The sequence below is a fragment of the Cygnus atratus genome, chromosome 3 (genome assembly GCF_013377495.2).
Source record: "Cygnus atratus isolate AKBS03 ecotype Queensland, Australia chromosome 3, CAtr_DNAZoo_HiC_assembly, whole genome shotgun sequence".
NCBI classification, from domain to species: Eukaryota; Metazoa; Chordata; class Aves; order Anseriformes; family Anatidae; genus Cygnus; species Cygnus atratus.
The window spans coordinates 89,509,236-89,581,324 of NC_066364.1; the positions used below are offsets into that span (position 1 = coordinate 89,509,236).

Consider the following 72,089-nt stretch of genomic DNA (forward strand, 5'->3'; position numbering starts at 1 on the left):
AGTTTAGAACTATAAGGTTAATCTCCAATAGGAAGACTGTTGGTATAGCTAACCTAGTACAATTATATTCAGGGATAAAATGAATTATATTTTAAAATGAAAAGCCAAAGAACATTTTTCCTCTACTACTCCAAGTCTGCTTTTGCAGTATAAGAGCAAAAGCAGCCAAAGTAACCTAACTTAGTTCAATTTACATCATGTGATAGAAAAATGTTTCTGTCACATTCTAAATCATAGAAGTTTTTTAATGCTCTTAGTACTTCCCTTAGCTAAAATACATAAAAAGTTTCCCCTATATTAGTCCTCAAAGATACACCATAGGAATGTTATATGACTGCAAAGAGAAGAAAGCAGTTTTGATGGAAAGAAAGGAAAAAGTGAGCCATTCACTGGAAAATTTGAGAACAGCTGAGTTTGATAGATAACGCCTTGGGAGGAGATGAGAATTCTCCCCACCTCTTCTCTTCAGCTCAACACCCCGCTGATCCCAGCTGATCCAGTGGAGCTAAAACCTACGGAGCAGACTCTGATTATCTTTCCCTTGCTGCCTGGAGTGTTAGGAGTTAAGTTATTGCTGTTTGTATAGTCCTTTGGCTTCTGGAGACACAGGCCCCATAGGAGTATTACCACTTCAAAGAGGCTTAAAAAAATGATGAGCCAAAATGACAGGAGATAGTGGGGTGAATCTGCACTCATCTGGGCAAGCAAAGACAGAGATGATTTGGATTCATGTCAGGTTACTACACTGATAGGGGAGCATTCGTAAGTAAAAAACACCGTTCAGGTTGATTTCAGTCCAGCATTTGTTTCCAATGGCCATTTTCATACATTTGCCATTGACCAAACATAAAGCCTAAAGATTGAAAGCCAGAACACCTGATTGCATGGATTGAGGTTTACCTCAGTCCTGGAGATCAGTTCCCTAATGTTTTGTTCCACAAATTTCTCAAGAATTCACTGTCCTTCAGGCAATTTACACATTGTAATTACCAATGGACTGTACAAGTGTAAAGAGGAAGCTACACTAGGGTGGATCATGCTAGCAAATTTCTAGTTTCAGATTTACCAATTCTGGTCCACCCTGGACAGGTTATAAATATATAGATCAGAGGTGCAAGTTGTATTTTTTTTTCGTTTGTTTTTTTACCAGACAAATGTTTATTCCAGTAGAAGCTATTGTTTCTCAAGCCAAGTCTGTATCATTATATTTATGATAAAGTGTGGGGAAAGGTTGCTTGCTTTAACTATACAAGTACAGTAAAAGCTGCAAAACAACCCAGCACCAAGAAGCCTTTGCTCGTTGAACCTCCTTTTCCTTGGTGCAATGCTTGTTATGCTGCCAAGATTTTTTTTCTTCAGTGTAGATAAGGCTTTATCATCCTTCTCTTGAGTGCCAAGTGGAGGGGCAATTGCAATTAACCCTTTTGTTGGCTGAAGGCAACTGCAGGGAGTGTCCCTACACTTTCCAGTTTTCATAAGCATCAAAGCTGGAGAAAGAAATGAGTCTCTGCCTGTTCTCTAAGCAATAACAAACATGGAAGAGGAATGCTGTTTATTTGGTGCAGCTGGAAAGAATGAGGATGATCTTCTTCCTTTATCCCTTTCAGGAATTCAGACCGCTGTTAGGTAACAAGAAAGCTATGCTAATAATTTTCCACCTAAGTAAGCAAGCATTTCACCACCGATGCTCCAATTGGCTTCTCTGCTGCCACCAAGATGCACAGGTAATGGATGAAGCTCGTATAGTGACCACAGATCCACAGAGAAACCTTTATGCTTAACTGCACTATAGCGATTAATGCCTTTAAAGACACTGAGATGAGGAATATTCAATTCCCTTTTAAATTTATGCATTTTTAACAGGGCTAATATAACTTCAGTGTTTAGCTTTAGGACAAGATCCACTGCTAGACTGTTTTCCTTCCCTTGTTTGGACTAAATTCCTTTTTAGGTGTAAAACTGAGTTTTCTATTCTTCAGGAAGTGGTGCTCAGAAGTGATGTTTTTAAGTTCTTTGGTCAGCTCTCTGTTTGCATTGGACTCAGGGACCTGAGGCTGGGAGTTGCTCTCAGCATCACAACAGTTGGACATTAGAGACTGCACAATAAAGTCCCATTTGGCTTCTCAATTTGGCTTTTCCCCACTAGCACTGATGAGGCTGTCTCTAGACAGAATGGTGCAGGCAGTCCCAGGGCTGGTCTGCTTGCTCTCCAAGCTGCCTGGACATGAGCCAGTTCTGGTACAGAAGCAACAGCCTTAGCATGGGACTTGTGGCTGAGCACAGCCCCTCTGCCTCTCAGCAAGGCTGCTGGTTGGGGCACAGCACCGTGCTAACATGAATGCACAGTTTCAGTTTAGATCTGGCAGCCAGGAGAGACCATGGGGTTAGCAGATGTGTGCATGTTTGCACTGGACTGAAGCTGTGCTTCAGTTTCATCTTATTACCAAAGGGTTTGGTTTTGGAGAAACGTGGAAAGGCCAACAGTGATATTTGGTTTGGGGCAGGTGGTGAGCAATGTGAATGTATTCCAAGCTGCAATGTGAAGATGATAATTATGGAAAAGCAGTGATGTGCGGGGTAACGTGCTCAGTAAACCAACCCATGAGCCAGTCATGTGGGCCCCACTATCAGAAGGCTGAGGCGTGGAAGGGAGAGTCTCACAGTGAGTTATGTGAGTGCCAGCGGATGTTAATGGAGGTCTGGAAGAAAAGGACCATTGTAAGCAGGAAGTAATACTCCTCATAAAAGGTTCTTTGTCACTCCATAAGATAAAACAGCAATCAAGTTTCAGGAACCTGGGATATTCCTTGTAGCTGTGTCTGTGACGGGTTAGGGCTGGAAGAGAGAAACTGCATGGGGAGACGCTGAAGTGCTCTGTCATTCCCTTTAACATGCAAAGAGTAAAGAATGGTTCAGGGCTAACAACCTCAGTTCAGTGCTTCTGTAATTGCAGGTAACCCTGTAAGACTCCTCTCCTCCAAAAGACTCCACAAGCCATCTGCATCGTGACCTACCACAGACTTTTCTACTCAACCCTATAGCAAACCTCTGCAGAGAAGACCATGACACAAACTGGGCCATAGGAGGACATCAGGGTATCAAAGGGTGTTACTAGTGCCCTGCATTTTTGCCCTAGAAAGTCTATATTCGATAAAAAAATATGATGAAGATTCATGAGTGTGGCCCTATGTTACGGCACTAGACTAGAGAGAGAGAGAGAGAGAGAGAGAGAGAGAGAGAAAAGCAGAAAACAGTTTTTGGCAGGCTGAACTGAAGGAAAGTTCCTTCTAAACCCCATATTTTGTAAGTGACAGACCTTACTCTCATTCTGGTGGCTCTTGGATTTTCCAGTGCTGGTCCTGCTGGGAGTAATAGTGCGTGCCAATGGCCAACTGGCCAAACTGGGGGTTGCCAGTAGAAGGCAGGGATGTCCCCTAGCCAAGTGACAGAAACAGGGAAACTTCTGAAATGGGAAAGCTGAGCTGTTATGTTTCAACCTTCAGGAGTCAGTTTACTCCTCTGCAGTGTGGGTAGACGTAAGGGAAAAATACAGTATTTTCCATCATCTCATTCCAACCTTTGATGTACTTGAAATTGGGCCTGTCTTATTCTCTGCTTATAGCTGTTTGGCAAAATGGCATTCTGCTGTTTGTGTTTCTGTAACACAACTCTGTATCACAGTACAGCCATTAAAGCACAAGTCACTTTTTCCCTCAGGACCTTTGCCTGATAGGCCGTCTCCCCATCATGGGAATAGCCCACATCTTGCCCTTATCTCTGCTGAGTCAATGTGGCCAGCCAGCGGTTCAACACTGACCCGCCAGACCTCGCCTTCAGCTGGGGCTGGGTGTTGGTTCATCAGCACTCTCTGCCCAGGCTGCACTTCCATGCTACGAGGATTTCAGCAATGATCCCATCTGGGAGCTCCTGCCCCACCATCCCATCCATCTCCAGCTGCTCCTTCACACCAACCCCTCCGCTGTGTCATCACACCGCTGAAATGAACTTCAATAGAAATAGCTCTTTTGGGGAAGGGAAAGGGAGAGAAACACCTATTTACAACTCATCTCTGCCAAGTGGTCTAGTCATGGCATGGCCTCAAGAACAGGGATGTGTGAGGGACCAGTCTGTAGGGATGGGGCTCCCCACACCACCACAGGGTGGGGCCGCCTTCACCTGGTGCTGGTGCCAAAGCTCTTACATTGCTGAATGATGGCCTCTGTGCTTCTGCTTCTTCCAAAGGCGAGAGGAAGGGGAGGAAGGAAATTGCTAATGGTCATCTTGTCAGCATGTGCGAATTTGTAAGAAAGTCTGAGTTGTCAAGGAACTGTGACGTACTGTTAATTACTTCTTTTTGTTTGACTATAAATAGCCTCAACTCCCATTACCAGGTTAAGGATAATCTTGCACTTCATTATAAGAGGAATGTCTTTGCTCATGGTTTTGTTATGTGGAGGGTTTCATTAAACATGGGCTGAAGTAGTACACAAGGAAAATAAGTAAATCTGGGTGTGAGAGTGGGAAGGGAACAGCCAGCTTCAAACAGGAGGGTGTACAATTTTAACAAATGGTAGATACTGCAGAGATTCAGTTAAACAGTGCAATTCTGCATAAGGACATTCTGACATTGGCTTATGTCTTGTTTACACTGGATGTATGCCACAGGAGTCAGATATAAGCTAAAAGTACATGTCACACCAAAATCATAGCTTCAATTTAAATAAAGCAGCCCCTTTGAAAGACACATGCTTTAATTCTCATGTATGTCAGGAAACTGCATCTTCTTGTATGATCTGATTAATCTGATTAGTTCTTGATATGGCTAGGACATAACTTGATCTTGCATGAAATATTTTTATGAAGTACCTTTTAGCCAGGTACTTACATCTTAGTGCAGCCATGGTAAAATCTTCATCTACAGAACAGTTTGGGAACATAACTAAAATCAATCTGAAATCTGATTGTGCTGTAACCAGGTTTAGTGCAGTGTGTGAAGTGAATTGAATGTCTGTCAGCTGAAAAATGTTAGAAATTGAACCTACAGTATGGTAGGTTTCTTTGGTCTGTAATTCGCAAGGAAAACAAATGCGCAAAGAAAAAAGAGGGAAAAAAAAGTCATAAACTCACAGCATGTTATTCAGTGGTCAATTAACAAACAAAATCATTTGCTTGGCTGATGGCTGCTGACAGTTCTGTGGTTGCAATAGCTGGGTGGCCCTTTTTAAAAGTATATAAACAAACACTGCACATTCTGATATGGCTGGGCCAGAGTGTCTCATAGCAGAGAATACAGGATGCTTGCTTTGCCAGCAGACGTTTCTCAGGCTGGACTTCCCTGAGTTGGTAATTCCACTTTCAGGGTGTATAGCCACAGGTTGAAACAATTGTGGTCTCAGGACGTGAGGCTCTGAACTAATACTTACTGTTTTTGCTGGCTCTAAGAAGTTTTAAGATATTTTGGAGCAGTAGCTCAGCAGGTGAGATCTGCTCTCCTGCGATCGGTTAGCTAGAAATGTTTTCTTGTCCTCACGGCTCATCCATATCAATTGTGCACTGCCACACGACCCTGCAGAGCACAGAAACTGGTACTGATGGAGAAGGAACTGCTGCCTTGTCATTTCAGATAAGCTAGAAGACGACAGAGTGCAATTTCCCCTCCTCTGCAGCCCATGGTACATTTAAATTACTGAAGGGCCATTCTGCTGCAGTATTCAGGGCAGAGTAGGAGCAGGGTAAGAAACCTGGAACTTGTGTCACCTTGGAGATGAAATGAGGCTCACAGACTAAGAAAAGTTCACCAAAAGGAAGACAAAAAAAAACATGTAATGGCAGACTTTAAAAGACTGTCTGCGGTAGGTAGGTAAGGAGATAGGAGCCTATTTTAAACATTGTATAATTTCTGAAAATAAAAGAAATGGAGATGAAAACTGTCCGGGCTGATAGTGGTAGTTACTATTTGGATTCAAGTTTGTTGGCTGCTCAGTATTACAAAAACGTTTTGCGCTCAGGAGTGTGGTTCTGCTGTTTTGGCAGGCTCTTGGCACAAGAATGAAAGTTATTTCCTTAATATGAGGACAGCATGAGGACAAATGCCTGGAATGGTGGAGGTCTGGCTTGAAGTCACTGCTTGCTTTGGGGGTATTTGTGTCATGTAACGCTAAGCACTTCACTGTCTGGGGTCCGCTATAATCAATGACAAGAGATAACAAATCCTGCTCTCCATCACTTTGAAGGAGCTTATCTCTCCCTTGTGACCACAGAGAAAGCCCAAGAAGATGAGCTAACCAACTTCGGCTGCAGTTTTACATTACAAAGCATTTCACAACTATTCTGGTTTAAAGCATCATCTCCTTCCTCTCCCTACAGACCCCTCCCCAAAGATTTCTTCTCTCATTTACACCCCATCCAGTGGCACGCTATCTCTTCAGCTGTGCAGCTGCACTGTAAACAGCTTTGCGCAACCACTTGACTTAGAAAATAACACAAAGAAAATTATTTTTCGGATGGATTCTTCCAATGTGGTTCCAGAGTGGCCACACAAGCAGCTCTACGAGCACAACTGGTGCACCCTGGTCAGGGGCAGGATAAGGCCACAGAAGGAAGAAGCAACAGCACTGGCTGAGGGTACTCATAATGTCACTGCACTCTTAGCTTCTGGAAAACATGTCCACACTCCTGGGGCACGTCCCAAGATGTGTCCAAGCCCCTTTACCAGGGTAAAGCTTGAACAAGCACCAGCCCCTCTCTCTATTTCTTCCCATTGTCCTTGTGTTTATGGGAAAGAAAGATAAAAATCTCTTCTTCCCATCCAAATAATGATATAGGAGCAGAGATGTGTTCCTGTGCAGTGGGGTGGGAGCAAGATCCTCCAGTACCTGCTGTTGAATCTACAGATATCTGTTGTGAGCTAGGTCAAGGGACTAAAATTTAAGTTGAACAATTTCAGTCCTTAGACTTATGTATGGCCTTGGGCAGACATTTGCTTCATAACCTTCTCTTCCTGTATCAAACTGGAACAATAACACTTTTGCAACTTTCCAACTCATAGCAAGAGCTGTTATGAGGCCAGAGGCCAGCAGATCTGTGACGAAGTTCAGGCAAACTCGGAAAATCTAGAAGAAGACTGTAGTGTCTTCAATGCCAGATTTGCTGATAACACAGTTCAGAGTAAGCAGGAGCCAATTTCTGCTGGCTTCCTCTCAAAGGCAGCCTCATGACAGAGCTTTCTTGTGATGTGGCTTTACTCTGTAACTGCTGGTTGTCAGCCTCTATTGTAACATCATTTTGCAGTAAGGCATCTGTTGCTTGGGGGCAACAGAAAATGGATGCTTCTTACAAGTAATAGAAGTGCCATTGATTTTGGTGAGGGCTGTTATATGAATTATAGAAACGTCCCTTCAGACTTGCACACTGGCACATGAGGCAATGAAAATCAAAATTACCCTCTTAACTGCAAACATGTAATGTGCTGGAAAGGGGATCAGAGTAGTGGGAGTCAACTAAAACAACTATGCAGTCATGTTCTGAGATACTGCCAGAAGTAATGTTTGTAGGGGCTTTCAGAAAAAGAAGGGAAGTGATGGCCTGAGATTGATTATAGGCCCAAAATGTATCACAACAAAAGCACCAATTTACAGCAGAACTTTTAACTCCCTGATTATAAAAGAGCACAAAACCCAGTCATAAAGTTTTAAATAGCAACAAAGTCCCATGCTTTCGAATTACTCTGCAATTCAATAGCTACAAAATATGTGTATAAAGTTCTATGATGGGAGGACAGCTGTGGCAACAGATCTTCAAAAAGGCTTCTACAATGTGCACCTTCATTGCTGCTTGAGCCAGTCACTGGATAAATAGGCATGTACCAGGTACAAGTTCTTACTTCAGATCAGCTTTATGCAGAGATGTGGTCAAATGCATGCAGAGAGAAGCAAAAAAGGGTGAGCAGCAGTTACCTTTGTGGTTCTTTGTCACTTGACCATGAATCTGCACACCAGCCTGCACTATGCCCATGGAAAGAGCACACGCCTGCACCTTGCTACAGCTGAACAACTCCCCTCCACCAGCAGAAATAAAAGCACAGCAAGCCAGCTAGAGTGGTCTCTACTGAATAGCTGGACTTCTATTTTCTCAGTCTCAAGAGTGAGCTAGTACAAATGTACCCAGCAACACTGGCATTGCAAACAAGCTGGCCAAGAGCACATCCTCTGTGGACATTGGCTTAGACTCAGAAGAAACCATTCACAATTTGTAGGAATCCTTGCAGCAACGCAGAATTGTCCCACAGCATTGTCTGCCCTTCTTTATGTATGATCAGGAAGCTAAAGGCAGTTCTAATCACACAAGCATCAATACAGAAACAAACACCAGTGATCATCTCCTTTTATATGGTTCTGAAACACATCCAGATTTACCCCAGGGAGCTAAGACATTGCCACACCACTGTGCAGAGCTGCTGCAGACATTCATCGCCCATCTGGAAGTGACCACCAGAGGGTAGAGGACTTGAAAAGCTATTGCATCCCTGTTATTTATCTTCTTTTCAAATGGGACTTCTGCTTGTCCAGTTGCCATTTTAAGTTTATTTAATCATAACTAATATATTAGAACTTTTGCCTTAATTTCCTTACAATACCAGTTTCTCACCAGGACCTGTAGTCCGGACATCATATTCAATGTGATTGTTTATTTTCATAGGCCAGTTGAATCTATATCTTGCAGCTTCTCACAAATAACTCCTCTTACACAGCTGAAGTTCTCCTCCAGGCTATCGTTATCTCACACCTTGATGATTACTATTTCACCTTTTCCTCTCTTCTTTCTTCTAAAAGCAATTTCTCTTGAGCCCTGCTTAATTCTAGAGTACTAATGGCTTCATCCCTATTTAATGCTACAAGATTCTATGATTCATAGAATCATAGAATCATAGAATATCCCGAGTTGGAAGGGACCCATAAGGATCATCAAGTCCAACTCCTGGCACCGCACAGGTCTACCCAAAAGTTTAGACCATGTGACTAAGTGCACAGTCCAATCGCTTCTTAAATTCAGACAGGCTTGGTGCAGTGACTACTTCCCTGGGGAGCCTGTTCCAGTGTGCAACCACCCTCTCGGTGAAGAACCTCTTCCTGATGTCTAGCCTAAACTTCCCCTGCCTCAGCTTAACACCGATCCCGCGGGTCCTATCACTGGTGTTTACGGAGAATAGGTCACCTGCCCCTCCACTCCCCCTCGCGAGGAAGTTGTAGACTGTGATGAGGTCCCCCCTCAGCCTCCTCTTCTCCAGGCTGAACAGGCCCAGTGACCTCAGCTGTTCCTCACATGTCTTCCCCTCTAGGCCCTTCACCATCTTCGTCGCCCTCCTCTGGACACTCTCCAACAGTTTAATGTCCTTTTTGTACTGTGGTGCCCAGAACTGCACACAGTACTTGAGGTGAGGCCGCACCAGCGCAGAGTAGAGAGGGACAATCACTTCCCTCGACCGACTAGCAATGCCATAGAGCAGGTTGCCTCAGCAGAAACATAGCTTATCATGGAAGTGCTCAAAGGACCCATCTCTTACTAGCACTCCAATCCTGAGATGACTTTTGCATATTATGTTTGGATCCGTGCAAGCCTGTGGATTCTGCCTGCTGAGTGGAGTTGCTGCCAGTGTCGGCATGCAGAATCAGTGCTTGAGAAGAGACCATTACAGAGAGTACCCACAGTGGTACCAAGGACTGCAAATAATGATAAGAAAATGGGGCAGAGTTTAGAGAACAATGCAAAAGATCTGATGCTTCTGCTTCTTTCAAGATAGTCTGAAGATATTTTCAAGAAACAAAAGTTCACTGTGAGCTCAAGCGCTCATAGGTTTATATAAGGAACATAGGCACATACTGTCCAGCACATCCCCCTTTGGTTGTGGCCTTGTTACAGCACAAGGATGCCTGCACAGAACACTAGCAGAGTTACTGCAATTGTGTAATTACATTGATAAGGAAATAACAGTAAATTTTTGCATAGACAACTCCTAGAGTAATCAAATAACAAATGTTCAATCTGTAATGAACCCTAGAGTGAGAATTAAATTGAACATAAGAAATTGCTGCATATGTTGTTGCTTCTGCTTCTTAAAACATCAGATGTTTGGTTTTAATATTGCTTTCTACATCTGTGCCCTTGACTATGTAGGCTGATGTCCAACTTTTTATATATACATCTATTATTAAACTCTGTACAGTAGCGTAAAAGAGAGAATCATTCAGTCCTTTGGTTGAAAAAGAAGCGTAGGGCTGGAGAGGCTGCCGCATGCAGTGCAAAGCAAGCGGGCTGTCAGCTGAAGCTCTAAGACTCACTAACGTGGTAGGATTGTGCACTCCAGCTCCCGAGTAATGAAGCTGTTGTCTAGTAGTGCACAGGCTGATGAGGGTTTGATACCGATAAACACCAAGAAGTAGTGCGAAGCACTGAAGTTATATGGTGGAGGAGAAGGAAGAATAAAGAAGGCACCATAGTTTCTATATATCAGAGCCTTCCCCCCCAAAAAAAAACACCACCACCACCACCAAAATACCCAAGAGAAAACAACAACCTTACAAGAATGGGAATGTGTCAACTACAGAATATGCAATACCAGGGCAACCATCAGAGATGCTGAGGGCATTGCAAGTGAGCTGATAGCTGTTGTTTGTAGCATGAAGTTAATTACAGAAGGGAACATCTGTCCTAACACCGAGGAAACTGTCCTGTTGGCAGAGGTACCACTTTGCAAGGATCCCCCTTCAAGGACTTTCTTGCTGCAGGGCATCCCCAGATTAGGTGAATGACAATGATGTCACCAAAACTTTGATGACCCAATGAGAGCCAAAGCAGAGAGCTCACTGCCATGTGGGAACTTTCAGGTTTCAGGTCTGTGTAATCAAAACTGCGCTGCAGCCAGGAGGGGAGGAAACTGGGCTCTGCTCTAGCATTGCACTGCCAGCCAGCTAAGGACAAAGTCCTAAGCAGCTGTTCTTGTGTAAGACATCTGGGTTTTGGCAGCTTTATATACAAAAAAATATTTGTAGCTAATTTCTGGGCCAAGAGATAAGATGAACAAGAAAAAATTGAATTAACCTTTTATTAGAAAGATTAATCATTACCAGTCCATGAGGCTGCCGAAAGGGGATTTTCTGGACTCAAACCCTAGGGTAGGCTTTGAGGGTATTAATATAAGGTGGAGTACAAGGCGTCATATCATCAGACATGCTGGCAAAGCAGGATGAATCAAAGGATGGGTCAGGGTGTGTGTAAGGGAAGTGCATGGGAGCGGCCCTTTGCGTGAGAGAATATAATGATTTAATATTTTGGGAGCAGATTTAATTCATGGGAACGCGTGGAAGCTAAGGCTGCTTAGTGAGGACTGAATTTGAATTTGGCCAACAGGAAGAAGCGTGGAGGTGAGAAGAATCAGTCTTGGGGGCAGGAAGGTCTTCAGTCACCACCAAGGAGCTAAGGCAAGCTGGCTGCTGCAAGGACTCCCTGCCACAGCTCCATGGGTGCAGAAGATAAACCTGGCCTGGGTCATCACCTAGATCTGCCCTGTCATAAAAAGGTGTCCTAAGACCATTCCCGTGCTTTGCAGAGTGCTAGCCAAGAATGACATTCAAAACCCCTGGGAATATACCTGTCACGCCTTCAGTTTGCCACGTCCTCCTAGTCCGTAAGACTAGCTGAAACAGGCAAAACTCTCCTAGACACATGAAGGAATTTGGTCCCATTTCATATTCAGAAGGAAACAGACAGTTAGCTTTGCCTTCAGAAAATCAGGCAGTTTCTAGAGAGGTAACTTCTCACTTTTGCACTAGCACTGGTGCAAATGTCATTGTGGCTGAGGGAACACCTTTGTGGTGGCATTCGTCACTGTGTTTAGCTAAGCTGATCATCTAAGCTGGAAAACCTGTGACTGTAAATATGAGACCAAATAGCATATGGACAACAACCATTAATGGACAATTTTGCACTGTGCATGTGTACGCATGTGTTTGTGTGGGTGGTGAGTGCATACAAGATGTTCCTGCAGATTCTTGTAGAACGGAAATTTGAAAGTGGAATTGAAAGTGGTGAAATTGCTGTGTGCTGCATTAAAGTAAAAGAGATGGTGTGCAACCAGATGGTTCTCCCAGAATTCTTTGCTATAGACTGGTATTGGCCTCAAAATATTAGTAAGATTATGCTTGCTGGTAAATGTCCATACCAAACTGATGATGCATTAAGGAGCAGTGTTTTTAATCAATACGTGTTTGTTTATCATGTTGATTTTATTCTCCCCAGCATATTCACTGTCATAGTGAAAAGATCCTAAGATGAATGAGCTCCAGCATCAAAAGAAGATGTCAGAAGAATCTTTAGAGTTTAGCATCTTCTTATGTGGATTTGGAGGTTTTAGACACTTGTTAAATTTTGGAGTTAAAAGAGAACAGCTTTGACTGATGATGCAATGTAATGTTGGGATTGCAGGAAAAGAAGATCCCAGCAGAAGGCCAGCACACAGATGTGTCAGATGATACTGCATTCCACACACTAGAAGTCATGATCTCCTCACTGAGCCATCAGCAGCTTTGCTTCGGACTTCCCTACATTTGAAAGCACTCAGACACACTGGGAGAAGTTCCAGTCATCGTAAATAAATTTAGCCTACTGCTAAAAAGCTAGGAGGTGCCTCAAAATCATAGCACTTTTACAGTAAGTGATAGTACCAGGGTTCTTCACCTAGAATTATATTCTGCCAAACAACATTAAGCTAATTAAAGAATAGAGTCTGGTCTTTTAAAGTAAGTATTTTACATTCCTTGTTTGAATAAACGGGGCAAGGGAACTTATACGTCACTTAACAGTTAAGGGTACTTTCCTGGCTGTTTTGTTCTGTTACTCTTTGGAAATACACATGGGTATGAGCCCACGAAAGGCTATCCAGCCCCACACTTAGAGTCACAGAATCACACATGAAGTCAGGCAGGCTGTAAGGCACCCGGAGGCCATTGGGCTGCCTACCTCCTTGTAGCAAGGCCAGCTTCAAAGCTAGGTGAGGTTGCTCAAGGCCTTGCCTGGCTAAGTTTTGAAAATCATCCAGGACTAAGACTCCATTGCCCCAGGCACCTGTTCCAGTGCATAATCACCTTCATGATGAAATTTTATTTCCTTATATCAAGGCAGAGCTTGCCTCATGGCAGACTGCATCCATTTCCACTCACACCTTTCCCAGTTCATCTCCAAAAAGAATCTGGCTCCTTCTCCCCTATATTCCACGTGGTAGTGGAAGATGGCAATTAGCTTCTCTTTTCAAGGCTGAACAAACCTTTCCAACTCAGTGTCAACTCAGTGTCATGTGCCCCAGCCCGTCATGATTCTGGTACTCTGCTGGACTCCCTCCCATAAGCTGGGCACAGTCCTCCAAATGAAGCCTCGTGAATACCAAATAGAGTGAACTGTCCTGCTGGCAAGTTTCTTGCTAAGAAAGATCTTCTTTCATGCCTTTCTTGGAGATGGGTGTGACATTTGCCTTTCTTCTTGTCATTGGGGACCTCATCCAATTGCCATAATCTTTCAAATATGATAAAATGTGGCCTTGCAATGACATCAGCCAGCCCTCTCATAACCCTTGGATCCATGCCGTCCCGGCCCAAGGACTTGTACATGTCCCCATGCTTATGCTGATGCATTTGTTTACGCAGTCTCTGACTTAATCTTCCTCCACCATTAGCAATATACATCTCCTCCAAACTCTGCCACAAGGCATACAGGTCTGGGAAGCTGAAGGCAGACTTTGACAGTGAAGACTGAGGAAAAGAAGGAATTGAGATCTGCAGCCTTTTCTGTGTCTCCTGTTCCTAGGTCTTTTGCCCCAAACAGCACAGCATTCTCTCTGGTTTTCCTTTTACTGCCAATTTACCTACAGAGCTTGCACCTTTTATGTTAGGATTGTTCTGATCTGGTAATATTTTCTCCTGGGGAAGTTTGAGCATCCAAGCCCTGTAATAAATTTCTAGTTTTGAAACTCTGGTCTGGTTCTGGCGTTATTTCAATAAAAGTTTTAGTACAATAAAAGAAAGCAGGAGGCTGTGAATATGAACATCTGCAGAAAAAGACAGCTATGGACCCAAACAGACAGTCTCTTGCTGAGCTGTTACCAGTCAGATTATTCCTCACATAATTTTAAATAGTTCCTTTTTTTAAAAAAATTAAAAAAAAATAATTATGCACTGAAAAAAAAAACAACCAACCATCAACTCTTAACTCATTCCCCAGACTGTAGCTCAGCACAAAAAGAAAACACAGATGTTTCATAACACAGCTGTAGAGTGAGCTTTTCCAGGTTTGAGAATTTGGCACCTTCCTGCCTCTTTGGGACTAGAAGTAATGACTCAGGGTGGATGTGGCAAAGCATGGGTGTTCATGCAGCCCCGACTGCACTGTGGCAATGTCACGGAGATCCAGAGGTAAGGATGACACCCACCAGCAAAAGCTCCTAGGATTCAATAGGGACTGAACTGGAGATAATTTTTGCCAGGGGGGTTGATTTTTAGGTTATCCCACAAAATTGTAAGTCATTTGCAACTACTTAAGTACTCAATTCACAGCCTTTTACAGGCTACCCAAGTTAGAAATTTGACATAGGGGAATGCACAGGGACTTTTAGCAGTTTAAGCCCTTTGTACAATATATGTGGTAGAGAATGGGTGCAGCTTTTGCTCAATCTCTTATACATTGGTTGTAACCCATTTGCCTGATGACTGCAGTGACCATTGTTGGTATAGCTGTAAATTATTAATTGCCTCAAGAAAAGGAAGAAGGCTACTATTATCCAAATGGATATTACTGAAGCAAATTGCCTTGATCGTTCCTTAGCAATGCTGTAAACATGTATTTCTTCCTGGAGGCAGGTATATCTAGTGACTGTGGCTGCCCAACACAAGGTTGCTTCATACATGCATTCAGTGATGAGACTGAGAATCTCACTGCTTTACAAAGCATCAGTTTCCAAACCCCTTCCATTCCACAACTGCAGGTAACATCTTGTAACCGCCTTCATGTATCAGTTCCTGCAGCTACTTCCTTTTGGATGCAAAACCTGCAGTCTCCCTCCCTACCTCTCCCAACCCACATATGGAATGTAACACAAATTCAAGTTCATGTGCATTTAAACACACTTTTGTCATAGCTAAAAAGACCAGAAAGCTATTTAATAACAGTAACTAACTAACTAACTAACTAAATGGAATAACATTTGCTGTTGAGGGGCAAATTACAACTGTTAGGGTGAATTCTCTTCAGTGTGTTCTTGGAAACTATTAAGACTATTTATCAATTCCCATTGCTCTTCATGAGAATGAAGAATCGTTGGTGTTTCACGGTTTCAACCATACTATGTTACAGAACCAAAGTACAAACAAGATTACCTGCTGTACTACAGTACAAAGATTTCCTCTGTGAAGAATTAAGATGAATAGAATTAATGATTTGTAGAAAAGGAGAAACTCCAGTTACCAGGCAGATCCCTGTAGCCACTAGAGTTTATGCAAGGAAGCACAGCAATGCACTAAGCTTTCTCCCTTTGGGACCATGGAAATGGATCAGCCTTATCTTTTTAAAGTGCTTTATCCAGATTTGTTTGGCACAACGAATGGATACTTATTGATTTCTTCTGAGCTTACAGTTTTGTCATAATAGGGTCAGATTTTTCACAGGGGATTATTTAGTCTGGAGGGACAGAAGGGGACAAGAAAACAACACAACATTTTTAAGAATTTAAGAATTAAACATTGCTTTTCTGCTATGAGAGAGTGCGATGAAAGCATGTTTGATTTGCTTCTAGAAAATAAGAAGATGAAGAAAAAAAAAGGTTTGGATCAAGCAGAAAAGAATGGGATTTGCAGGTAGCAAATAAACAGCATTTTTCACCTCCTAAAATACCTACCATGCAATTTGAAGACGATATGATAATTATGAGCATTGTGTTGGTGCCCAGAGAGTTAGAAGAAAGGAGCCATACTGTCTCTCACTGGATAATTAACCTTCCATTACCATCCAAGAGGGTGGGATGAGATAAGCTGTATATGTGGTAGGTGGGAGGAGCAGAGCAAAGAGGATCAGAGATGTGTGAAGGCAAGAAGCTAATAGCTATGGAAAAAAGAGAAATAAAGGTTTACTAAAAAGAAATGCTTCAACTCACTGCCTCCTCTTCTCCCTATGGCAAGACACAACACTAGAAACTAGGATGGTCTCAGCTCTCCCAGATCTACTCATCTTTCTTTAGCAATGCTTATGTTCCAGACCTGTTTATTTCCTAGCAAAATCTTGTCATTGCCCCCAAGGAAATAAGCAGTTCTGATAGCTTCTATCTCACTTATGGAGTTAACAGAGGCTGAGAATGTAAATGTATGCAGCTACTGAAATCTACCGCCTGATTTTTTCAAAGCACTAAATCATGTGGCTGTTGTTTGATTCAGTAGAAGTTAGACATGAAAAGACTTTAGAAATATCCACTAACCACGTGCTACCTTTCCAGGCACATATGTGCCTTTAAAAATGAGACACTAGTTCATTTCTAAAAGTGATATGGAAGTTTCAGGTTATGCCTTATGGCAGGTCTCCAGGGAGAAAGGTCAGAGGAGTTAGGCTGGGGTCTTTGCAAAACCTTTGTAGGTCCTTCTGACTTGCTTTCATCTTGCCTGGTAGATCAAGTTGGGTACTGAGCAAGAAATCTGAACTTGATTGTTCATTGATGGAAAAGAAAAAAGTCTGGCTTGCATAAGACTGCATAACATCCACAACTCAGGCCCCTGTTTTGTCTAGAGAACAGCCATGCCACCTCTGACATGGAGTGCTCTACCCAAACTGCCTAAAGGTTTAGTAAGTGTAGAGTAAGGGGAACAAATATTACAAGGTCCAGATTATGAATAAGAGATGCTACACACAGGAGAGCTGATTCATTTTGTCTGGCCACCTCTGTGGACCAGAGGGAGGTCTTTCACAAGGACTCACTTGGCTTGGCTTGACTGACACAAGTCTTCAGTTGCCCAGGTCTGCTTTATAACAATAAATTCAGGGTCTATATTTTATAAATAACTGCTTTACATTCAGTATATTAATCCTGTTGAAAGCGCAATGTCCATTTCTTCAATGGAATTGTAATAATAGCTTGTCTTCCTTAGAGACCGGCAGAGTGGTGTGAATAAAAGAGCTCTGCTAGACAGCAAAGTATGCCAAATGGGCATATTTTACTAGATGAGAAAACAGCTTGTCACTTCTAATTGTTCAAATTATGTGTGATTCAGTTCTTCCTGCGGTTATTTTTAAAATGTTGTTAAGAGGGTATAATGTACAGCTAAGAATAAAAAGGGTGTGAAATTGCTAGCTCCCCTGGTAGGTAGGTGGTGATAATGAACATTTCATAAAGTTGTTGTTAACAGATAAATCTCTGTAGCTCTCAGGAAGTCTCTCATAGTGTTAATAGTCTCTCACTAAAGTAATGGTTCTTACAGAATACAGGTTTTTATACATGTTTTTATCTGTTGCCTTTTTTTTTTTCTTTTCTTTTAATTTTCTTTTGCTTAATGATGATTTATAGAACAGAGCTAAAATCAGAATGAGGGGTCAGCAGTCCAAGATATGAACCATTGTGCAGGTGTCTCAAAGTGACATCTGAAACTGCTGGTCAGGGCCCCAGGGCATGGCCCGCAGGTGGCTTACAGGCCATGCTGTGGGCTCAGCCACGTGCCTCTCTCTCACCATGAGAGTAGCTGCAGCAGACACTCCGATTACTGCAGACCCCATAACAAGTCTCATTTTCACAGCTTAGTCCACAAATCCAAATTTTGGGAACTATTGACTTAGATCTTTTCTGGCCTTTTAACTACTGTTGTTCTTACGTGGGTATATAAAAGGGCTGCTAAAGTAGCCAGATTTCTCTGGGATATCAAAGGATATCAAAGGAAACCAGATCATCCTAACTAAGATGTTATGCAAGATTATTTACTTATTGCTTATTTATTGAACAACTACAACTGACAGGCAGATCTCAGCCCTAGGCCTCTGCATAGGCAGGGCCTGGAGGGGCAACAGTCCTGAAGCAGGCCATGCCAGCAGACTCCTCTCATGCCAATGAAGTTTTAGCAGCAGAGCTGTGCTTTGTCAATAGAGCTTGTCTTGTCTCTGGGACTTCACCTGCTGCTCTTTGACCAGGCCAAGGCCTGGTCATTTCTTCTGTGGTAGAGAAACTGCTGTTTGAAGCAGAGGCTGAAGGAGGGTAAAAAGGAGACAGAAGGAAATGGGACTCCGGAGCGGAAGAAGCAACAGGAACTTCAATTCCACTCAGGCCATCACAGCACCCCTGGAATAAGATGAGCTCTTTGTGTGGACAGGGAGTGAAACCTGTCAATGCTAAGGGGAACACCATGTTCTCACATGCGTGTGTGCTCACAGGGATTTCCTGCACCTCTGACATAGAGGCATTTACAGACGGAGTGTATCAGTCTCGTAAACATGCCCTAATCTGACTAAAAGGCTTTGTTTGCTGGGCTCCTGCATGGCCTTATCCTGCTGACCTTTGTTCTTGTTCAGTTAACTGACATGGTGGATAACCAGAGCTCCTTCAGTCTATGCCATGGCTTGCTTTGCTGGCAAGTATCTTGCAAATCTTGTTACTGGCATTATAAGTGCAAGATTCCCACAAGCACCAGAGTTTCTGACAGTGGGTCACGCAAGTGGTAACTTTTCCAGAATCCTGTAAACATAATTTCTTCCTGACTTTGGGTCTGGCACTATAGAGTTCACTTCACAGGGTGACCTCCACATTTGTACTCACCTTTTGTGTAGGATCTCATCCTCTAGGGGAGCTTATCTCATTCAACTTTAGATGTTTATGATGTGAATCGCTATCTGAGGTAGTCATGCCAAGCTCACTTTATAGCTAATGGAAATGGATACTTTTATAGTGAGATTTATCTGCAATCTGCACTTTATCTTTTCATCAGCAACGTAAGAATGAAATGAATCATGACTTAGCCATGTCTTTTTTTCTCTCCACTAATTATCAGGACTTGGTACCCTGTTCAGATGTGTCTACATTTAGTTGGTGAATCTTGCCCTTGTGACTCCCTCTGCTAGGTGTCTATAACATCGCCTTGTTGTAATTTAGTTTGCACTGACATATTCATAACTAAAATTCTCATCAGGTAGGTCTAGCATGAGGTTTAATGAGGAATTTTCTTCCCGTGACCAACTTGTCTGGGTATTGGAATTGATCTGACCTACAAAGCAGACTGAAAGAGTTCTTGGGGCATGGGAGTAGGCTAACATTAAAAAAAAAAAAAAAAAAAAAAAAGCCACAGCATGTCTCTTTACAGAAATCTGGATCACATGTGTTTGAAAAAAAATTGCCCTAGGTTTTCACTGCAGCATGAAAAATAAGTCACAGCGAGGAAGTGTATAGTAAAATGTTAAGACTGGAAGAACTGTCATAGAGGCAGGAGTTTTACTCCTACCTGTGGCATTGACTTTGTGGCCTTTTTCAGATCACTTATAGCCAGCCAGTCTCCCAGGGGATAATGTGTACTTACAGCAGAGTCAGTAAAGAAATAAAATGAATTTTCAGCACCTTGAAAATTAGTCTAATGAAAGTCTTGGGCTTAGTGCAAAACTTTGGTGAAAAACAATTTAGAGAAATAATCTGAGGTTTAATTATCACAGCCATAAAAGAGTCTGTGACTTAGACAAAGACAAAAAATAGCAAACTCAGTCCTAATCTCACTGATGTCAACAGTTACAGCTAGCATGACTGGAGTATCCAGACTTTGTTTTTAACCACTAGTTATTCCGAGCACCCACAAAATGCAAGGCACCTTATGGACAATTGGATAGATATTCTTATCTTTCTTTTGGAAGAACTCTAGCAGCCTCATACATTGGCAACCTGCCATGCTCTGGGAATGCACCATTCAAGAGCCAGCTACTTGTATATTAAAGGACTTTGGCTCTCCACCCTGTTCTGTAGCAGTCATTCTTGGCATCTGTAATTTTTAATGGTGCTAGTAGTACCACACAATCTCTAGTTGGCAGCAGGAAAGGGAGAGGTGTTTATGAGAGTACAAACTGAACAAAATCTACAATATCACTTTTTTACACAGCAACTTGGGAGGAATGAGGAAATAGCGCTTACTTTCCTTAACTCTCTGGTCATCATTCAGGTTCCTGGTTCACACTCCAAATAAGGGTTAAATTATAATCCAGGGGCAAATGACTTTGAAAAGAGTGATTCATTTACTATGCTGAATAACCGATGTTTGTTTCATGGACAGAACACATCACTGGTCAGATTCATATCTCAGATACTTGAGGCCCCTGCTTAATGGTGTCAGGAAACAGCAACGTTTGTGGCCAGATAAAGGGATTCAGGTGGGTACCCCTGTATCTCAACTCATCACCAAAATTGTCATCAACAGAGACAGTTTTAGAGTAGGCAAAGCGAGTAACCTCTTACACCAGCTGAGAAATTAGGGGCAGCAAAAGTGTTAATTTGCAGACATGAAATACTTAATATTCACCAGTAATAACTGTTTATTGACAAAAAACTGCAAAGTGTGAGAGTGATGAATCTTATTCTCTTAAAATATTATTGGAGTGTTAAGAAGAGCAGCAGCTCCTGTCCTGCCTTGCCTAGAAAAGAGATTCAAACCACCACCAGTCATGGATGGTTCTTGTCAATCCAAAAACACACAACAAAAGCTGTTCTCAGGAATCCACCGGTTAGCAGCTGGGAATAGCTTGAGCTTTATCACTTAATCCAAGCCATGCAAGCGAGCTTTTTGCGCACACACAGCAGGGGATTTAAACAAATGCACAAGCAGGAGCACAGTTTAAGACATACCCTGAAACTGTGATTCCATTAACTTGAGTACTCACATCCAGTAACAGGCTGTGAGTGAAACCCATCAATCTGAATAGACAAGATGAACAAAGAGAGGTCCCAGGGTCAGGCAGTGGGTCAAAATGAAAATGGAGAACAGAATCCAGACCTCTCGACTACCAGCCAACCACCCAGCTCACTGGTGTGCACTCATTGTCTTACCACTCGCCTTTGAGGTTAAAAGGAGACATGATCTGCCTCAAGTAATGCAGGCAAAGGAAAAGCTGGGATTTGGTGTACAAATGCAGAACTTTTTGGTGTAGGTTCATGCATAGGCATGCATGCTTTTACAGCTGAAAATATGATCCAAATTGATTGGTTTGTGTGTGTTTGCATGTGTGAGCAGTCAGTCCCAGCACTCATGAGTGACCCAGGAATAATAAACTAATCCATGGGTAATTCACTGTTCAAGAACAATAAAACCTTCATACTGCCAGTTCTTGAGGGCAGCTCTGTAGTATCAAAAGGGCCTGCATAGCCCAGAATCCCAAGATCACCTAAAGGCAATAAATACGAATAGCTGGTACATATGACTTGCTCACCAACAGCATGACAGCTTGTGCAGTTCCTGTCTCTAACAAGTACCCCTCTCATCCCAGAGTATCCAAAAATTCCCAGCAGAGACAGGAAAAGCCTGGATAAGGTAACTCTACTGTTGCAAGGCTGTGAAAGACTGTAGAAAGCAAAGGGAAAGAAAGTCATGTTGAAGGCCTGCTGCAAAGAACAACATGTTTTGTCCTTGTATCAGAGCTTCTGAGGCCAGTAACAATAAGCAGTGGGATAAAAGCAGGCCTGAGTCTGAGCACAGTAAGTAGAGCAGTGAGGAAAGACAGCTATGTTTATGGCTGTTGCATGGAAGCCATTCAAAGGAAAACTAAGGATTTTACAGCTTGGATAACCCACACTGCTTGAAGCTATATAATGCTACCACACACCCTCACTTACTCACTTTGTGAACTCTGCAAGAAGTCAAGTTGAATTAGATTTCACCACTGCTTCATCAACACCAATGCACTTTGCCACTGGCGTTACTTGCCTGCTAAGTAGCGATTACCAGACTCTTGCTACACAAAGCATCCTTGGTTGGGAAACCAATGGGTGCTGCAGGGCCTTCAGGGTGTCAGGTGTGGGCTCTGTAATGTCTGGCCTGCCCCAGGGGGAAGCCTGTCCCTGTGAAGCAGAGCAGGCGTTAAGTGACCTGAAGGAGCCTTCAGCAGCCCTATAGTAGCCAAAATCTCAGGACAGGGACTGATTTCAGGCCCCAGGGGAATATCTTGTCTTTTGGTGGGCTGATCAAGAGAAAGGGGTGGATCTAAAAATGTCACTGCCATCATGGTTTAATTGGTATCTGTGTGTTTTGCTCCAGATTTTCAGTATCCTTATCACAACACTGTAAGCCATCACTAGTATCTTTAGTGAATGCTGTCCTATGAGAATATACTCATACAGCAGCTTGCTCCTTTTGTGCTTCCTTCTGGTCAGGTAACCATTACTTCTCTGCTATGCTCAAGTCTTACCCATTAACCTGCTCATTCACCCATCCGCTTCCCAATCTATACACCTTTAAAATCACTTAGAAACTGACACAAGAGCATTCACTCAGATATTGATGTTAATTTAAACGAATCAATCTGGATCATCCCCTTGGGCCTGACTCTCATTAATATTTAAAATCACATTTCACAGACCCAGGAAATGGAAAATTGGATCTTTCCAATTAAATTGACACTTTCCATTAATGACATTGTTCTGCTGTTATTATTGACAGTTTAGTGCAGCAGCAATCTAACCAGCCCTACATGTTGATTTCTGCCTTTTCCAACACTGTGAAGAAAATAATCTTTAAAGACAGAAAATATTTTAACTGAAGAAACAGAAGTGGCTAAAGTATTTAATGCATCTATATATATATTAAAAATAAATAAAGCAAACAGAAATAGGACCCACACATAAGGTTATTTACTTTAATGCCTTATGGTGTTATCTCTGAGCTGATTTTTTTCTCACCTGCTTTTTTCATCTTTGGCGGTGCTAAAATTGCTATGTCTTTCTTATCTTGTCTTGATTACCCTACGCAGAAAAAGTCCATGCTCAAAAGATACTGGATAGTAAAACCTTTCAACAGTCATGGAACATGATAAACCAAGAAAGAACCAAAACAGGTATATTCCTGTAACTTGTATTTCTACCTTCAGAAAGACCAGGGAAAACAACATAAATCAGGTTTGTCTAGCTTTTTAACAGCTGGGTACTGCATTATATGGTCAGAGAAATACATATTTTAGAACCATTTGATTAAAAAAGAGAAACTGCTCAGGGTACAGATAGACTCATCAATGGGTTGGAACTGGCTCTTGGGCTGCCTACGAGCACCCCTGTAATTTAGGATATACTATGCAAATGAGAATGTGCACACCCTGTGTGACACATCCCTTGAACATAAGAGCATGGAGCTACTGAACTATTTCAAACAGATAGGTGGTCTTGTCCAGATCTAGTGCCTGCTTTGTGTCACAGGGAGCTGCTTTTGTTTCAAGGGGTGTAGTATCTGCATCAACAAAGGAGAAGGAAATGCAGAGGTGCCCCATCTTCTTTGGGAATGTGTAAATCACCTCTATTCTTGTCTTGGGGCTTACATGGGAGGAGTCCAGAGCTCCTATTTAGCCTCTGGTATGAGAAAGACTGGACAGCTGTAACTGCGGTGATGTCTAGATGTCTTGTGTTAATGAGTCAACTTCCAATTAAGCTGAAAATGTGATTGTGGGCCTACATTCTTGGCTGTCATAAATCTGTTCAAATTTACATAATCTTAAAATACTCACAGTCTGCTCAGTTATCCCATCAAGAATCTGGTGTATATTTAGTGTCCTTCCATTATCTTAATCTCTAGAGTTTATAAGGTAAGGGGGAGGAAGCAAGGAGATTGAGTCTGCAAACAACCTCCAAGATAGCCACAGTTTAACTGAAAACTTCACGATGGGAAAGTGGTTGAAGTGATACTTGGCTTTTTAAAACAATTTACAGTCAGTGCTGGCTTTAAATCCTCCCTGTGATACCTCTTTAGGAATATTAGGTGCACAGGAAGGCTCTTAAGAACAGCACTCTCCATTGAGTGGTAATGAATGGGGGGTGACAGCAATGTCAAGTGATGCTTGCTGGCATGTCTGCATCACACAGTGCAGCCTGGCTGCAGAGGCACCCTAAACAGCTGTATTGCAGCTAGCAGCACAAGCTTATGCATTTTCCAGGAAACCTTACTGCTTTTAAGCCAAATCCGGTTTCTCCAAAAAGCCGCTGTGCATCATACAGACATGCCAGCTTGGGAAAGAACAGGTCACTGTTAGTCCATGTGCCTGCATTGCATGGTATGGACATTACCATGCCTGTTCCAGCTCCCCAAATGACCAGCCTGTTAAAGAAGACTTTTAAAAAACTTCTACCTCCTACCAAAACAGAGCACAGAACCACACAAAAATCCCAGGTGAAGTGTGGAAAGAGGAGATTTTTGAACATATAGGGGTGGAGGAATAAATAGTTTAAGCACAGAGCTTACATTTTGGAATGGGAAATCAGAAAAAAAAATGTTTACAAAACGCAAGAGTAAAGAAAAATGTTTGAGTTTTTATCTCTTTGCAAAGAAAGTTATTGGCTTGTATTGAGCCTTTCCCTGGGAGTGTTTGCAAACCAAACATTATGCAGCTGCCAAGTGCCTGAAAACCAAAATGTGAAACTGACCTAAAATAAAAGCAAAAGTGAGTGCTTTATTTTCATCAAGCAAAAGCGAGTGCTTTATTTTCATCAACACAGAAGAAGAGAAATGAAAGGCCAAGATGCAGGGCGAGTAAAGACCTCTAGGATGTGATTAACGTGCGCAATGCCAAGGCCACCTCTACAAGCCACTGAAAGTTATACACACTGTTCAGGTGAAATTTCTCCTACCCTAAAAGTGGGTCAGACAAATCATATCCCTGAAGTGCCTTTGACCAGATTATATATAAATGCCTAATATTGGATGACATGACTGCTTTGCCTGATCTTTAACATATATCAATCTGCAACACTATAACGCCCCTTCCAGTTAAACTAAGCATTTTAGAGAAAAGTAGACAATAAAAAAAGAAAAAAGATGCTAGAGACAGACAAGAGAAGGGAAGGCTGGATCTGTCATATGTTATCTGTGCAGTGATGGTGATTTCCCAAGTTTCTTGTACACTATGGATCGTACTGAAGCTATGTCACTATCTGTCACTCAGGGCTCAAGCCTACAGCCACACACTAGCTAGAGCACACCGTGAAATGCCTGATGAAGTTTCAGGTGTGCTCAGATGTTTTTCCCATAGAAATGAAAAAGATGGGAACTAGATTACCTCTGGGAAACTGGCAGTCACGCCACCAGTATCTCACTTTCTTCCATAGCTGTGTGGATACTGTAACCAGCTGGAGACAACACCTAGCTTACTGAGCTGTGTGGGTGTTCACAGGGTGCTTGCAGTAGTTGGTACATTAGTGGAGCACATTACAGGGCTTATTTCTGAAAATCTCACGCAAATCTTAAGTAGTGACTTCTCTCAGTATTTCTGGGAGCTACAGAATAGGGATCATTAACTCCATTTTATGACTGGCAAAGTTGAGTTACAGAGAAGTAAAAGTCTAAAGATAGTCTTCACTCTTCCTTCTACGTCTGCCAGCCTAACTATGTTGGTCAGAGATTGAAGGCAGCAGTTATTCCAACAAGATAAGCAACCCTTTATGTCCTTGGGGAAAGTAGTATGAGCTTTATACTCATTAGGAGGGTTTCCTGGTATAACAATACCAATTGGAGTTAACTGGCAAATACTTCCTTGTGCAGATAAGGTTTGAATTATTCCAGAAGCACGTTCCTACAACATGATCATATATTCCCGCCACTCTGCTTCACTGTTTCTCATATACATAACTTACTGCATTCAAAATCCTTTTCCTACCTTATCATATGTCCCTGTGTGTCTGTGTGCATGCAGAGTTTCAACACCCCTCATTGCTTGGGTTAGAAGTGCCCTGACCCACAGAGAGTTAGCAGACTGCTAAGCCAAGATCTGCAGTAAGCCACCGGTGCCTGTCTGGGCAAAGGGGTCTGGGGCTGCAGACTTGAAAGTTAGCGGCTGTGTTTGTTAGGAAGTGTGAATCAACAGATGATCCCATGCTGAGCAGATCTGAAACCAGATATACGGTCAGTCACACCAGGCCCTGCTTAATCAGCTGGTTTTGCTTGGAAATACGATACGGGAGGGCAAGGCTGGGAGACGCAGCTCCTATTGGCAGTCTCTGACAGCTCCCTTGTATTGCAAAGCAAGTGCTGTGGAAGATTATAGGTGCGAAACCTGCTCACCCGCCCAGAGACTGCACAGTTTGACTTTTTTTTCCAGCACGTCATTTATTTGTGTAATGCCATTGCACAGTTGTTCCAGCTGTATGTAGAGCTACATTCTTTAAAACAGATCACTCAGGTCTGATGTAACTTAACCAGACGCAGCAGAGCTCGACCATGCTCTGCAGTTCTACATCACAGCTAGCATCCTGAGGGCCCTCCAGTGGCAACCCCTCCAGAGGTGCCTCGGTACCCCTGTTTAGAGGCTAGACACCTTCTCAAAATTGCTACTAGCTACTCAGCAGGTACTCACCTGGGATCTGGGGCCAAGCCTCTGCACCTCCTAAGCTGCTGGGTACCCCGAGGCATCCTTTTCAAGCTCTGCAGGTACATTTGTTCCATATGGTGCAGCTATTTTACATTCACTGGATCCTAGACACCACATTTTCACGTCCCCAGACCTGCACAAGTGAGCTCTAGAGTCAACCACTGCCTCTCTCTCTTCTGTCTCTGCAGTGAGTATTTAGCTCAGGAGGTTGAGAAAGACTTAACTTCTGCCTAGCCTGGGGCCTTAGCTGTGATACAGGTTTCAGTCCCTTGATTTTAATCACACAGAAATATGAACCTGTGTCTCCTTGACCTAAGTGACTTTCCCAACCTTTTGGCTGCTGGCTGTTTTTTGAGGCATCTCTGGTTTCCACAGACAGAAAAGCCACACACAGGTGTCCTTCTCTGCCGAAGGAATCACGGCTGAGCGCTGTGTGGAAATGGGGGCCTGTCCGAGTCAGTCAGTCATTTCTGCATGCAACATTTTGCTCTTTCCATCTGTATTATTTTGCCAGCTTGCATGGACAATTCCTTGCTAGGACAAGGGAGGTCTCTGGTTATATATGCAAGCATTCCCATGTGTTATATGGAGAACATGCATACCTTTCTCAGGGTTAAAGGCTCCACTCTGGGACAAGCCCACCTAATTCCAAGCTTTTACAGTGCCTGAGGACCAACAAGACAACAGTATCTGTGAGAGCAATTCCTTACATTGCTGGCTACTGCTATCCAAGCACTGGACTATTCTTTCTCTTCCTATTACAGTCATTTCCTAAGGGCTAAATATGCATAAGGATTTAGGCATGTAGTGATTCACCAAGCAGCAGAGAGGGTAGGTAATAATTCCCCACCTTACGGCCAGGTTAATAATTTATGAACAGTGAAACAGCTTCAAGAGTGGCTGAGATGGCCTGCCCACGAACGTTTGGCAGATGGATTCATGTTGTACTGCTAGCTGCCCTACTTGAGGCAGGGTGCTGACTTGAAAATGGGTCCCTGCTTCCCACATATGACCCCCAATCACTTTTTCATTTTTTCAAAACAAAGCACCAACTTTGCATTTAACATTTGTACATAATCCAGATTAACAGCACTTTACAATGCTTGAGTAAGACTGGGGTCCTGTCCACATAGTGTTTTTTTTTTTTTTTTGATTGGCTTAGTTAACTCCATTATTTTCCGGCTTCAGTGAATTCCATGCATAGCAGGGAATATTTGACTGTTACCCTGAGAATGTAAAGTTTTATAGGGGGTCATGCAGACAGAGTGGTAAGTACCCATATTTGTGAGACCATGCAAAAATTCTGTGAAAGGTCCCAAATTTTCCAAAGTCCAGTGTCATAAGAGGAAAACTGCTCAATACACTCTTTTGTGGCTACTAGTTATTGGTATTCTATTTTGTCACATTGAAAGACATCTTCATATTCAATCCTCATGCCTTCATCTTATTGTTCAGCTGAAACATTCAGTTCTGAGTTCAAGAGGCGAAAGTATTGTGGAACAAATAGCAAAAACATCCAGAATTGCTGGATTTCAAGAGAAGTCCCCAGGGAAAGAATATTCCCTGTTCAGTTCCCCAGATCACTCACTGCAGTGCAGTACTTCCTGGATTACTGCAACTAACACTGTCTCAGAAGACAAACTTTAGTGAATCCATCACCACCACCTTCCTTCAGGCTTTAATGAAGCTCTGAAGTGTTGCCAATTCCTTTCGAATCTCTGTAAATTAAATGAGTTTGAAACATGTCTGCAGCCAACGCCAAAAGCTTCAGCTTTCCAGCAAATTACAACCAACCTGAAACAAGGATAACTGAGACTGTCTGGCTCTCCTCATGGAGAAGACAAGCAGCTCAGAGCTGGTGCAGATAAATGGGGAGATCTCAACCCTCTCCAGAGTCAGGGTCCTAAAGTTAACATCATAGAGAGAAGTGAGTGGGAGTGGGAAATCCTGCAAATCCTCTGCTTTTCACCCTTCTTTGCTTTTTATGCAATGCTGGTCCCAGCATAGCACGGAAGAGGACTCTGCTGCACGCACTTCTTTCTAGCACAGGAGAAGGGTTGGAGCACACAGAGGAAAAGCAAGAGGAGCCGGGCTGATTTTAGCCTGGGAGTGGTAAAGGAACTCACTCAGGAGCAAGACTGATTAGGCAGAAGCAAGACCAGAAGCAAGGTTGAAGAAGAAATGCTTTATGAAAAGGAAACCACGAGAAATTATCTTTTTTGCTGGCAATAGGTTTGGAGCCATGTGAGGAAAGTGTTGTACGAATTAATGTGACCTTAGTGTAACTGGGAACACTGGCAGCACCATTTTTTCTTTCTTTCTTTCACACAAACGTGCAGACAACCTATTGTTGTGCATTGCAGTAACAGTTCAAAATTCGAAGAGCAAAAGTCTGACTCAGGACTTTTTAATCTCTGGGCTTGATAGTGCTGTAAGACTTCAAAAGTCCTCTCGTTCAAATGGTGATGATGCTCAAGCCTCCTTATTAAGTGAGATCTGAGATGGGGTATTATTTTGGGTGTACCCAAACTAGTTATGTTCTATTAAAGTATTGACTTACCTTCATTGTCTTATAAGGAACAATTCTCCCTTATTTTAAAGCCCATAACTTAGTAATTTCCTCATCTGTTAGAGATTTTGGAAACTTATGTTAACTAGCTTAACGTATGTTATCTGTTTATCTTGGAAAACAAAATAAAACAAGACAAAAAACGTTTCAATCTCAGTCCTGAAAGACAGTAATTTTAACACCACAAATATTGTTCCATTGTAATCGCCTGTTTTTCTGAGAAACTTTTGAATTTTTGCACATAGCATCACAGTGACAGTTGCCTAGATGTTTGGACTCAAATGCCCTTTTAACTGCAAGTTTCCAAATATTTATATTAAAGAGTAAAAAAATAATAAAAGAACATCTAAACCCAAAAAGGTTCTCAATAATAACCACAAAAATGATCTGTTCTGATGCTACCTCACACACAGCCAGGATTACTGCAAAGGGGAGATACTACCAAGCATGTTTCCCTAAGCCATTCCCTACGGAATGGTACTGAAAGAGACTTTTTTTTTTCATTTCCCTCTTCTATCTGCCAGAATATTTATTTATGGAGACAGGTACCAAGTTCATATTATAAAACATAATTACATTAAAATGTTGTTGTAAGTAGCCATCTGTACTAATGTAAGCCTCTAATTTAGAAAGTGTAAATCAAAGCAAGGTACAATTTACCTTACCTGAAGCATGTCAGAGAAGAAGCATTGAATCCTTTTGCTGGAACCTGTAGGCTGATACAAAACAGTCCTGAAAGTTGAATGTTTCTGCAACAGCACAATGCACTCTAAAGATATGTAAGAGACCTCCCCTCCAACTAATTGCATCTGCTCTGTGCCAACCTTCCTATAAAGCTGTTGTCTGACAGAGATCTCTGCAAAAGAATTAGGCTCTACAAATAGCCCACAGAAATGGGATCTTGGTTGATAACTGCAGAGATAAAGGAAAATTCTGCAAATTTCTATGAAAAAAATGTGCTTGAATAGACCACCCCACCAAACTTACTCAGATTGGAAATATCCATTTCTTCTATGGGCCTATCAAGTCTTCTGTGAATGCAACCTGTATGTTTATGGAGATAATTTGAAGGCAGTGGCAAACCATGGACTATGAGGAGGAGGGTGGCTTGACCTTGAATGCAGAATGGTTGAGGTTGGAAGGAACTTCTGGAGCTCATCTGGTCCAACACCCCCTGCTCAAGCAGGGTCATCTACAGCCAGTTGCCCAGGGCCACATCGAGGTGACTTCTGAGTATCTCCAGGGATAAAGAATCTACCACCTTTCTGAGCAACTTGTGCCAGTGCTTGATCACCCTCACAGTAAAGACGTGTTTCCTGATGTTTATATGGAACCTCTTGTGCTTCAAGTTTGTGCCCATTGCCTCCTATCCCATCACTGGGCATCTCTGAAAAGAGCCTGGATCCATCCTCTTTGCACCCTATCTTCAGAAATTTGCGCACATTGATTAGATGCCTCTGAGTCTTCTCTTTTCCAGGCTAAACAGTTTCAGCTCTAAACAGAGCTGGGATATCATCTGTAAGATAAGATATCAGTCATTAAGATAAGATCTCAGCAGCCTGCCGCTGTGTGAAAATGACATCCTGGATTTTTATTTTTTAACTCAAAGACCAATATGGAAAAAGGTTTTGCCTTTTTTGTTCTAATACAGGGATCTTATAATACTGTAGCCAATTAGATTATTAAAAACTGCACAGTTTTTAGCAATCTGTACTATGTTGCTGTAACATCTTATTACATATTTTTGGACATATCTCTCCCCAAGGGATAAACATCTCTTTTGGACTAGCTGAAAGAGCCAGCATGAGAAACAGAGGCTGAAGCCAGGACTTGTCCTTTGAGTTGGGGAACGAAAGAGAGGCCTATTTTCTTGCTTTAAGGGATTCATTTCCTGGGAAACTGTATAAAGGTCAGAAGCGCATTATGCTCTATGCGATTGTGAAAAAGTCTCTGGACACTGATGTTACATAAATATTTACAACTACTATTACTAACCAAACCTGTTTCCAGCCCCTATTCTTCCCAAGGAAAAACAGAGGATAACAGGGAAGAATTGACCTGTGAAGAACAGTAACAGTGAAAGTCTAGCCTGAAATCACTACTGGAAACTGCATGTTTATCTGAACAGGAAGAGACATTATAAAAAATAATAAAAATCAAGGAGCATCTGTAATTTTCCAATGCAGATTACAGAAGGCTGCAAGTCAGCTGTGACAACAATGATAACAGCACCATGCTTTTGTTTTCTTTATTTTACCCTTGAGCAGATAACCTTTCATATTTTGGTAGAGTAGACACATTGGTGATGATGTTTTTGTGATATTGCAAAACTCCATTTTCTCCTCATCCCTCTGGGAACAAATTCATCCATGTCACTTAACCACAGCACAGCTTTATAAAGAACAGAAAGGCTAGAGGCACAGCAGTTTGTGAGGACTCAGATACAATAATATCTATTGTTTGTATCAAAAGCTAGCTGCCAAACTGTCAATAAAAGGATATTCATAAATGACAACATACTAATTTGGTGTCAGAGACCTCCAGCAGAGGTGGTGTTTGGCCCATTTATTTTGTATTTTTTAGGTGATCTGGGACACAAACAGGCAACTTGCAGCTCTGGAAGATCAATAAGCAGTTCAGATAAGCCTCCCTCCCGTTAAGTATGCTGTATCAGAGTTAGTGGCACGACTGTGCTGGTGAAGAGCTGCTGGGCAGCTGTGGAAGGAAGTGAATCAGCAGTATTTGCTGGAGCAGATATTGAGTCACTGAGATCCAGCCACATGCTTAGGTTTGTTGATGAACCCTGATGCACAGTGGAAGCACTGAGATTTATGAAGAATTACTGTTTTTTCCTTTTTTTGGGACTACTCCTAGAGTTCCTCTTCCTTCCAGCTCTCAGAATTGTTAGCTGTCCTAAGGCAACTGTTTGCACTTCGGTGGGACCGGAGTGCGTAAATCTCTAAAGAACTTGTGAATACCTCACCCCCAAACTACAAATACATGAGAGTGTTGAAGCAGATCAGATTAATATAACAGACGTTCAAATTGAAGAGAAGATACTCTTTTCAAGCCAAGCCTTCTTACAGAAGAGCAGAATTGGTAGAAATCCCCAGAGCCTGTGACATTTCAAATTAAACTTGAAATAGATTTAGCACAGTCATTCCCATTGTTTGACAGTAGAAACTCCTACCACGTTCTAGGCATCCGGATTTTATGACACAAATTTATTTGCTGAGTTTTGCACCTGGAAGAAGGTGCAAAAGATATGTATAAAAGGGCATCATATTTTATGCTGTGTGATCTTGATTCACTTACGTTTAAAAAATACACTTTGGCCTTACTGTGGGCCAGCCCATTATGAACTTAATAAAAAATACATTGTGTATCTGTCACTGAAAGTAAACAAGACAAAACACAGGAGAAACCAAAAAGATCACACAGAAGGCTGTTAATGAATTACCCAATGTTCAAAAAAATTCAGTTGTATTTATTTTGCATTGATTTTCCAACTACAATCTGAGATTTCCACTACCTCCCTTTTGTATCTCTGCTGCCTATTGAAACAGTACTTGAGAGAGCATTTATCATTACAGAGTCAGCAAAAGGCTGATGACGAAAAGGCTGACAGACCAAATTTGATCTAGCAGATTCCTTTCCTGCATTTTCTTCTATAATCGGTTCTACCACATACCGACACTCAGACTGGCCTACTCATGGAACTATTTTTTTCATGATATACGTTCCAGAACTTGTCTTCTGAAAGACTGCAAACTTTTCATTCGCTGCATTGCTGGGAATCCAGATATGTATATTTCTAAGTCTTGAGCCCTATACCCCAACAGGCTGTGCTTTCTACCCACTTTTTTTCTCTCTGTGTGGAATGTAAGTCCAATGCAGAAGCTTAAGGCTCACCCCAAATACTTCTGGTTTCTTGGGTTCTCACCCAAAACCTTCTGGTTTATTGCTATGGTCAAATTTTCAAGGTTAATGCTCTAGGATGCAAGTAGCACAACAGGGATAAGAAAACAAGAACAGATATGGGTATATACACAGCAGCAGGAGTTAGACTTGTTGGTTCTTTTAATCTCTTGATCAATGTTAAAGGTGCTTCAGTCTGTTTCTAGATTAAAGTTGCCCTTGCTAACATTGGCCACAGGATAAACCTGGAAACACGGGCACTTAGAACTACCTCTAGTCCTCCTTTCCTGGTTTCCAATACAAGAAAAAGAATAAATGCATCCAAATAAGCTGTCACATTTAGCTCATAACATTTGGTCTGCACAATACTTCACAAAGGACAATCCTGCAAAAATTCTGCGGTAAAGAATACCCTAACTACCTACCCTCTTGTTAATGGACCTTTGATGTAGAAATTTCCCTAAGAAAACTGAACATTCAATTACTATTAGGCACTTCTACATGCTCTGCCTCATTGCCATTCACCTACTAATGATCAGGCAGCAGAAACACATTACCACCTTTGGCAAGCACAAGCACATAGGTGATGAAGCACACTTGCAGTCACTGCCAGGTTCTTTAAAATAAGATTCTTCACTGTGCCTTTTGGCAACATAACATTTCCTTCCTGTATTAAATGACACTTCCTTTTCTAGTTGAGGTATTTGCAAAATGCCCTACATACAATTGGAGGCTTCAAGAACTTTGCACACAAAGAAAAGGACAAGGGGTAGTGCTGGGTACAGATGTCAAAATTTACCTCATATATTGAGATGGGAGGGTAGGTGTTATCTATGTAAACCTACTTTTGGTTAACAGTCCTGTGCTATTACCACCTGTCTTGGTGGTGCTGTAAAAGAAATATTTTGTTACCATTGTTCAATTCAGAATAGAAGCATTTCAGACTCAACAAACAGGTTTACATCCCCGTGTGAACATCAGGTCAGCTCCATTCCCACATTTCTAAGCAGTGATCTCTGGTGCACTGAAATATAAGAGACACCAATAGTATGCTTCTTCTCTAAAGTGCTTCTGCAGGAGCTGTGTGGATGTGACATTCATCTGGTCCTTTTGTTTCTGTGTCTTTCTCATTGCAGCTCTCTACATCATGAAGTCCTGTCATACTGTTTTTGCCATCATCCATTAAGTCTTCGGCCAACTCTGTACTCTTCTTGTTACACTGACAGAAGTCACTGGAGCTCTCCAGTAAGTTGATGCAAAATTTGATAACCAGTGCTAGCCAGGCCATCCCAAAGAGGATCCAAAGAGAGATTACATTCTTGTACCAGGCTGGATAGGTGCGGTCTGGGTTCATCCCTACAACACAATCACCCAAAACATTTCTACATTAAATCAAGACTACCTCAAAGGAGGCATTTCATGTAAAGCAGAGACAGAGGACAGAAATATGACCTAATATTAGTGATTTCTGTATAGACCCAGGAACTGTGAAGACTACCCATAAAAAAATAAATTCAAAATTAGAGCTATACTAAAGAGAAATTGTTCACGTATTTAAGTTCATAGTTTCTTTTCTCCATTTATCACTCGGCTTTACAACATTATAGTAGTATGTAACAGGGGCTCCCTTCAAGCAGAGAGGTAAGCAGGTTTTATGTACTGGTGTACATACCTTGTTAAGCCAGATGTGAGTGAGTGTCTAAGAGAAGTAATGACCCAAACAGTACTAAAATCTGTAACAACAACTGAGCCTTGGAAGACAGCTTGAAATTATGTTACCTCTGCCTGATTGCTCAGTTAAGTAGTTTGTGATCCTCTTGGAGCAGTCATATTTTTGGTTACAGTTCCCCGATGTTTCATGCAAAGAGGCTTCTATGGGCTAAACTGGTGACCGTAGTAATATTAAAAATAATAACACATGCAAAGGAAAGGAATGAGGAATGAGCTTAGTCTTATGAAGTGCCTGGACAGCAGGCTGAGGCACATTAAAAACTAAGGAAAGATACAATGCACAAACTAGAGGCAGCAGAGTCTCTGCATCGGCTTTTTCTCTACTGCTCCTCAAGTCTTGTTATTTATTTTCCTTACCTTAAAAAAGTTTGTCACTTTATAGCTGAATACCTGCAGCATGGCAGATACTACAAAGCACCTGATTCTTTTGGGACAGAGCATGAGGAGTTAACACGTACGACATGGTGCCTCTGTACTCCTGAAAGTCACACCCTGTCCCAAGTTGCAACGAAACTCACACATAGGGCTGGGTTGAAACAGGACATCCACAGAGGCAGGTATTATTTAAGTGTTTATCATCTGTGACCAGTCCTATGTAGTAATCCTATCCTGTCATTGCCTGCACAGACCAGCAGGTCCCAAATTGCGGTCCATGAACTGTTATGGTCTACAAGATTATGATAAGCGGTAACTGGTCAGTGAAGCCACATTAAATTATTTGCATTTGGTATTATTACATAGTACAGAATACATTGTACATATTCTATATACATTGTATGTATTTTCAGTATAATGGAACTGCAAGGCATATTGAGGTTGTCACTAGCCACTGCCAAATGTTTGGGAGCTACCAACCACTTCTGTGGTAACTACTCTTTGGGCTGCCTTTCTATATCAAGGTGAATTTCTGCCAGAAGGAGTATTATATTCAACCTTCAAACAAGCACCTTTCATCAAATGCTAAATTCAAAGGTATAAAATTTGTTAGTTTCTAAATAATAAATGAAAAAAAAGAGAAAGACTATTTGAGTCTTCCAAGGAGAATGCTTTATCCACAGAGATCATCTGCTAGGTGCAGGCTTGGGGATGAGAAGATCAGAAGTAGTTTAGGACCTATGTGGCACAATGATTCTAACAGAAGGACTTGCTCAGTGTGTAAATTAATAGAGTTCAGGGCCAGTAAGAGACGCTATGACAATATTACTAAATAAAACAGGCTAGGGACCACTCTGTAACTTCAATTCTAAGTGCCACAGCCTGGCTCATGTTTCTCCAAAAACTGCAGCTGTGTCCAAAGGGAACAACAGGGCATCACTCCTAGCATGTGATATCCCTCAGAATTTACCTGGCCCAGAACAGTGCCAGGAATCACAATAACAGGGAAACAGTGTGACAGTCACAAAATAATGCATGAACTCATGCTCTGGCCTTGCTTATTTTTATGTAGAGACATAAACTACAAACACAAGATTGTAATGCCAAAATGGTCTGGCCTCTACATGCCACAGGTCACAGACATGTATTCACTCATTCCCATATGAACCTTGTGTATCTATGCTGGTATGTTAGTTACAAACGTACCACAAAGGTGAAGGTATGCCTGGAAGTGAGAAGGTGTACTAGGGAAGAACTTCAAAAGTAGTTATCAGGAACTGAGAGAAATAAACCTGCTGCAGCGCCGAGTTCAGAAGCATCTATAAAATGCTGAAGTGGCTAGCTTCTGTTAAGCTCCGTTTGGATACCCTTACCCAAGATAACTTGATTCAAGCTAGTTACAGCATGTCTAAACAAGCTCTAGTCATAACTTTGACACGTTATAGACAAGTTCTATGGTAACACCACTAAATTGTCTAAGCACCGAGCAAGCACTATGAAGAAATGAAAATAAAGAATCCATAGTAAGGTGTTTATGTCTTTCTGTCTCCCAGGGATTCAAGGGTGCATGTGTTTCTATAATCAATTTCTTGTTAATGAGAAAGTCTTTATCAAAAAGGTGTGTCCTGTGTTTCAGCAAATGCATCAGACGTGGGTCCAAACCCATTTCCTCTGACAAAGTGTTTTGGCAACCAAAACTAGACTGTGCCTGGTGCCTGAGAGTCTACACCTAAGTGACTTAAGTTGCCTTTTAGAAAGCAGTTGTCTGGGGTTTTGACAAGGGAAATGTTCACTGTTTGATAATGGTAATGAAGAGTAGCATCTGCTTAAAACTGAACACCACTGGTGCACTGGTGTGCACCAAGTGCACCATCAGCAACTGCTGTGATTAAGAACAGCACTCCAGTCTGGCATTGTACTCATTCAAGAGACAGATCACCTGAATGCTGGAAGATTACTCATTGATATGGAAATGATTGCTTTGTGCTTTCACATGTGGCATTTCTATCTCAGAAATCGTGTCTTCCCCAACCTGTCCAATACCTACCTACCACAACAAGATTTATTATCAGGTGTGTGGATTGCTAACGGTGTAATACTGCCAAGGAGAAAATTTGATAAGCCACACTTTTTGCTTTGATGTTGAGTAGGTGAAAGCAATGAAATTGGAACTACTCACCAATCACATAATCTCCAAACCCAATAGTGCTGAGAGTAATGAAGGAATAGTAGAAACCCTCTTCATAAGTCCAGCCTTCTTTGTCAGAGAACAACAACGGAGGTAGCAGGAGGAACAATAACAACCCAGATACTAGTGCACAGGTCTTCATCAGCAGGGCAGCTTTTATCTAGTAAAACACAAAGAAAAAAAAAAAGACAAGATTTACAAGGTGGCATGGAAAGTAGAGCTCACTTTTTCTGTTTGAAAATGATGTCGGACTCCATAAAACCACACAAACATTCAGCACATTCCACTAGAATAAACAGGATGGCTCTCCCAGTCAACAGAAAGTGGTCATTACTTTCATGAGTCCTAGATTCATGCCATTTTAAAATCTATTTCACAAATGCTCCAGCATAACCTACATATGTAATTCTAACCACAACTGATGATAAACAAACAAGCTATCCCAGAATGGGATATCCGTGAATGGCTCTATGGCTCTGGCAATTCTGTTGCTGTAAGGGAAGCCATTCATCACAAAAGTTCCATCATTTAGTAAACGTCCTTATCTGACACCTTATAGGGCTGTCATAAACTAAATTTATTTATTTCCGGTTATTCCTGAGTATTATTGTCTTTTTGGCCAAGAAGGTAGGCAGGCTGTCCTTGTTAGTCAGAGGATCCCAAATACGAGACAATGCTATTTGTCTCCTGAGCTTCATTGGAGAAGCATACCTGGCCATTGCTTACCTTCCAGTGAAACATCTCCTCCAGGCGATGGGCACAGCGCTGAACCCCCAACAACATCACCTGCCCGATTTCATTCAGGAGGACAAGGTTCAAGGGGATCCCAAACAGCGCAAACAAGATGCAGAAGATTCGGCCAGCCACAGTGCTGGGGCTTAGGTTCCCATAGCCTGGATAGGGAGGAATCAGGTGTTAAATCTACAACGTTCCCTGCTTGCTCTCCTCCCCTAGAGGGGGTGAACCTCCATCTTCTACAAAAGTTAGAGAAGGTCACTGTTCCAAAAGGACCTTTTTTATAAATAACTGTAAACTACATCTATTGTTTGTCATATCCTATTGCAGGCTGGAAAATAACATTTCTTCCCTTGCCAATTTCATTTAGTTCCTTTTCCATTTACCAGTGAATTTCCTCTCCCCTACCCACTGCCCTGGCTAGGATTTGACGTAAATGCAAAACTTCCGTTTAGTTCAGTTTTTGTAAGCATTGTTGGCATCGGGTTTGCTGGTAAATGATCCTGCATGGCTGTCAGATGGTCTCTGAATCAAAACAATACTGTTTTAATAATACCTTTGTCCCACAGGACTAGTGAACTTACCACTGCCTCCTTGCTTACAATCCTTTTTGTGCCACAAGTATAAAATACTCCTTATTCTTAAATTATAAAGTTGTTTGCCATGAGCCAATAAAGGCAAAGAATTTATATATTTAACCTGAGTAAAATACTTCAATTTCAGACATAAAATAAAAAGGCATTTGAAAGTTTGGCATTTTTTTTTCCAGTTGCACCAATTGATCTAATGGAAGGTACCGCCTAGCAAGCATAGCTTTACTTACATCATGGCTCAGACAACCATGGCTTCAACAACAATGCTGCAATATTTGTCTTTACTCCCCACATTTTCTCTATAAAATATCCTGTAAATCTGTAGACTTATGCTTCTGTAATTTCAAGTGTTTTATGCCATGAGGAAAATCAGATCTAATTTTATTTCACAGGATGCTTTAAAGACGAGGAAAGGACTAGCACGTAAAGAACACTTGAACAGTGATTTAACCAATTCAGAGACCTTGACTAGATTTCAATATCACCTTCACTCATTAGCAATTTGTGTATCTCCATATACAAGATTGACATAACCTGGCTAAATTTATCTTTTTGCCATGAATAATGCTATGACCTCCCAGCAACACACAGCTTCTGGCTTGGTGGAAACCTGGAGGTGCTCCCAACAGTGATGCCTTACTAACGTGCTTGCAGATGGTGGAGCTCTGGGACAAACAAGCAGCCCCCAGGAGGGAGAGGTCCAAGGGCTGGGCTCTGTACATGAGAAAAGTGGGCACAAACACCCACCGTTGGCTACACAGGATCCCATTCCTTCATAGAATCATAGAATATCCCGAGTTGGAAGGGACCCATAAGGATCATCAAGTCCAACTCCTGGCACCGCACAGGTCTGTCCAAAAGTTTAGACCATGTGACTAAGTGCACAGTCCAATCGCTTCTTAAATTCAGACAGGCTGGGTGCAGTGACTACTTCACTGGGGAGCCTGTTCCAGTGTGCGACCACCCTTTCGGTGAAGAACCTCTTTCTGATGTCCAGCCTAAACTTCCCCTGCCTCAGCTTAACACCGTTCCCATGGGTCCTGTCACTGGTGAACTTCAGTGATCATGCTGATTGCAGTCATGCTGACTGCAGTAAGCCACTGACCAACTACGTAGCAAGACGTGCCACTATGAACTTGTGATTTCTACACATTCTGCACTGAGCTTTGTACTGACAAAATCTCTCTCCATAGGCAACTCCACAAACAGTTAATTATGCATATACACTAGCAAACTACCCCCAGAAAAATATCTGGCAGCAAACTGTTTTTTAGCATGTATTTTCACCTCTTTCCTATCCCAACAAATTCTGAACTTTACAATCTGAATGGCTTCCCCTCCAATAATTTTAGGTTTGAATGTTTTGTAAGTCCCTGTTTTTAATGTACACGGTAACGCACCAAAGCAGTGCCTCCAACAGCCTGTGCCTGGGAAGGGGGAGAGCCCCTGGGAAAGAATGGGATGCTGTTACGTAAGTACAGGTTGTTTTGAAATACAGTCAAACAAAGGGGCTAAATTAAGACCACAAAGCAGCCTTAATTCCAATGCTGTGTTCTTCATTTACGAGCAACTCCACGCTTTTATGCGCTCCCCCCTCTCCATGTAATTGCTGACAGCCATTTCTGCTGGATTTCACCCTTTCTAGACTAACAGGTGTGAGACACCGCAGGCAAGTAAATCAGACAGATGTTCCCATGAAAATGAATTTGAGGGACACGTGCCTTATGTGATCCGTGCCACACTGACTATGCCACATTTCAGTGGACTGGTTCCAGTTTTCCTCTTTCATGATATTTAGGATGATTTGCAGGTTGGTCTGGACTGACGGGACAGAGCAGGGTTGCATTTACTGTAAGGCTGAAACCTGAAAACGAGTCGCGTACACCTATGGACAGCCTTTCCCAAGGGTTGTTTTCTTCTTCCCCTTCTATATCAAGTTAACAAAGGCTGTGTAGAGGCTTGGGCAGTTCTTTTTACTATAGCTTTCCAGGTTATCCAGCCTCTGGAGAAGAGGAAAAAAATAATAAAAATTCTAGAAATGGAGGAAGAAAGGTCCGTAATCTCATGTCACTGGGTGAAGCACAGGATTCTGGGGACCCCACATAGCGCTAAATAGAGAGCATCTAAGGTTAAGCTGTACATTGCATTTAATTTAGAAGAGCAAATTCAATGATGTAAGAAGATCCAATGTGTACAAGAAAGTCCAGCATGCCAAACACCAGACCTGTTTTGCATATGATTTATCTAGTGTCCTTGGGCTCAGCGGCTCAAGACAATTTCCTGAAGACTTGGTGAGCAGCTGCTGTAAACATGCCAAAAAATCCACATCCCATTAGCCTTTTAGACAGGATGCAAGGTTTGATCAAACAGCATAGGAGACTTGAGATTACATAAAATACCTAGCAATTTATATCTGGCTGATGATTTACCCTTGCTTTTGGGCTAGACAAATAGGTATGAATATAGCTGTATGTGAACCTTAGTTGTTATAAACCTCAAGCAGGAACAGATAAATAGGAATTATTCTCTTCAGTAAAGGGAATGAGGGTAATTGGTGTTTTATACTGCTGTGGGCTATACATCAGAAGATCTCCACCAGCTTCAAGGACCAAAACAAACTACAGTGTCAGCAGTGTCACATCCCTTGCGGACCTACTACTGGGATCTCACCTCGTGAATGCCTGTCCCAGGGGACACTGAGGGATGCTCACCAAAACTACATAGAAATCAAAGTGCAAGTGTTTTCACTGAAGCAGCAGGAGAAAATTCCTGTATAGCTGCTCTCATTTTGAAATAAAGTCCTACTTAATCCTCCTCCTCAGAAGCAAAATAAGAGTGTTTTAATTTCTAAACATTCATATCCACTTTTACTCATGTGCTTCTGTTACACACCTTCAGTAAATGCAGCTTCATTTCCTACTACATTCCTGTGCACAAGGGATTCAGAGGCTCTGAGTACTTGCTAAGGGAAAGAGACAGGTATGATTAATGGAGTATTAGTGAAGTATCTCTAAATTCACATGACCATATCCCACTTGGAGAGTCCCCCGTTCAGCAGATGCAACTGCTGCTTTCTGCTACTGACAATAGGTGTTTTTTTCGGCTCCTGTTCTCACTGCTCAGCCATAAAGAAATATCTAAAGCAGAAAGCACTTAGACTGAAAAAAAAAAAAAAAAGTGGCTTTTGTCAGTTGCAAACAATTTGCAAATTCACCAAATTTCAGCTGGTAAAAAAAACAGATTGTCACAAAAAAGCCACTGGAAAAGACACTTCTCTAGCCAGTAACTTTATCAGCGGTTTGCGCATTCAAACATGTTTTGGGGGAGACTTTGGTTTAATTCTTTCTCCTACCTGAGTGGATAGAAACCACAACTTCCCAAAGGAGTGTCATGATCTCAAGGTGACAGGATGTTCTTGTGTAGGAGTAGGCAAGCAAAATACTGCCTCACCTGTTGGCAGTATTTTGCTTGGAACACACAAACACTCGGCGAAGCCTGGGAGCCAGGTACCTTGCCTTACACGAGTGTCTGATCCACAGGGCTGTTGGGCAGTCCAGTGAGGGATGCCAGTGCTATAATTACATTATTTTGCATTACACATTTAACTACTCTGAGAAAGATGCTCCACTTGGCAGCTGAGATCTCTGGTGAGCCACAATCCCGTTCTCCCAGGCACAGAAGGAAACTCCACACTCTCTCCTACACCCTCAGGTAGCTCTCAAGCCACCAACCTCCTGGCAAGAAGTATACTGCCAGCTCCTCTCCTAACGCTTTTCAGAAGATCTAAACTTTTCTTTCACTTGTGCTCTTTAGAAGTAACCTGAATGTTTTAATTCAGGTTAAATGAGAGTTGTATTCATAGCAGATTTAAATGTTGCATTGAGTTAAAAATAAACATTAAATCCAATCTAGATGGAGAAGATGTCAGTGGTGACAGAACCTCGGGAACTGTGTCCAATAAGGCAAACTTTGTTTTAATCCTGGTAGGTTGAACCAGTGGGTATGGGGGAGATGCCCATCACTATTCATTTTACCTGGTGCTGTGATAAAGTAGAGACCAGTAACTAATATGCTAAAAACATGTTTTAGCAGAGTTGTTTGGCAGTTTTGGCCCTTTCCGGTTCCAGGCAACAGCAAAAACTGTTTGCAGACTCCTTGAATATGTGACTCAAAACCTTCTGTGAAAGACCAGGAAAATGCTTGAGATGAGTACTGCAGTCTTCTGGTTGTTATATTCACACTGTGTATACATTGGAGGCTGTGTAGCGTGCTTAGTCCCAACAGAACAAGATGGCACATGGTCAGGAAAGCAGACTGAATTTGTCGGTTCTCAGGAGATAGCTCAGAGGATGTTTCTGTAAGCCAAATCTCCACATCCCTTGGTGACCTCCCATGGCCTGTTGTGTTGCATCATTACTTGGACGAGCCCCTACAGCAGCTCTGCTGGTGCTAAGGGCAGGAAAAAGATCAATGCATCAAAGGTGCAGTGTTCTTCAGTGGAGAACTCCTCTGCACATAGTTGAGGGTCACAGAGGGTTTAAATGTAAAAAATGTCCCTAGGCTGTTATTCCACATTTTAAAGCACGTTGATACCTTAAAGTAGTTAACTGGTGGACTAAAGGGCACCCATTCCACAGGAGCTCCATCACATGCTAGGCAGCAGTACAGAAGGTCAAAGTCTTAAAGACAAACTCTTGCTGGCCCAAAGCCCTGTGCTGATAGGAGTGCCAGGACTTTCCAGCCCTGAACTGGCTGTTCCTCCCCCCCCCAATAGGAGCCATTCATGCAACATACTAATTATCTGCAACAATATACCCAATATCACCCCTCACTCATCAACAGTCTGCTCCTTGCCTCTTTGCTAGCTCCTTCAGGGGGTTGCTGTGGGGAGCTTTCACACTGTGCTAACCAGAGAAGGGAAGACAGAAGGAAGGTCTTCACTTTCCTTTGTACTGTGAGATGGTTTATTTGCTTTTACTGCTTTGTTTCATGTTTAATTCATACAAATGAGTTTTGCTGTCAGAAAATGGGAAGGCAGCACTAGTTAATAGTATCCACTCACCTAAGATAAAGCGAGACATTCAGGCTATGAGAAAACAATATTCTTCCTTCTCTTAGGCTAACACAGGTAACCTCAATCTCATCTCAGTCCTCTCCCTTCCATTTTTTCTGAAATTACACCACCCTGTGGTGGTATGACTTTAGGAACTTTAATCTTGTGCCCCACTCTGAACTGGCTTTAACCTCGGTCCTGGTAGTCCACGCTAACTAGGAAGAGAGTGAACAGAGAAGAGAGACTGTCAGTAAGGAATAAAGACCTTTGAGGGATAAAACCAACAGCATATTACCTTCTCTTTCTTTAATTCTGTTTAATAGTACAGCTCTAAAGGAACTAAGATAATTCTCCAAGACATTAAAGAGAAAATTCCTATAGAAAAACCAGCAGAAAATGAGATAATGTACAGGATCTGGAGTGACATGACAAGCAAATACAGCAATGAAGGATGCACAACAGTGGGGAGAATGAATTGGAGAAGGCCAGGACTGCCAATCCCACATTATCAAAAATTATAAATGCAGTTCCATTCAGATTATGAAATTGGCCAATAATTATGTAGGCTTTGGGGCACTTTTGTTTCATCCACGTCTCTTCTTGGAGCCTTCAGGATTAGAGTACCAAGTATGTCCAGCCTCAGGTCAGAATCTTACTATGCTTTCTAAGCAAAACTCATGTACTGCTTGTAATCGCTACTGGAAATTGATGAGGCTCTGATTTAAATGGAAGAGGGGGATAACATAGCATAGAGAAGACCGCACCCTGAGTCACAGGGATATAAACAGTGTCATGGGGGAAAGCAGCTAGTGTCCCTCAGATGATGTCAATATGGAAAGAAGCTATCATCCTTTCCTGTAGCCTAGAGAGAGTTCTGGTGAGGACTTCAGAGAAACACGAAAACCTTACCACAACCTTCTCAAGAAAAACTTTTCCACTGTGTCAGCTCCTACATAGCTGTGCCTTCCACATGAAGCTTCTTACTGTGAATCACTCTGCTGAACTTCACTGAGTTTTTGGGAAGGACTTTGTCTCTTTGCTTGACATCACAAACTCAGCCTTATTCTTAAGCCAGGCAGTGACGTCCAGGTCAAGAAGGCTGCGCCAGCTATTATCTCCAGAGCTTGTATAAACTTCCAAAGAGGATTGTTAACTTAGACTCAAGGTGAAGGTCTGTGAGGCTGTGTGGTACTCCCTTCTACAGCATACTGTCATCTACAGAGTGTTAAGACACTAACCTGTACACAGTTAACAATTTAAATTGGAAAACTAAGAAACAAAACCCAAAAATCAAAGGCCCAGTAGTTCAAAACTATCTGTGTAGAGATGAACAATTGCAAAGTTATTAGCAAAGCCCCTAGAATCACAGTTTAGGCTTTAAAACAGTAAGATACAAGCAGCTATAACATCTGGTATTTTTGCCCCAATATGAAGTTTTCCCACCCCACCACCCTAACTATGAGGGCAAGAAGTCTACTTAAATAAAAAAGGAAAAAGAGCAGCTTAGGCTTTCACAGAGTAACAGCCAGAAATGTTTAGTCCAGATCTTTGCCAACATCACAAAAAGTCCTTATATTTTAACATGACAAATTTGATTCTCCTTAGGTGTGGTTAATTTAAATTAGACAGTTTAGAATTTAATCAGGATTAACTATGGAGGCAAGCAAAACAGCTCTAAGCAGATGCTGCTTTGTACCGGAGGCTGGAAGGAACTGCCCAGGCTTTATGCTGGAAACCCACAGGCTCTGCAGCCCTGTCTGATGAGGCTCCACTGCCATCATCTGGTACAACCTGTACCTGGTAGTAAGACACGCCAAACAGAACAGAATGCATGCAAAAGAGCAGGGCAGAAAGATGCTCTGGATCACAATAATTTTATTTTAAGCAAAGCAAAAAACCACAACATCTTCTGTGTTAGCTGTTGTTTTGGGGCTTAATGTTCTGAAGTCAATGCTTCTTCAATAACTATCAGAGATAAATCTAAATAATGCTCTACGTGGGTGCACAAAGAAAGTTCTGAATCTAAAATGTATTTGAAACTGAAGAGAACTGACAGATGTGACGTAAATCAGGAGAACTGATTTTTTTTTTAATGTATTCAACGACTATCTCACCACATCCTCTTCCCCCATGTTTTTTTAAATACTGTGTGAGAAAACGTTTTATAATACATAGTGAGAAAAGATGTCAGGGCAAGTTATTAATGGTTTTGGGAACTGGTGACATGCACTGTCAATAATTAATAGGTATGGTGTAACCTAATGCAGATACTAAATCCATTTTATTGTTTCCATTCTCTACCTCCCCAATCCCTTCCCATCACTCATTCATAGCTTCACATTACTCATTTGCTTGGAACTTGACTTAACTGAATTGTTTCATTTATCCAACTATGGGACTTCAATCTGCACATGCAGGCCCTCAGCCAATACAAGTAGAAATAAATAAGAAAGAATAAATCGTAAATAACACCTCCAAGGATTTAGCATTCAATATTAAGTTTTTCAAAATCCTTCCTTCTTCTTGTAACAGAAAAAGCTCATTTCAATGTACAATTCACCTCCTACCTCTTAGACAGCACTAGGCTTGGGAAAGAGATAGAAAAGTATAGGGAAAGAGGTTGTGGGGTCTCCTTCCTCAAAGATTTTCAAAAGCTGCCAGGACACGGTCCTGGGCAACCTGCTTTGGGTGCTCAAGCAGGGGTTGGACCAGGTGACCTCCAGAGGTCCTTGCCAACCTCAACCACCCTGTGATTCCGTGAGACAGGGAGTATAGGTATTGCAGCACCCTGAAGTGATACTACTTCAGGACCAAAAAATTGAGTAACTTAATAGGGATATGTACTGAGCTAATTATCCCTGCATCTAATTAGAGGTCATTACTGCAATGGCAATAACAAAGCATTCTTAGTTCTAGGGCTAGTCTATTGCGTGCTTACCCATTGCATGACATAGACAAACTATAGAGTGCTATGATATAGACAAGCTATATGAAGTCCTATAAGGCTGGACAGTATCCGATAGTACATGTCCTCATTCCTGCTCCTCTCCCACCTATAAGGCTGCCCTGTGAGTGGGGAACTCTTACCAATGGTGGTTATTGCAGAGATGGAGAAGAAGAAAGACCCGCTGAAGTCCCATCTGCCCAGGCTGGTGGTGTTTCCCTGGAGGGTTACACCGCTCTTGTAGGCCTCGATGATACCCTGCAAAGAGACAATAACATGAGATCCCACAAACTCAGAAGAGCCAAAAGCCAGCATACTTACTGTAAGCAAAGGCCATCTACAGAATAACAAAGTTGCATGTGCACATGGTGGATCATACAGGTAAACATGGAAGAGACTGGAGGGCAAGAATTGCCTAGAGAAAGCCTAGCCAGTTAGATAGTTATTGACTGCCCTACAGCATACAGGCTAGGAAAAGAAAGTGTTTCCAGATGGCATATTCTAAAGGCAGAACCCCCAGAGCAGCAAGTAAACGTGCAAACATAAATGATACATGCTGGATACCTTATCTACACTGGGGTGGAAAGCATGTAGTGTAACATATGACAGAAACTACACAGAATGGCCAGTCACTAGTATTCAGCAACCTGTCCCCACCCAAGTACTCCAAGTATGAATATATGGTTTGGATTAGCAGGATGCTCAATTCTGTTCAAGCCACCCGGGAACGACTCAGATGTCATTATGGCAAAGCGTACAGAATTATGCCAAAATAAGGTAACAGACATTTTAGCAGCGCCCACATCTGACTATGCATTCTCACACCAATAAAGTTAATGACATTGATGTGAGTTGTGTTGAAAACAACATTAGTCACAGCATGTACACTAAGCTTTTCACACCCACTGACCAAAAATCTTTTGGAGGCGATTTCCTTGAATGCAAAGTGTAGTCAAAAATAAATAAAATTCATCACCTCTGAGAAAGACATCCAGATACCCAACACCGCTATCCCTTCCCTAACTATAAGAATGCTGGTAAAGCTTTCACCATTGCTAATAAAAGGAATCACTCTCAGGTTAGAGGGCATCAGTTGTAAGTTTTACAAAGAAATTGTGCTTCATGCATCCATCAAGCAAACCAGTGCCTCAAGCCTGCAAAGCAAAGCAGCTTTGTCCCATTTTACTGATGAAGACATACTATGCTGTAAGCAATTTCTGCTATCGTACATGGCTGTGAATTAAAAGTAGTTTCCAGAGACCCAGTCAGCATCTTTATTATAAGGACCATTATCTTTTTTCTCCAAAGCTATTAGTTCTTACACTAAGAATAAGGAACAGCTCTTACGATCAACATATATTTTCTTCCAAATAAGAAACATCATTTGATAGTCATTCTCAGACTTATCTTCATTTACTCATAACTCAAGGCAATTTAAACAATTCAGGGTTGCATCATAACCTATTAAAGTCTGACAAAATGCTCTTCTGCTTTTCTCTGCACAAGATAGAGGAGAGAGCCCTTACTCTGAGAAGGGCTAAGGACCAGATGCTGTATTACATTATGCTTCCTTCAGTGAACTGCTGCCTTGAGTGGAGCAACACATTTGAAAAAAAAAAAAAAGGGGGGGGGGGGAAGGAGGAAGAGGGTGAGAAAGAGAGAAAGATTTTACATCAGGAAGTCTCCAGCAGCAGGATTCGTTTTGCACAGATTGCATGTAATCTCCACTTCTTCCACAGCCACTATCTGCACTGGGGTTCGTCAGGCTGTCTGGGATGCAGGCTCTGAGCTTTCTCTGTTCTCCACGGTCTCTGACGATGTTTGACGTCAGGTTTAAGAGCAGCGTAAGCAGTTCTGCAGCCAGGAACCAGGGTGCCCAAGAATACAAAATAACTCCCCAAATAAACCATATAAGGGAGACACTGGAAACTTAAATAGATGACAAACCTGTATTTTCCCTTCTCCCCATGAGAAACTATTGGCTAAATCTTAAGACGAAAAGCTTGTTATTCTCTCAAACTTTCCTTGTGCAGCCTGTCATCTCAGCAGTTCTATATATTTAGCCCTGAAGACATATATACATGCTGGAATACCAACAGCGTAGCTCTCAGATAAATGATCAGCTTGATTAGATAGATGCATAAAGCCCCTCTGCATACAGCATGTGCGTTTTCCATTCTCCCGCCTAATGTCCTGTTGGTATCAGCTCAGAAGCTGACAACATTACACGATATCAAAATTTTAAAGCCAGAAACTTCAGACACCTTAACTCCAGAGAGGATAAGAAATTGTGGCTGAATTGGCCTAGAGAAATGAAAGTTTCTCCACATAGAAAGCGGAAATCAGCACACTGCACAGGATGTCATGTGAGAAGCAAGTCGCAGGAACAAAGGCATTAAGTGCTTAATTTCACATCACTGCATCACTTCAGTTCTGCATGGTTTAGGACAAGAGACTGTGCAGGTGTAAGCACCCATGCTAACTTTGCAGTGATTTACAACAGTGAAATGTCTGCACTGTGTTAACTTCTCCTGAGGTGGTGCTACTGCCAGGAAATACAGTTCGTCTCAAGAGCCTGCAGGTAGGCTCAAGTGCTTGAACTGAATGGCACGATGATCCTGCACTCACCTCTACGAGGAGAAACACACAACTCACTCACTGGCACAGAGCAAGCACTGAGCCTGCAGTGCCCACTACTTCTGTTTCTGGGGTTGAGGTACTTCACATACTTACAGGAGGTCTTCAAGAGCCTTCAGCAGTATGCCTCTGGCTAAGTATTTCCGTGTTAAATCTTGTTATCAAACATCCAGATGACATGATTAACCGCGAGGATCACTGTGACTGTCACAACCTGATGTGGGGATCACTGAATAATCATGAAAATCAAAACCACTTGAATGAACTGTCACTCCCAGGAGAAATGTCAGGTTGAATACTGGCAGGATAAAAGAGTTACTGATGCAACCCTGAACGTGGAGGATTCTTAGAAGGTGAAGAAAACAATACTAACTTTTTTTTTTTAAAGTAAGACTGTTTTATTACAATATTCAGAGTCAACCTCTGATGCACAGCAACAATGTTGGAAAATAAAGATTTATTCTTCTGAGAAGAGTAGAAGTGATGGAGATTACAGATGTGCCCATATAGGCAGATTTGTGAAAGAAATCCACAGATGGCTATTAATACACAAAAACTACCTCTGGCACAGCAAGTTATCGGATCGCAAACTCCTGGAGGCTGAGGATTCAGAGAAATATCAGTGCATATTTGCCCTAATTTCACAGGCTTCTCTAGACATCTGCTTTTGGTTACTGCTTTTTTTTTCCACAAAAAAAAATTAAAAGTGGTTTATCATTTTTGATAGAACACACAGGAGAAACCAAGGTAATAAATGATCAAGTAGAACAGCTGGGTTCTCCCTGCTCTTCCCATTGAAAAAGCACTGATATATCTCTGATGCTGATTAAAAATAACATAAACAAGCCACCACCCAAAAAAAATAGAAGTATTGGCCTGTGGGTGCAAGACAAAGAATCGAATCACATACATTAGGTGACATCTGCTTGGTCCCTTTAGCCTGGCTTTGAGAACCAGACATTTCCTGCTTTGCTTTACATTGATTTGGGGGAGAAATCCTAAGGGTTTTTCTTTTTCTCTTAATTAGGTTAATCATTTATATGGTGTCTTCTGTAAAATCTGATGCATTAAAAAGTACCTAGTAGAAGTAGGGTTTCAAATCCAGTTTTTGAAGAAGTGCTATCTGCCTGATCTAATACACCAGTCACCGTGAACACAATCCATCCTGAACTTGTTGAGTTTGGGCTTGGTATTTCGGGAACTTGAAAGGTCTTGTGTGTAACTCAGAAGTACAGGAAGGAAGCAGTGGGTGGTTAAAATAGTCAGAAAAAAAAAAATAACCCAGAACTCAGTTCTGCTTTAGTTTCTACAGACAGACAGGCTTCCCCCCTCTAAAATAATAATAACTTGTGGGTCACAGGCTCTACTACAAATACTTTGCTGACAAGTCCTGTATCATATTAAATCTCCTATAGAGGTTTCTATGGAATTGCTATAGGATTTATAAATGAGGAGCTTTGAGATTGTTGGGCTTCATGAGTCAATGAAACTTTGGAAGCTGCCACATTTTCTCATAAACTAGGCTGCTCTGTTTCTTGATAGTACCATGCAAAGCCTACTTGCACAGTCAAGTCTCATTGTAACTGACAATTAGAAAAAAGGCATGAATTAAATGCAGATGTCTGTCCCATCACCTTTGTGAATAAGCATGCTTTGGGTTACTTACATTCAGCTTCCGCCCTGGGTTTGCTCAACCACGAGCTCTTAAGTTTTCACTGAGGTACATCACAAACTAATGCTTGCAAGTGCACCCTTTATGTTAGATCATTACATCCCACTACAAATTAAAGCCTACCCATCCCACCTACACCATCCCACTACAAATTAAAGCCTAGTTTTGTGTGTCCTTCTGCAGGGAATTCCCTCCTTTAATTCCAGCCCACTGGTAACTCCATGAGGAAGCTGTAGATTTCTGCTGACTCCCTTGTCTAATGTGTCTCAGACATATCAAACTTATTTTAGAATGGCAATAACTTTTTTTCCTTCTCTATTCAGTTAGAATAACCATTGCTGGTTCTTCCTCCAGGAGCATCCAAAAACAACAGAGTCCCAATTTCCTTATTGCAGTTAAAGAAACACAAATAAAAATAGATAAAATCACCGCTTCATCCTGCCTGCCTTTCAGCCCTTTTCAGCCTTGGGGCTGTACTTTCACGAATGACTGATAATGAATGCTTCACTCCTCCTGTAAAACCATTCCACATAGCTTTGCCCCAACAAACTCAATGTAGCTACAGTCATACGAGAAAAATTAAACTACCTGTTTGAATTACACTTCCAAAAGAGTTTTTACTCTTCAGAGAAAAAAAAGAAAAGAAAAAGTGAGGAATGAGGTAGCCTATTTAAGTATCTCCAGAAGCTTAATACACACAGTCTATGGAGTGTATTTCTCTTTCAAATTTTCTGAGTTACATCTTTTTCTTTCCCAGAAAAATGTAGGTTTATTCATTTTCCATTTTCTGTAGAGTCACTCTTGCCTTCAGCCACATCTTTTTTCTCATTCACCGCGTGTGCTGTGTTATCAGTTCTGGGCAACTCCTGGCTTATCCACTTCCTCTTTTCTAAACCGTCTTATCACACATGGGCCCCTCCACCACCAGCTCGTAGCTGCAGCACGGCTTCTGATCAGCAAGGGCTGCAAAATGGAAAAACATTATTTACTCTGACCTCCTTAACACCAACTGAAAACTTCATTCTTCACCTCTGTGCTGATTCAGGTGAGTTGGGTACAGCTTTCAAAAAAGGCACTTAAAAGTCAGCAATAATGCATGTGTATACGTGAGCCGAGATACTACCTTACCTTGCAATCTTTACCTTCTCCAGAACATTATGCTTCTCTTTCTATAATCTTCACAGCAAAGAATAAAGTTTTATATAAATGATTAATCAGACTGACTCTGATCTATCTGCCGCCCCCCTTCCCCCCACAACCCGTAATAAGATATAAAGTGACACGGAGGAACATGAAGCCATGGAAGATCCATGACCATTCAAAGGATATCCATGAGAATTCCTAACTCTTCCTGGACTATGCTCAAAATTTCTCTCATATTTCTGGGCAAAAACTTTTTACTGGAGGAAAATATCATGGAAGGAGTCATACAAATGACCCTTTTATAAACTATGGTTCCAATCACTGTTGTTGTCGTCCTTGTGCTTCTGAACTACAGCATTTTGGCCAGAGTTCACAGTAAACTTTAGATATCTTAGTAGGCAACAGCAGCATTTCCTAATTGCATTTGGAAGCAGTTCTCCATGAAGGCAAAAAAGCATGAGAAGGGACTAGAGTATGAAATTTCACTCCCAAGTTTAGTTGAAGCTTACACATTCTTATATAAATCACCTTCTCTGGAGAGTATATGGCCTCCTGAAAGTTGTGTAATTTCAGATTGTAAAGGTGAGGAAGTGTCTATCGATGAGGGAAAGGAGGCGTTTCTAAGGCACCAAACTATCATTTAGATTAATGACAAAATATAAACTCACAAATACTGTGCCTCAGAAATTATGTGTAATATTTATATATAAACACTCATTTACTTTTCACAGAATACCAGCTGTAATCAGAAGGAAATATGAATGTTAATCTTGTCTCAGATTGTGAGGACAAGGGTCAACTAACTTCAAAAAAAAATATAAATATATTATGGATTACACCATTCCCAGCTATGAGCTCTGATCCCCTGTTCTGGCCTGGAGTGGAAGCTTACTTGAATTCTGACCAAAAGAAAAGCAGGCACAAGATTAATTACGGATGCTGGATTATAGACTCCAGCTGCTTTCTTTAGACTTTTACTGTCGGTGCTGGGTCTGCACTAAGGTTTCTAGAACCCACATAGGCTTACTCTTCTAAGGGGAAAGATCGAGAGATGCAGTAAAGAACAACAGTGCTACAATCAATGCTACCCTGAACCACTAACACTTTTTCTGAAAAAGAAGGTTTTTTTTTTTTTTTTTTTAATCTAGGAAGACTGTGCAGCATGATTCAAGGGCCAAAGCACTGTTATTGCTTCCCAAATCCAACAACACAAGTGACTCAAGAGCTGAGATGCAACAGAACTAAATAGGACCTGGTGCATTGCACTGCCTATGTAACCTACAGGACAGAGCACAGCAGGTTGTGTTACATCATCTGTGTAAAATTGAGAAGTTCTTTCTCTAGTAGTTATTTTCCTTTTAGTTGCTTTAAAAAGGATGGGGATGGACTATCATGGACAAGTAACTCTAAGAGTAACCTGCATCTTTGAACAGCTGAGAAGATGTAACATCTCTGATAGGCACCCCCAGTATTTAGATGTCTGCTGCTAGTATGGTGTCCCAAATCCACCTTTTTAAATACAGGTACTTGACATTACATCATTGACCAGAAGACCTAAGAGTGAGCCAACTCACCAGAAACAATGGCGCATCCATAGATTTTCTCCTTACCTTTCAAGAAGTCCAACAATGTACCACTAGCCTATTGCCCATCCTGCTTTATACAACAGTTTCCTACAAATTTTTCTCTAAAAACTTCTGTCAAAGGTTAGCAGATAATGTAAGCACTGAATGCAAAATGCACATACTCTTGGTAACATAACCACAGCTCTTGTTAATTAACAGTTAATTTCCTTCTTGGATATGGGTCCAAGTGTAAAATGGGTCCAAGTGTAAAAACCAAGTGTAAAACACTGGGCAAAAGTGTACTGGCTATAACTTAATCAAAACTGTGACACATTTTGATAAGAAGGTAATGAGAAAGAGCAATTACAGAGGATTGAACCTATGTCACCTGTGACAAGCCAATGGAAATTTTGACTAAAGTGGGTCCTATAAAATTATCACTGCTCCACAAGACAAGGATCCAGTGCTGCTCCATACAGTCCCTTATCACTAGCTGGTGATCTCTGCTGCTCACTCCTTAATGGTCAACCAGTGCCACATCATCTGTGGACAAGATGACTTTAGTAAACTGCATTTGCAGGTTTTTATTTCCTGACAGCTGGCACAAAACTCTGCTGGTTCAATGTCAGCATAATCCAAAGTATTGATGAGGATCTTCCAGTCACATGGGAGCTAGCTGCTCTTTTAATCATGACCTTCATGTGATTCTAGATGTTGACTCTGGAGATAACAGTATCTAGGTCCAGCTGCAGGCTTTTAGTTTATGGCCTGCCCTTTAGAATTAGGTCCTTTCCACTACGCCTTCAATCTTGCCAGGCAAGAGCATTTTTAATTTAGCTCACCTTTGATTTTTTCCTTCCCAATTTATGTAAATGACATGGCTTAATTACCCTCTTGCATCTATAATAATAGAAAGTGGGTAGAATAATATAATACAGGAAATAGCTGTATTAGGTGATAAGGTTACAGGAAAAAAAAAAAAAAAAGCAAGGACAGCATGAAAAGGATATCCCAGTAACAGCCCAACACAGCAAACACAGTGCTGCAAGTCTGGCCCTACGCACAATCTTCTGAAAAAAAGAGATGTGGAAAAGCACAGTGCCTGTAGCTACATCAGTGTCTGCAACCACTGACAATGCTGCAGGAAGAAGAGCATGTTCGGGGGACAGCTCAGCTGCAGCAGTGCTATGTATACTCCTCCTAGGCAGTAAAACAGAGAAGCGCATCAAGCTGGGCAGTGTGCCTAAGACCTCTCCCTCACAAAGGTTAGAATGGCTCTCAGCTCCACAAGATGTGACAAAGCAGAAAGTGCCTTCTTTCTGTGCAGCCTCACTCATTGGACACTTCTGGAAGGGTTCTCAAATCTGGAATCAATATCATTCTTACCTGGACTGCAACTCTTGGATAACTTTTCTTCCCCCCCAGTGGAGTCCAGTTACTGTTCTTCACTGTACTGAGGGTTCATAATCTGAAATCTGCTTTATTGCATCCGTTTCCACCTTCTGCAAACCATGTAATTTAGAGCTTCCTTTGATGTGACCTCACATTTTGCCACATAAAGACCACCACCACATTTACAATAACAAGTCAGATATTGCCCGGTTTGTACGTTGCCTAACATCTCTTGAGGAACTGTTTACTTTTGTTCTTGGTGAACAAGTGGTTGTATCATAGACTTTGCTTACAGCATCAGAAAAATGGCCTAGGGTTAGATAGGTCAAACCCAAACATGTTTTCCCTGAGCAGATGTTACTGGGTGCACAGTAGAGGGACATGGGGCTGCAGTCTCTGTTCTCCTTTATGCTGTCCTTACTCTAGGCATAAATAATGAAAGCCAAGAAAAATGCAAATCAGTCTTCCCCATATGCACACACACACATTCATGTATGTACATAGTAACACACATGCATGAATTTTTTTGTGTGGTTATACATAAACCAGTTGCACGTGCTACCCTCAGTTATTTAGAAAATGCAGAACTGCAGAACCCTGCAGGGGAGGAGCCAGACAGAAAAAAATAGCTGTGGGAAGCACAGACCTGCAACTACAGAGGTCACACACACTGTTCTAATGCTCTCTCCTCGGCTGTTCAGTTTTTGTTGTTGGTCTGCTATCTCCAGCTCCTTCTCTCTTTTGTTTTGCTAATTTGAAAATTGCTTCCAACCCAGAAAGATCTAAGCCACTGAAATAACAGGATGAGTTTGCTGGTTTAGCTACCACGGCATGGTTTGTTTGCCTTTCCTCCTGCCCATCTTCACACAATGCTCTCATGCAAGCTCCTCAAGGCAGGAGCTCTCTGCTGCTCTTCATCTGCACAAGGGCTGGATGAGTAGATCTCCACTTGCGGCTGGTAACTAGGAACTAAGCAATAAACAGGTTGTAAAATGATGTTTGTACATTGCTTCAGCAAACTGGGATTTTATTCCATATTGGCTATTATGCACTTTAAAATAAACATAGAGTTTAGAATTATCTATGATGAAAAGCCATATGAAAATAAGAAGGAACTGCCAGTAACGTCAAAGCAATTAAAATTCACTCACTGCTTTATGTTTTCACACTCTTTATATGTCTTTCTTATTTGCAAATAATCAGCTGTGTATCCAGAATACAAATTTGTTATCTGAAGAGGGTTATTGATGCATTGCCTGATAAACTCTGTATTAAGCAATTTACTGTACAGGGATTTTTTTTTCCTGAGCACACTTACAGTAAACGAGCAATGTGACATAGGAAATTAAAAAAGAGCACAGGAAAGAAGCAATCCTGTGGATTACCTATTTAAGATAAATTTCTGACTGTGAAAGTTACTGAAAATAGCACACAAAGCCATTCAAACGGACTACAGCTTCTCAAAGGAAGAATGCATGCACAGACATTCTATATAAAATGAAACAAAACTGTCTACTAATGTCCTCATCCAGGGCTTGCTCAGGTCACAATTAAATACTCACATGGCACAATAAAGCAGTGTCTGGTCTAAAGGGATTTGGGTGGCTGTCTTAATCTCTTGCCTACAAGACGGTATCAAGAATTAGTAGATGTCATCTTGCAGTGAAACAAACCATCAGAATGACATTGGAAAGACCTTTCTACCTACTCATTTGAGACTACTTTCTCTACTACTATCACCTCGTTACTCTCATTCACCTGGGGAAACCCCTTGCAGCCCCATGGGCCAGCACAGAGTGAAACTCAGTCTGGAGCTGCCTCCGTGGAATGCCAGGCTGGTCTGCTCTGATGCATTTCTCACACCTCCCAGATGAATTATTTCAAAAGGCTATCTATATTCCTCACCTGGAGCTGTACACATCAGACAATATAAATAAGTACCATAGTACCTTTCAAGGGGTACCTTTCAAGGGGCCAAATTTGAAGACTGAAGACGTGATCTGCACTTTCACTCTGCTACTGACTGCCATGGAGGATTTACCATCTAGAAAGTCAAAGGATGAGAGCCTGACACAGGTTCTCAGCACAGTTTTGTCTTACTGAAACTCCTGGTAAGGTTATCCACTTGCTGTGTTTCTAGTTTATTTATTTATTTATCTCTGCTGGAAAAATAAAGTGGTGGAAATATTTATCTTTTAGGTCCTTTGAGCTCTGATGACCAGCTACCATGCTTCCAGCCACTACCAAACACCGCTGGCACCCTCCACCCCACTTTTTGTTTCTCAGTGCCTATTCGAGGTAGGCAGCAACCAAAAGAAGCAGCATATAACCAACTACCAGAACCCACTGATCTAGAATGGTTTGGGAATATATTTACGACATTTCAATATTATAGGCTTTTATTTTTTTCAAACAGAGAGTGAACACACAGGCCATTTTGCTTGTTTCGCTCATTTCTGTACCCCAGGATGTAGTCGCTTGTACTTCGGTGAGATTGCATTTGGTCCACCTTCGTATTTTGCAGCCACCCTGCAAACATCCCCAGAAACCTTTCTAAGGTTACGTCTGTGCTGCATTACCGGGATTTTTTCACTTCCCTTTAATTAACAGGTAGAAAACTGATGGAGGAGGGGGAGAAGGTTTGACACCAACACAAAACCCAATCCAACTTACCACACCAAAGCCTTTCCGTTAGAACTCATCGCTTGGAAGCTGCCACAGGGTATATATAACTCATTCTTAATTACTTCACCAGCGAGCCTGAACCACTTGCAATTAACACCAGGTCCTACCCCACCACCACCACCTTCCTCCTGCCACTTAAACCCCAACCAAAGGTGGCGGGGCCGAGAGAAGCTCCCCTGGTAGCCCCCCTCTTAGTGGCCCTCCTGGTGGCCTAGCTCGGCGAGGGCAGGGGCTCACCTGGATGAGGCGCTGCAGGGCGGGCCCCCGCAGGCAGGTGTGGTTAGCGAGCAGCTCCCAGTGCTGCTGGAGGAGCCGCCGGGCCGCCTGCACCTCGGCCGGCCTCTCCAGGGCCTGCAGTACGCCGGCCCCCAGCCCCACGTAGCCTACATAGGCCACCAGCAGCACCGGCACCCCCCAGCGCCGCCGTCGAGCCTCCGCCGCCCCCATGGCTGCCGCCGCCGAGCCGCCGCGGGGCTGAAGAAGCCGAGGGCGGGAGGAGGCCGCGCCCGGCCGGCCCACGGCGCCTCCCCGGCCTCCGCCTCCTCGCCAGGCGGCCTCGGAGCTCCCTGGACCCGGAGGTTCCTGCCCCAAGGCCGGCTGTGCCCCGAGGGAAGGCGGCCCGGTAGTAAACGGGTCCCTGATAACGGCTCTGCCATACAGGCGATGGGAGGTGCCGCCCGGTTCTCCCGCGGAGAGCAGCAATCCCTGTGGGTGTGTGAAAAGTTTGTAGTTCACCTGTTTTGGTGCAGTGTGGAAACTGAAGGGGAATAAACGCACTAAATTTCTGAGTAGGGTGCCTTGATGTGCCATCTAAAATCTTCCTACACTGCCCTGCGATTTTCTTGTTAGTGGAGTGTTTGTGCTGTTACAAGTAAGGCAGTGTTCAAGCAGGCTCAGTATACCACTGACTGGTTCTGGTAACGTGCTAACATTTTTTTTTTTTTGTGGGGGGGGGAGATGCTTTAAGCTCATGGTTTTACTGACAAGATGCAGAATTGCACATGCAAACTGCTGCCAGCATGAAACTGGCGATGCTTTGCTAGCCCAATTCCTGCTTAGAGACATCATCCTACAGGTTCATAAAAAACAACCAACCAACCAACCTTGTGCTGCTCATTGCTCAGTCTTAACTCTACCTTTTCAAAGTATTCTTCACTGAATGATGTTTAAACTGAAAAAAAAAAGTCATAATATATCACAGAAAGAAAAGATATTAAAAATGAACATACTCAGTTTTCTTTCATTTAAGGTACAGAAATAGACACATGAGCTGCACTTTCACATTATAAACACATTAAAATCAGACAGTTTGCACAAAGCACACTACTAAATATAACCCTTTTGAAACATTGCTGACTAGTCATAGAGCATTTAATGTTTACACTCAAATTATGTTAAACAAATTACTGGTGAGGCACAGGGTTTGTAACTACAAGCAAGACTGCGTGCAAACCCAGGGCATCAAGCATGTGCTTGCTAGAAGGAGTTTGGGGAGGAAGAGAAGAGATTAAAGTTCACAGCAAATCTTTGAAGAATCTTGTAATATTTTAACAAACTGACTGGCTCATATTCCTGAATATTCTCTGCAATGTCACTTTGCAATCAGAAATAGTGTTTTACACCTGAGGAGGATACGTGTATATCAGCCTTCTATTTTAAATCTCCAGAGAGACTGGCTCAAATATTTGCAGATGATGTTCTGGTGTTGTCTGGAAGGTACCAAAATTTTGGAGGATGAGAAAGGGCTTGCTGAGTGAGGTTAAAGGGTAAGTGTAAGCCTGGAAGAAGGTTTGGTTCTTGCCTTGCTCTGGGCTGCTCATGATAGCTGCTCAGGACAACGTGCTGCTACTCCACTTCACAGATGGGATGTGGACGCTGCTGGGACACTGCTTCTGCCAGAGGCTGCAGAGCTGAGTTCACGTCCTTCAGAAGTGCTGTCTTCCGCGCGGCCAGGCTGAGCATCTCATAGCTGGTTGTGTGGGCTCCATTCTGCGCAGGGTTTCACTGGTAAAACAGGTTATTAAGAGTCCCTTTGTGCACTCTTCTGGCTCCTTGTAAGCTGTCATGACTGCACAATTCTTCCACATTATTTTTCTTAGCTGGTCAGTTGATAATTGTTGACCAGCTTTTTGTTAGAGGAATAGTACTAAGAAGCACTTGATCCATCCATGCACAAGAACTGGGCCAGTGCTGCCAGTGTGTAGCTCAAAATAAGCTTTATTACAAATGTACGTGACCTTTAGGATCTTCTTAAGATCTTGAAAAATTGACAAAGTGAGAAAGAAATTTCTATTACTTGTATGACAGAGGGGAGGTCATCAGTATCTTTTTCTTCTCTTTTCCAGTATGGCCAGATGTTTGATTTGAGTTTTTTGTTTGTTTATTTTGAGTCTTCTGGCAGGCAGCTTGAGAACTGCTGCAGCTACTGTCAGCCTTACTAAAAGCAGCAGGAGCAAAAATTTCAGAAAATAGTCTCACTGTGCTGCTATTTTGTAAATTAGTATCAGATACAGGGATAATTTTGTGGACTGAGGTAAAAGCAACCCAAACTCCCTGCGGTCAGATGTCAAGTAAGAAAGATTTTAACAAACACTTTGCCAGTAAGTAGTGTATGCATGCTTTTTATCCCTCATAAACCTCGTTATCACTTTTTATGGCATGCAACATAGTGTAAAACAGTTTATATCATCACCTTTACACTACCGCATGTTTTATGGCTGGCTGTGACTAGATAAAGTAAGGCAGCGTGGAAAAAGCGAAGTGAAGGAAACTGACCGGTTATAAATTCAGTAGAACTTTAGCTTTGTCTTTCATACAAACAGACCAGAAATGTCTTACAGTGTTGTCACAAGACAGGTACAGAGTATAGCAAAGGTGATGATGTTATGAAGTGCATATACAAATGTTATGTCCAAGAAGAGAGAATCCTGAAAGAGTATGTTTCTCAGGAGGTTTGCAAAGATCCAAAAAGCCAGACAGGACAGAGGTGTCAGTGACAGAGGTTACAAAAAAAATTGTTGCAGAAATTCATGGGAATGACTGAGGAAGATCAATGCAGAGACCAAGGAGATAGAACCTGTGAGGTAGGTAGGGGTAAGACATCAGGGAAATCTCAGTTGGGATAAGCATTGGAAAACTCATTTTTTAAATGAGTAAACTACAGATGGCGTTCTTACATGCCAGCATTTCAGATTTGACAGCCAGGCTGCACTATGCAGGAGTCAGCAATGAACACCAAAGAAAGAAAGAAAGAAAGCACTAAGTCAGATGAAAGAGCAAGCATCTGTTGGACTCTCCTTAGAAGTCAAAGTCTAGGACAGAAAGTATGTGAGAAGAGATTTGTAACTTACACACAAGTATTTACATGTTTTATGGACACTTCCCCAAAATGAAATATCAAAGTAGCTGCTGAAAGGCTGACATTTGATATTACTGTAGCCTGCCAGCCATAATTAGCCTGGGCCTGGTCTGCATGCCCAGTCATATTTCACTCACACTTTAACATTAAAGTTCCACTTCTAAATGAGTTTTAAAAGAATTAGTTGGTGGTTAATACAAGTTACAAACATACTGAACAAATAGCAGTGTGTACATAATTACGAGCATATCCATAGAATGTGTTAGTGATGGTTAGAAACAATCTAGTATGGTACTCTGGGTGAATGAATAATTGTTTAATCAAGTTTCTATAGTTTACTTTAACACGAAGTGTGACTATAGTTTTCTGTCTCAGTGACAAGCCTGCTATAAGGTATTTGGATGACCTCCTTTGGCTTTTCTGCCTCTTTGGAAGTGGCTGCTGCTACTTTTGTCTTGCAATAACTGCGATAAAGTCAAACTCCCTGTTCCACTGCTAGTGCACCATGCACGACTGAGGGTCAGATTTAACTCAAGAGCCTATCAGCCTTGTTTAGAGGTAAATGGACAGCATCAGTTCTGTACAGTGCATGGTAGTTCTTCAATGAACTGGCCCAAAGCAAATGACAGACTCTAGTAATATTTGTAGTCTGGCTGGAAATAAGGAAATCTGCTCGCATTGAGATTTAGTTTAAAGTGCTCGTTTTGGGTGGCTGTGAAATGAACTTGATAAGGACTGCTCTGAGCCGTCAGTTCTCTTCAAACAGAATTGTAACAGTCCAGACAGCGCTGGGTAGACATAAAATTTGAGAGAAACATTTTAGCCCCGGAACTAAAGAAATGTTATCATTTTATATAAAAGCTGCTAATTTCAGATGATATCAAATAAATCTTAATTGGATGGATGCCATTAAGCAGGTGGCCATTACTGTTGGTATTTCTTTGGGGTTTTGTTTGCTTTCTGCTTGGAAATGAAGAAGGATTTCTGTACCTGACTTTTTCCACTGGCGATTCTTGGTGACAGCACTTCTTATTGGAGCTGGGAGGCAGTCATCCTGGATTCCTTGAATACAAATGGCTATGAGAACTGAATTCCAATAGAAAAAAAGAAAGGATAGCAATTGCTTACTGCAGGAGAAGGTGCCTTTGTTGAGTGAGAACTGCAAGATGAATCCTGGAACAGTTTTACCATGTGTGCTACTTCTCTGAAGGTTTTAATTGGCTCATGCCCTGATGAAAGGTGCTCTTTCAAGACTTCTCTCTGTGTACCTTGCTCAGGTAGGTATGTGGATTCTAGGCTGCTCAGGTTCATCTTCCAGTTTGGTTGTGTCTCCTTCTGCCAAGCTTAAGTCGGGCTTGTGCCACTTCAGCTGAAGGAATTTTTCCATCAAGTCAGCTCCCACGTTGAAGACCAGAGCCAGCCAGGCCAAGCCAAAAACAATCCAAATTGCAGTTAGGCTCCTGTATAGTGGGATATAGTGCTTGTTGGGGTTTGTGCCTGAAAAATCCATGAAACTTCACGTATTAATCTTGACTGCTTTGGACAACATACATAGTCATAACCTCCCCTCCTCTCCCCCACAGATGTGCATGTTTACCAAGTTTGTGTGATCTATGGGCATTTTTTATCAATTATTATTATTATTTTCTTTTTCTTTTTTGTTCAAATTTCAGGTTAAGCTTTGAACAGGTGGCACCAAATCTCTGAAATTAAGGCTATATAATAAAAATAGTCACATCTACAGTTATTAGGTCTGAACAAAACCGAGTGTTCCCAGCTGCTGACAAAAGACAAACATTGTCTTGGAATCACACTGTTGAATCCATATTAGCCAAATTTTACTCAAGGGACACACAGGGGATCTCATCTGATTTCAGAAGGTACGGTTTACTATCTCAGTGATATAGTGATTTCTTTTTGTAGTGTGACATACTTCGGTAACCAGGGTTCAAAATCACTTGGAGAATATTATTTGGGAAATGCAGCCATTTTAAGTGTTTATGAAAATAAACACCCTAGTTATTTTTAATATATAACCTAAAATATAACCTAGTTATATTAAAAATTAACCCCTAGTTTGGTATTTCCACAAAATGAGCAGTTGGTGCAGCTGATACAGATGCACAACAGCACTGCAGCCATCCATTTAGTCTCTGTCATCTAGGTCATTGTGAAGTTCCATAGTGTCCATGGTCAGGATGGGATGGGTTTTTCTCTCTTTCTCTCCTTTCAGGACATAGTTATGACTTCTAGGGTAAGAGAACTACCCCTTATGAAGTAACCAATCCTTTTTCTTTGTTTGTTTGTTTGATTTTTTGTTTGTTTGTTTTTAAATAAGCATATTATATGTACTGTGTTAAGAGCATTTATTCAAATAAGTGGACAGAAAGGTAGCCCCTTACATGTTTCTATTGCTATGCTTCAGCCTAAATCTTTAAAGGCTACATACTGTCACAAGTTTTTTTTTTTAATTTATTATTTTTTTATTATTTTTATTTTTTTCCACAGCTGTCCTGTGTTTGTTAGCAATATTATCCATACTGTAAGTACTTAGCATGTTATATCTGACAGTATTTTGTATTGGGAATGGTAGGCAGTTGCTGAAACAAATCACTATTAGGAGAGCATGGTTCAAAGGCTTAATACTGACAATGAGATTTCATTTATATTCCACCTGTCACATGTGGTTTACATTCATACCAGCCTCAACATAGTCACTGTTGAATTGGTTGTTCAGTGGCATACATGAAATGAGTTTGGTGACTCTCAGCATAGCTGCCAAGAGAAAAATGTCCATCTCATAAATCATCTCATTACTATCAGCTCTCTTTCTCATACCATATTTATAGTGGAATCTATGCTCTCTGTACTTAAGCTTATACTACAGTACCAAATCTCAGCAAAGCACCTCCCAGCGAGGTGAGAATACAGGTAGACAGATAAAATTTACCCATGTTCATCCTTATTATTACCTACTACGTAGTCGCCAAATCCAATGGTGCTCAGGGTGATGAAGGTGAAGTAAAAGCCTTCTCCATAGCTCCAGCCTTCTACGTAACTGAAAACCAGTGGTGGGAACACCAGAAATAGCAAGGTCCCTGTAGTCAGGAAGACAGCCACTGCCAGTGTTTGAACTACCTGAAAGATAAAGGGAAGACGGCAGCTAAATAACACTGAGCATCTGTCTAGTGGAAATTGCTGTTTTGCTCTTAATCACAAACCTGCTCCTGCTGGGAGCAATGTCCAAACAGGGAAGGATAAACCAATGCTTTTGTGCACTGCAGGCTGACCTTGCTGTTTATCCTGCACATAGATATTGTACCTAACCACAAATCCAAAACAATCTCAGAATTAGGAAAAAAAAAAAAAAGATTTTTTTAAAGCTTTTTGCAATGAGTTTTTAAGTACACTCAAGTTATATTTTCAAAATTACTATAGCAACCATAGGAATGAAATGCTCACTTTACATTTCCATTCAAATGGAGATGCTCTTGTAATCACTTGGATCCAGTCTTTTAGGAAAAGCACCAAGTATTGCATAACTCATGATACAAAGATTGGCAAGAACAAATTAGGGTTCTCTTTACTGTGACTGCTTCCAAAGATTTATAAAGTGGCTTGCAAGAGCTCAGCCAAAAATATGTTTGGATGAAATTTGAGTGAAGTCAGTTTGCCTGCTTTTATTTTAAACTTAGAAGCATTCAGAGCAGAACTGTTTTCTGTCAGCACGGGGTAGATCTGTGTCTCTCATTACAAACTGCCTTTTGGGAAATGTTAAGGCCAGCTAAGTTACAGCATATGTGGCTGCACCAGATAGATACACAGAAAGGTCTGCGGATGGGTTGCGACAGGGGAATAGTCCAGTGGTTTGATCTAAGAATTGAGGATCAGAAACTCATGGGTTGCCAGGGAACACAGTCATGGCTCTGGTGAACTTTTGACTGCTGCTGTATAGTCTGATGCAAACTCATTGCAATCGTTTAAAAATGCCCTCAAGGGCATTCAAACCAGAGTAGGGTTTTCTATGCATGTGCCTACTGTGACATGATGAAAAGCCAAACCACTTTGTTTATAAAATGGAAGATCCAGGTATCTTTTTATTTATTCATTTATTTATTACCTCACTCTGTATTTTCCCACATATAAAACAGTTTGCTGAGCTCAAACTAGGGAAACTTGGCATGAGGCTACAGGGTGACTTTGACAAATCACTTCTGCATTATGTACCATGTCTCTCCAGCTGTATAATAATCCTGACCTCATTTGTGAAGCATTTTGAGAATTACTTATCGACACGTTATAGTTGATTTCTGTTCTCATTTAGTTCATTCCAGAAGTGTGATAGTATTTAATTAGACAATAAAGATCATGTAAAACTCTATACTGAAATTCACACTATTACTTTTTACCCTGGCTTTTAAGAGCTTTCTGGTACCAACATATAAGGTAGAGGAAGTAAGTCAGGAATGAGGAAGAATTGATTTTAATTAATTTCCCAAGGCACGATTAAATTGTGGTTAAAAAGAGATGAAACAATTTCTTGGGAGACGCTTTTCATAGTGAAGAAGCAGATAAAGGTCCAAAGCTTTATCTGTTCATAGGAGTTCTGCCAAAAATGAGGTGATGATTCAGTTGTAGGTAAAAAAAAAAAACAAAAAGATCACATCCCTGAATTGCCATTAAAAATCTCAGGAAAGATCTAGCTAATCTAGCTATAGTAGCGTGAAAGTTCTTCTGGTGGAAGAGCTGCATGTATTTGAGGAACAGGCATACGTTAGTCAGCTAAGGAACTTCTTGCTCATATAAAGTAACTTTGCATTTGATGGTACCTATATAGCTTCACCAGAAAATCTTTCCCAGTGTAGGTAGAAACTCTGAAATGTTTCAACATATCTAACACATCTAGTCTCCCTTTTTGGTAACTAAAGGGGTCAATACATTGAACTTTTACTCAGAAACATGCATTAACTTTGTTACAACTGATCTTTGCATATTTTATATTATCAGTGTTTCCCTTATTCCAATACATCTGGACCAGTTCAGTGACTCACCAATAAACTATAGCTAAAGAGAAGGACGATTTATTTACATTTCAAAAAAAAAAAAAAAAAAAAAGGAAGGAAGTGCTAAATTACTGGCACAATCAGGGAAGGTAATTCAGCCAGATTAGCAGGCCAATAAAAATAGTTTGTCTTTGCACAATGCAGACCTAGATTCTGAGATAGATACCAGCATAGGCTAGATAATAAGGGCTTGATTCAGCAATGCATGTATGTGGACGTTTTCTGCTAAAGTCACCACAACTTAAAGAGCCGGCTCAAAATTGAGGCCACACTTGCTTAACAGTTTTGCTGAATCAGGGTCTAAAAAGGCAAATCTGGAGTCCCTCAGGCAAAAGCAAATTACTTTAAAGCTATCATATATAAATACAGTATATCAATTTTCTGATATAGAGGGCAATGTAATTGCTGCAGTTCAAAAAGATGTAAGCACTCTCCAGGAAACCCAATCTAGCAGCCTTACTACTATCTAAAGAACAGTTTTTACTAGTTTTGAAACAGTGGAAAAAAAAAAAGATTGATTCACGCTGTACCTGGGCACGGCCTGGCTTTTGCACCCATCTTTCCAGCATCATCAGATGAGCATTGAGGCCTTTCCCCAACTGATTAAGGAAGGCCAGGTTGAGCGGCACCCCGAATAAGGCATAAAACACACAGAAGACTTGTCCTGCCACGGTGCTGGGGGACCGGTTACCATAACCTGGAACAAAAAGAGAAAACGGCTACATCAAAAGACTTCACAGTCAGGCTGCAGGCCGTCATGGCAATTTCCTAGGCTTGGAAGCTTACTTCTATTAAGCTTCAGGGACCTGGCTGCCTGTGATTTTCCACAATGAAATCTGCCTACAAATTGCCATAGCTTATGATAGACCCCTGTGCATTCACTACTACTAACAGAACATTTAACAAGGAAAATATTACCCTTAGCAAGTACTGCGACTTTCTTTAGGTCTCTGATTTTGTAGTAAGTGCAACTGAGTGCTTTAAAGCAATCTCAGGAGGTACTCCGCATGTACAATATCATATTGTCTGTGCCAAAGAGGTACTTGGCTGTTTTTGCAGATGTAATATGCTGAATAAACAAGCATAACAGGTATAATTTAAAACTGATAGGAAAACATAATCCATAGTAGTCAAGTTGGTCTTAGAGGTGTATTCTGTCCTCCAATTTTATTTTTCTGTGGGCTTTACAGGACAGCTGGAGGAGCCCCCAACTTATAAGAAAAAAAGAGTTCCTCACCTATAGTGGTGACAACAGTTCCTGCAAAAAAGAAGGAGTTGCTGAAGTCCCAGTTACTGGGATTTGTAGAGTTTCCTTCTGGGCTGACCCCTTTTTCCCATGCTTCCATAAGGACCTAAGGCAGAAGAGGTTAAAGGAGCAAAGATGAACAACACATTAGAGCAGATCAGGAAAAATGTCTGGAAAAAAAAAACAACAGCAGAGAAGTAAATGCTGCTTTCCATCTTGAGCAAACAGAGCAATAATTGTGCAGACAACTGAGTAGAGTTTGACTAAAATGACCTGAGAGAGGTCTTATGCTGACATGGTAAAACACTGAAATAGAGCTGGCCAGGAACTAGAACTCTTATCAATGGAGGACTGCCATTGAAGTAGGATTGATTCCACAACTACTTGAAGGCTAAGGGGAGGGGAATGGAGGGTGTCCCCAGACTCATCAAACTGGGAAAATTAAGTGAAGTTATGCCATAAAAAATACAGACAGTTTCTCTCCTTTCCTTCCTAGCATAGTCATTGCACTCCAATTTTAAATTTGGGCACATGTAAATTCATGCTTGTACCTGAGGGGAAGGGCATGGGGAGCATGCTCATTTCTGTTTCCAGCATGTAAGTACTAGTGAGGATGGATTACTTTTTTAGCTATAGCTTCCCAGTAATTTTCAGCTGATACCAGGCTTCTCCTGGTTTGGAGATTAGCTAATGAAATGTACTTTGCCATTCCAGATAGCTCTTACCAGATGATAAAACTACTATCTGCAAAAAAAAAGATCCAGCTCCTATTTGTCTATCAAATACCTAATTAGCTGCCTTAGTGAAGAATGTGTTCCTTTGTTCTCCCTGAGGATACTCTGTATGAAACAGGTTGCCTTCTGCTCAGGGGCTGGAGTTTCAAGAATCTCATTTTTTGTTACATACCAATTTTGAAGTCCAGGTCACAGACTTCATCATTTTGCCAAATGCCTGAAGGACTTGTGAATTCACACTCTTGCTTCCATGGAATGTTTTATGAAGCAGGACATGAACAGAATTCAACAGCAGCTCCAGCCTTAGATGGTTCCATGAGCATTAGACCAAAGAAGATGTTCTTTCTTGATTCAAATATTGACTACAGCCAGAAAGATTGCTTATCTGATGAACATATCCATGACAAGGTAACTGATTTTGCATTGGTTTGGCAATATTAGCTTATATTATCTGTGCTGGTGGATTGGGGATCCTAAATTTAATAGCTAATGTTATTATTCATTAACAGCATTGTTCAAGTCCATCAGATAGGCCAGCTAGGCATCATTGTATGTGATCTCATGATTGAAGAGCCAGAAGAATTTCTTTTCAGTATGACAAAGAACTTATCCATTAAAGGCCTGGTTTCAGAATGGGAAGAACTTGACACATGGTGGTAAGTCTATTACTAGTGATAATTGATATGGAAATAGGAAATGTGGGTTTCAGATTCCAATGTGGGTCTCAGATTCCAGGATTTAGTTTTTAAAAAGTGGAAGTAAGGAAGTACAAATTTGTCAGCTGAGTGGACTGAATCTAGTGGCTGTGTCTATGAATACTATCACACTTTTTAGGCTGGAACTTCTGACATTATGAACCAGCTTCCTTAACCATACAGATAAAATGTACAGTGAGACGATTGCTTCTCTGCACTAGTTTTAGAGTTAGAAATTTCATCTGGAAAGAATTCTATTCCCTACTATTTGTAAGAGCTGGACTAATTTCTTAACAGGGGTTATAAATGACACGTGAGTCATTTATAGGCAGAAGACTATCGTTGAATACTCTGAAGCTTGGTGCATTGTAGCTGATAATTTGGCGCCCTCAACCGGTTTTGTTTGGAACAGCTGAGGTGTGAAATTGTATCTAACTCAGCTGAGAGGCAGCAAAATGTGATTGTCTGAGAGGCCCAGCAGTCTAAGGAAGCTCCACAGGAGCCAGAGAGGAGGATCTGGGCATCCATGAACCCTCCCTAAGGTTTGTAGGGTACCAGAGATTTAACTAAGCCTTTTAACCCTATAAATTATCCCAATTCGGTTTAGAATGAGATTCAGGGTCTTCTTCTCTACTGTTGTTACCACAGAGCCAAGGGAAAAGCGGGTAATACCACTAACTGGTGTAGCTGAGCTGGAAGAAAAGCAGACTTTTTAGGCATGTAAGCTCTTGAAAACTCCAGTCATTTCCTGGAGAAAGCCAAATGTTCCCCAAAAACATGTCATAGTATTAGTCGTCATCAAAACATTGTCCTTGTAGACAGAGTTCAGGCACCTTCTGTTCCCTTTTTGATCTGAACTTCACTGTTTGCTTACACTCGTTTATAGAGTCTAGGTTTTTATGTTGATCTGAAGCATGTGCCTTGGTGGAAATCCTCTGATTCAGACAGTGCAATCTTGCATCCTTTTCAGTGTTTCTGTCAACTTTAATGACCTGAGAGAAAGAGTTCAAACCATTTAGGCACCCAGCTCTGTGTCTGGAGAAATTTTGAGCGTGAAGAAAGTGATAATTCAAGGATTTTTGCCCATTTCTTACAATACTAGAATGACAGGATTTGTCCATAAATAATACCAAGTGAGGGCTTGTAATTTATCTCCAGCCTGTTTTGAGGAATAGATTAAAATGTAATTGAAGATGTCATTAATTGACAATTCATATTGAATAAGAGCTCTTTAGCACTTATTATAAATGATAAATAACACAGCTTATGATGGCTAACCTCATCTTTTGTTTAGAGGCCTGGAAGTGCAGGACTGCCTTCAAGTGCAATAGATGATTTCTGGTAGAAAAGAAGGGCAGAATCTGCGCAACTTTGGGCTGAAGTACCTTGGCAGGGCAACCTACTTCTTGTAAGGTTTTTGTCCCCATGCATAATCTCCATGTAATAATTACTGCGGGAGCTACAAAACATGAAGCCGAAGGTATTATAAGGTAACATAAAGGTTCATTAGCGGTTTTGCAGCTTTTGGGTGTTCATGAATAGATCAAAATAAAGTGGTATGGGAAGGAGCTTGAGAAACCACTGCCTTTCTCTTGTACAGTTAGTCCTCCAATGTTGTGTTTAGCAGATCAATTTACGACATGTTTGGCCAAAACAGTATAATTACTTCTAACAAAAATAATGCTTGAGCCAAAATCATGGGAGCCTGTTCCTCTTACCTGTACGAACTGCTCCAGGGCTTGCCTATCCAAGCATGTGTAGTTCTGCAGGAATTTGAGCTTCTCCAGCTGAAACTGGTCTCGAGAGTGGGTCTCTGCCTGCTTTTCCAGCAGCTGGAACACCATAGCACCGAGGAGGAGGTAAAAGAGATACCCCAGTACCAGCAGTGGAGTCCAGCTGTTCTGCCAGTTGGGTACTGTGAGGAAAGGCATGCTGCTGCTGCTGCTGCGAGTCCCTGCTTAGTACTTACTAGGTTACTGTCCCAAGATCTGCACTACCTCAGGCACCCTGAAATCACACACTGGTGTTCCCAACAACTGTGCCAGAGATTTTTCTAACAAAATATTGGTATCATGCCTATACAAAATGAGACTAACAGGTAAATTTTATCCCTCCACATCCTTTCTCTATCCAGAACAAAAGGAGAGCATTTATAGCTTAATAAGAATGTGAATCATAGCATTTTCCTCTTACAAAAACAACTTTTATCCAAAGATCTCAATGAAATTAATGAAGCCTGACACAAACCCTCTGAGATGGGTACTGTTTTGCAGGCTGGGAAGCTGAAATAAAACTGGCTTAATGACTTACCCAGGGTCATATGAATGTAGAGCCACAAATAGACTCTGAAAATCTTCACAAGTAAAGCCTTACTCTAAACACTAGACTTCTGTACAAGAAAACACTATAAACTCTCTAATTACAACAGACTCCCCAGAACTACGAAGACTATGGAGCTGAATAAATGGAAAAGTCAATAACTGCCGTCTGTACCATACAAACATTGCTGGTACCAGTGAAAGCAGCGTGATGAAGCTCACAAACATCCTGAATTCAGCCTGGTCCCAAGACAGAGCTTCTCTTTCTTTCTTAACCAGAAAAAGATCAGCCCCTCACTGCCTTGCCTGTGGTCCTGGACTCTTTGTCAGATGATTCCACACTTCAACACCCCTTAGTCCACACAGTTAGAGAAGGAATCACTCATGCCTGCTGCTTTCAGTCTCTGTATTGTCCTTTTATGTCCAAATGCATACAGGGGAAGGAGAGCTTCAGGTTAATCGTTAGCTAAAAAAGTATCAGAGACTCACTCCTGGGAGCACTGATGATTATCACACACTGAAAATGAGCAGGACTTGCATATTTTTCTGTAGGAAGACCCTTATGGCTAGAGTCATCCATGCCAGACTGCTTCTGAAAAAAAACTCTCAGAGCGAGAAGGCCATGTGGCTAGGGCTGCAATTTTGTTCAACTCTTTCCCATTAAAATGTTCTGGGTACAGACATCCCCTTTGCTTAGTATTAAGAATTGTTTTCCACCTACCTTTGAACAAGTAGTGCTCAGAGAAAAACAATGAAAAAATGTTTTCCTTCATATCCGTATCAGGGAAATCCCTGCCCCTTCCACGTGAACTGTGCTCCTAGCCTGCAGCCAGCCCCCACCCAGAAGAGGATGGCCGATTGGCAACAGAAGGCT

The 72,089-nt window shown here is 41.7% G+C and overlaps 2 protein-coding genes across 2 annotated transcripts; both read right to left on the reverse strand.

Annotated features, from left to right (window-relative positions):
• Positions 1-32,030: 32,030 nt before the first annotated feature.
• Positions 32,031-58,487, reverse strand: KCNK17 (potassium two pore domain channel subfamily K member 17). Its single transcript, XM_035563041.2, has 5 exons — positions 58,039-58,487; positions 46,851-46,965; positions 38,109-38,275; positions 37,374-37,542; positions 32,031-34,444 (listed from the first exon to the last, which is right to left on the reverse strand). Exons 1-5 carry the CDS (start codon positions 58,246-58,248, stop codon positions 34,149-34,151), a joined length of 957 nt encoding a protein of 318 aa, XP_035418934.1. The 5' UTR covers positions 58,249-58,487; the 3' UTR covers positions 32,031-34,148.
• A 3,945-nt stretch (positions 58,488-62,432) lies between these two features.
• On the reverse strand, positions 62,433-70,828 carry LOC118256289 (potassium channel subfamily K member 16-like). The gene is made up of 5 exons (XM_035563085.1): positions 70,616-70,828; positions 67,460-67,574; positions 66,753-66,919; positions 64,132-64,297; positions 62,433-62,656 (listed from the first exon to the last, which is right to left on the reverse strand). The coding sequence occupies exons 1-5, from the start codon at positions 70,826-70,828 to the stop codon at positions 62,433-62,435; spliced, it is 885 nt and encodes a 294-aa protein (XP_035418978.1).
• Between the last annotated feature and the right edge of the window lie 1,261 nt (positions 70,829-72,089).

What these genes read in the sequence shown, in the direction of transcription:
- KCNK17 (XM_035563041.2), bottom strand. Translation starts at nt 58,248, where the DNA reads ATGGGGGCGGCGGAGGCTCGACGGCGGCGCTGGGGGGTGCCGGTGCTG. An exon ending in CCCTGCAGCGCCTCATCCAG is followed by an intron (nt 46,966 to 58,038) that starts GTGAGCCCCTGC and finishes GTCTCTTTGCAG; the next exon opens with GGTATCATCGAGGCCTACAA. An exon ending in CTCTGCAATAACCACCATTG is followed by an intron (nt 38,276 to 46,850) that starts GTAAGAGTTCCC and finishes CTCCCTATCCAG; the next exon opens with GCTATGGGAACCTAAGCCCC.
- LOC118256289 (XM_035563085.1), bottom strand. Translation starts at nt 70,828, where the DNA reads ATGCCTTTCCTCACAGTACCCAACTGGCAGAACAGCTGGACTCCACTG. An exon ending in AAAAGCCAGGCCGTGCCCAG is followed by an intron (nt 64,298 to 66,752) that starts GTACAGCGTGAA and finishes TTTATCTTTCAG; the next exon opens with GTAGTTCAAACACTGGCAGT. An exon ending in ATTTGGCGACTACGTAGTAG is followed by an intron (nt 62,657 to 64,131) that starts GTAATAATAAGG and finishes TGGATTTTTCAG; the next exon opens with GCACAAACCCCAACAAGCAC.